The 72089-nt window shown below is 40.1% G+C and overlaps 1 protein-coding gene and 1 long non-coding RNA gene across 4 annotated transcripts; both read right to left on the reverse strand.

Annotated features, from left to right (window-relative positions):
• Positions 1–32544: 32544 nt before the first annotated feature.
• On the reverse strand, positions 32545–50237 carry LOC123392417. Of its 3 annotated transcripts, XR_006607149.1 has the most exons (10): positions 49432–50237; positions 48414–48563; positions 45830–48234; positions 45600–45698; positions 43126–43224; positions 40663–40782; positions 38330–38431; positions 35759–35884; positions 34771–34870; positions 32545–33525 (listed from the first exon to the last, which is right to left on the reverse strand). It is a non-coding gene; the product is annotated as an uncharacterized LOC123392417 (long non-coding RNA). The 3 variants fall into 3 exon arrangements; XR_006607147.1 differs by lacking the exon at positions 45830–48234 and having other exon boundaries at positions 32560–33525; positions 49432–50226; XR_006607148.1 differs by lacking the exons at positions 43126–43224; positions 45600–45698; positions 45830–48234 and having other exon boundaries at positions 32560–33525; positions 49432–50220.
• A 7725-nt stretch (positions 50238–57962) lies between these two features.
• On the reverse strand, positions 57963–59236 carry LOC123392418 (HIG1 domain family member 1A, mitochondrial-like). Its single transcript, XM_045081403.1, has one exon. The coding sequence runs from the start codon at positions 58784–58786 to the stop codon at positions 58505–58507; it is 282 nt and encodes a 93-aa protein (XP_044937338.1). The 5' UTR covers positions 58787–59236; the 3' UTR covers positions 57963–58504.
• Between the last annotated feature and the right edge of the window lie 12853 nt (positions 59237–72089).

The following is a 72089-nucleotide window of genomic DNA, read 5'->3' on the forward strand; positions in this document are numbered from 1 at the left end:
AAAAATAAATGAATAAATAATAAAATTTAAAATTAAAAAAAGAAAAAGAACTCCCAATCTCTAGCCACGTGGCCAGGAGCACAGGTAGAAATTTGGGACTTGCAATTTGTATCTGATGTGAGAGTGGTCTTGTGGGACTGAGCTCTTATTCTGTGGGATCGGCATTAACTCTAGATAGTTAATATCAGAATTGAACTGTAGGACACCCTGTTCATGTCCAGGCAATTAAGAGCACTCATTGGTATGGGGAAAAACCTCCACATATTTGGCGTCAGAAGTTTTAAAGAGAAAGGAATTAGAAACAGTGTGTAAAAATAAACAAACCAACAAAATAAAACAAACTTGCTGCAGTTATTCCAACTAATTCCTATTCTTTTAAAAGAAATGGAATGCTAGGTAAATAGGATTCCAAACCAATTTGATAAACAGGATACAAAATGGTATGTGTGTTTTTTTTTTTAATTGACTTGGTCATGAAATTTTAATGGTGCTTTGAATTCCCAAGGGGTTAGGAGTAGGGTAAGATGCTATCCACGTGTTATCTAGACGTTATTAACAATAGGATAAATTAAAATTGGAACAGGTATGATGAAAAACAGCTAATGGTTAGTTCAAGGAAGAGTTAAAATCTTATCTAAGGTTTTATATATTTTTTTATTTTTCCTGATATGTTTGTATACGAAGAATCCATCATTAATCATTACACCAGCTTATATTTTATACTGAAATCGTAATGAGCGACAACTCAAGTTAGAACCACTGAGTGCCTAAGATAGTCAGATTTTCCAATGAGCCCAAAAGCACCAATTTTAAAATAAAATGGACAAATGTCAGAAGGGCATATAAGGAATAGTAATAAGAATAGAATTGTCTGCAAAAGAAACGTTTGCCTAATAATGGCTTAAAAAGTTTTATTTTAATTCAGTGATAGAAAAATAATAGATTTTAATTATACTTAGTATTATTGAGTCTAAAGATAGAGATAAAAATCTTGAAAGGTGCTCTTTTACAATTATGTGGAAACATACGGTTTCAAGAAAATAGAGACTAAACTTTTGATATTTCTTGATATATGCAACCATTTCATATTTATCTAATTAACACATAAAACATGACAGAAGACTAAAATCCCACAGTCTACACTCCCATTAACTAAACTCTCATACATTCTATTAAATATATAAACCGCAAATTCTGACCTGGCCATAAATAAAAGATTGTATAATCACTTTCTAAGGAATTGTCAAACTAATGAAGAAAAACAAAATGAAAGAAATAGACCTAATACTAATGTTTGCTTTCCAAAATGGTAAGCCAATAACTATTTTATTAACTTGTAATTAACACAAAGATCATGCATACACTCATTTAAAGAGCCAAACTATAAATAATAGAAAGCCCATTTGTGTGGGTGCCTTGGAAAAATATTTTTTGGCCATTTACATATTTTGTACCAAAAAAGTTCTTAGTCACAGTTTCTAATACAAAGGCAAAATGATTCTTTACATGGCATGAGACGATCCCTAGGAAATGTGACATATAAAGAGAATCAGGTTTTTAAAAGCTTAACTCCTGTTTTAAAAGCTTTTTATTAGAACAGACATAAACAGTACTGGACATAAGCAGTACCAGAAAGAAATAGTTTCTTTTATTAGGTTAACATAAGGCCACAAATTCATCATTGGACAGTGTGTTCGTGTCATTCCTTCACTCAGTGTGTGCTATGATTTTCTGTTAATCCCTATTCTTTCCTCTCTTTCTCTCTTCTTCCTGATTTCAAGTGTTCTTTTGCAAACACTCAACTGCTATTTCTAGTAAAAATTCTGTAGTTCATAACTTTTATAAAAAACATTCCCCCTCCAAAGGACAATGAAGGAAATGAAAATAAAAAGAGAAAAAAGTGAGTATGTAACTAACAGTCTCATAGTTAAACAGTACCTAAAGTACCATCAAGATCATAGTTCTTGAGGAAGCTGAAAATTAAGAAGGAAAACCATTCTAAATATAAAAATAAAACCTAACAAAGAAGTTTGTTTAATTTATCAATTAAAGTAACTAACAGCTTTGAAGAAGTAATTAAGAACAAAAATCTTCTGTATAATGAAAATAAAAATTGCATATGGAAACCAATTGTTCTAGAAGATTATATAAGGGAAACAAAACTGCACTTTTAAGAATTAATGAACACCTAAGATTTTTTTTGGTACAAAATATGTAAATGGCCAAAAAATATTTTTCCAAGGCACCCACACAAATGGGCTTTCTATTATTTATAGTTTGGCTCTTTCAATGAGTGTATGCATGTTCTTTGTGTTAATTACAACAAGTTAATAAAATAGTTATTGGCTTACCATTTTGGAAAGCAAACATCAAGTATTATGTCAGCAGCAAGGATACTAATTTTGACGATGACAATGGGGTAGCTTTTTGTTTGTTTGTTTCAACCAAGAGAGAATTAATTTGCTAATTGAGAGCACTACATTATAAGGTGTTCTTTTTCTAGAAACTTATTTCCATTTCACTCTTCCGATACTCAAGAGAGTACACAAAACATATCTGGTGACCCAGTTCTTAGTTCACTTCGAAAGATTCCTTAGTCAGAAGTCTCTAACTTCCCACAGGCTCAGAACAAAAGAAGTGATGAGATCATCAAATCTGTATTAGAGAAAAATTTGAGACTATAAACTTTATACCCCACAGAGCTAGCAATAATTGCAACAGAGAGGTGGGGAAAATATTAGGAATCATGAAAAAAGTAATTCTTAATAGTTGAGTTCTCACTAATCACTGTCAGGAAGCCAGTGCTGATTAAAAGTGTTCAGAGGGCCATCAGAACCTGGCAGGCCAGAGGGCACTGATTTTCAATTCACAGCAGTATCATGTGAGCGTTTCATTTGAAAAATGCATGACCCAGTCCTGAAGGAATATTTTACATATTTATTAGCCTTGAACTCAACCCAGCCTTACCCGCCCCCCCCCCCCCCGGTCAAAAACCCCCATGATTTTAGGACATCTTTCTCAAGAAAATGTATTATCCTTTTTGTGTGACAATAAAGAAATCAACACGCTAGGTACATTGTACTTGGAGTATATTGAAATTGGAAATGGTGGTTAAGTCAAAAATATGTAATTAACCCTAGGTTCAATCCATATGCTGCAAAAAATGATAATGTACTAAAGAAGGGCTATTCAAATCACAAATAGGAAAAATGATTAGGTGTAGCTCTCAATGAGACCTCGGGCATTATTTAACTCAGAGCATCATTGACAATGTTTTAAAGCTCATGGAAAGACTCTAAGAAATTAAATTAGCCATTAGTAAACCAATGAATAAACCACCATGTAGATAGATTATACAGTGAGATATAAGAAGGTAACATTCATTTGAGAATGAGCACTTAGTGACAAATGATTTTTTTTTTTTGCATTTTTAAAATTCAAAATAGAACCCAAAGTACCAATCCCAAACATCATATCTTTAATTAAAACTTGGAAATTCAACACAAATAGTTACCACTGGAACTAAGTTAACATTCATTCAATTTTCAGCAGATCATGTAGCTGAACATTCGCTATCCTATACCTTACCTTCTTCCTCTGTAAAATGGATAAAAGAATACATAACAAATAAGGTTGCAATGGGGATTAAGTGAGCGAATATATGCAAAGTAATTATATCAGTACCAAGTAAAAACTGAAATAATAGTACATACCATTACTCCAATTTAAAAGAATAAAAACAACTCTGCCAATACTATACACTGGCTAGACTTGATTACTTTTCATACATTTTCCTTAACCCTCTAGCATCCTTGAAAAATTCATTATCCCTGCTTTATAAAAAACAGGCACAGACAGATCCAAATAGTTTAGAGAATTAGTAAGTAGAGAAATTCAGATTAAAATGAATGTTTGGGGCGCCTGGATGGCTCAGTGGGTTAAGCCTCTGCCTTTGGCTCAGGTCATGATCTCAGGGTCCTGGGATCAAGCCCCGTATAGGGGGTCTCTGCTCAGCAGGGAGCCTGCTTTCCCCTCTCTCTACCTGCTTCTCTGCATGCTTGTGATTTCTGTCTGTCAAACAAATAAAATCTTTAAAATAAATAAATAAATAAAATAAAATGAATGACCACAACCCCCACTTAGCTTCAACTACACCAGTGGTTCCCAAACTTCATGTAATAAAAAGCTTGGAAAGCCTGTCAAAAATAGTTGCTGGATGTGATCAACAGAGGTTCTGATTGAGACTAAGGGGATAGCCATGAATTTGCATTTATAACCAGCTTACACGTGATGCTGGTGCCCCTATTCGAAGGACCACATTTTGACTAAACCATACCATACAGTCTCTCTGAAAATTCAGGATAAATTGGTGGTAATTGCACCCCTCTTAGAAGGCCCTTTTTAAAAACCTGTAGACGGATATGTAGAAAGGCTAGATAATGCATCTGTATTCAATTTCATCATTTAAAAATCCAGGCTGAAGACTGGTTATAGGGCAAAATGTATTTCCCTTTATTAAATGGAGTTCTGAATTCCCTCCCTTCAAAAACAAAAACAAAAACACTTCAAAAGAATCATGGTTTCTTAAATTCCCAAGTAAGCCAAATATCAGAATTTTCAGAGAAATCTCTGAACGGAATGATTTTATGAGCTATATAGTTATAACTGAAGAATTGATAAAGTATACAAATGAGCATGATATTCATGTTAGAATGCTACTGTCTACTGCTCTAGATAGATAGCACACTCAACACCTGTAATGATTTCAAATGGTACTTGGTAAGGATTTTGCACTAACTGTTAATTGATTCCTGTGCAGGCACTGTTATATGGATGAAGATTTCAATTACCCTAATTTAAATACTTGGAGAAAAGTATTCAACAAACTTGCTGAGTAGAAGATATTATCTTTAAAAAAAAAATACGTATCTAAATATATCTTTGGTCAAAGAACCACTGGGAGGACCAATGAAGAGAAAGTATGCAATTAATTAAATAAACAATGGTTCTTTCTGTGAAATCTGAAATCTGAGACAGGTCATCATGCATCACTCCTGCCCACCTGAACTCTTTTGGTGATGGGAAACTCATCAGGCTGTGTATTTTACTTCTATTTATTAGAAAGTTTTCTCATTTATTCTATGTACTTTGTCTGGGGTCCATGCAAACTCCTTCCCCAATGTAGCCTGGAGCTGATCTACAAGGCTGAAATCCTAAGCAAACATTTGCAAACCATTGGTAAGCACATCTGCCATCAACTCAGCAACTCAAAACAGGTCCACAACCATTGATTTACACCATGAATTCTGCCCTCTTGCAAAAACTCATTCCGCCTACTTGTGCCATTGGGAATTTTATAGCCTAAAAATTTGGTACCTCTTCAGTATATCAACCTTCTCATTACTTTGAAAGCAGCCATCTTCTCCTCCCCCAACTGACTGGTCTTCTCTTTCACACATTTAACTTTTTTTTTTTTTTTAAGATTTTATTTATTTATTTGACAGAGATCATAAGCAGGCAGAGAGAGAGAGGAGGAAGCAGGCTCCCTGCTGAGCAGAGAGCCCGATGCGGGGTTTGATCCCAGGATGCTGGGAGCTGAAGGCAGAGGCTTTAACCCACTGAGCCACCCAGGCACCCCTCACACATTTGACTTTTCCAGTTGTCTCACCATTCCAGTTTGATGTGCTTTCCAGACACTTGAATTTTCCTCTTCTCCAGGATCACTAAATATATACTTTGAGGTATCTTAGTAATCACAATATTTTTATGTAACTGAATTTATGTAATTAATTTTTTCTCAATGTAAATCATACCCAGTATAAACTAAAATGCAGCTTATTCTCCCACTAGTATTTATAATAAGTGAAGATAGCACTACCATATGGTTTCACCTACATGTGAAATAGATAGCATGGAGGACATTAGGAGAGGGGAGGGAAAATGAAGGGGGGGCAGATCTCAGAGGGGGAGAGGATCCATGAGAGACTATGGAATCTGGGAAACAAACAGAGAGTTTTAGAGGGGAGGACTGTCTGGGGATGGGTTAGCCCAGTGATGGCTATTAAGGAGGGCATGTATTACATGGAGCACTGGATGTGTTACACAAAAACAATGAATCATGTAACAGTACATCAAAAACTAATGGTGCAAAAATAAAAAAAACAATGATGTACTCTATGGTGACTAACATAACATAATAAAATTAAATTAAGTAAAACAAAATAAAAGGTAAAATTTTGTGTATTCCCTAACATTAGCACTGCTTTCTTTGGCCTAATGCTTAATTTCATGGCAGAGGTGGGAGGGAAGTCTTTCAACCATTCCAAAAATATTTTGCATTTTTCACTTGCTCTGTGTCAATGTACTTAAATGCACTTCAAAATTAGTCATACACCCACAAAAAATAGAAGAGTATACATTAATTGATACACACAGGAGTCTTCATGCTTAATCTAATTACGCATTCTATTGTTCTTGATGGCAAAAAATTTAAAAACCTTTCCTTCTAACTTGAAAGAACTTTCCAGACAACCTGCAGCAGCAATTTTTAAATCATCTTACTTCTAACCTACACATTGTGCTATGAGGTTAAGTACAAAAGACACAAAGAAAACAAAAATATAGGAGGGCCCAGGGATGATATTGATGATATTGATTTTAAGAACAGACACAAATAAAGGGAAAAAGGACTCTGAGAACAGAGAGGATAGAAAATACCCAAGTGAACTACAAATTGTCCTGGGATAGTGATTATAGCCCACGGCCATTTGGGGAATTATCTGTAAGACATTTATTATTTCTAATGTTATTTAAAGGCACTAAAAGTTGGTCTGACAAAACAAACAAACAAACAAATAAATAAATAAAAACATATTTAGGTTAACAATCAATAAGGATTACCCATGAATTTCCCAGCTTATTCATCTATTGCTCACTTGGCTAAGGCTCAAAGGAACCCCAAATACAAGTGAATTTTAATGAGGAAAATGAAAGAGCACAACAGTAAATGTTTGATGATGGATCAAACTGAGAATTTTGCTCTGGATTTGACACCTTTGTAAGATCCATAATAACACTAATCATAATTTTACTAAATATAACACATTTACTGAGGACTCATACTGTAACAATGTGTTTAGTATAGAAAGTCAATTACCTCATTTACAACTTGGAGCTATTAGTTAGGTCAGGGGTTGCCAAACTGGATCCTAGGGCCAAATCTGACCTACCCTCTGTTTTTGTAAAAAAAAAAAAAAAGAAAAAAGGAAAAGAAAAAAAAGTCATATTGGAATGCAGTCATATTCATTTACATATAGCATCTCTGACTGCTTTCACCCTACAAAGGCAGAGTCGGGTAGTTGTATCAGATCATGTATTCAGCAAAGCCTAAAATATTTGTTTATTTAGCCTGTTACAGGAAAAGTCTGCCAACTCCTGAAGGAGATGCTATCAATTTTACTTTTATTTTCAGTTGAAAAAAACTAAGGTATCCAGTCTATTGCGGTTGACCGGATTATGTTCTATGATTGTCCTTGACTGACAATAAACAGTTCATGGTCCAAGTTACAAGCATATACCAAAATGACCTTCTCAATGAGAAAGAAGATGTGTAGCTCTTCCTTTATGCCCCACATCCTGCAGCCAACAGTGAAGTCACAATATGTGAATTTTAGAAAGCTTAAATTAATGGATGAAATTTGGATTTTGAAACATATTAATTCAATCTGACGAACGGGAAAAATAAAGGGGACAGAGTACATTTATCTTACATATCTGCTCCTCAGAAAGTTCTTACCTGACAGCCTTCTCTGAAGAACTATGGCAATAAATTCTCAGCCCCTGTCTCTGCATCACCCTGGTTATTTAATTAATAGCACTTCCCACAAATATTAGCTGTCCAGTTTGTCAACTTATTGTGTATCTTCTCCAATTTAGATGTAAGTTTCATGAGAACAAGGATTGTATCTGTCTTGTCCATTATGGTATCTCCAATGCCTAGTACTGTTAGTGCTCAAGAATACTTGAAGAATGATAGGCAGAGAAAGAGATGGGGGAAGGATAAGAAAAGAGAATAAGTCATATTCTCAATAGATAAAGACTGGGATAAAAACTTTTGGGGCAAAGGAAAAAAATGAACATAGCAAAGAAAATGCTTGCTTTGCTCTTCTATTGTTTATTGCTATAGAGTAGATAATAGAATAGATAATGGAATAGATGATAGAAAGAAAGAAAATAAGGTATCCTCAAAGAAAGACTACAGAAGGAATAATTTGTGAGCAGTATCATTCCTCTACATATCGATCAATTTCTTTCACCTAAATGAGTCATTTACAAGCAAATTCTTGCATAAAACTATCTTACGATGTAGGGGAAAACAAGAAATAGGGTTCTAAACCTATAATTCCTGAATATTAGAATTTTAAGGGACAAATTTCCATTAAGAGCTAACTAAAATTCAACTACTAAATAGGGTTTTGGTCTAAAACTGAGCAAGAGTAAAATGGTTCAGTGAGTCATGAAATTTTATGAAACTGGTAAAAATACTCTATCTAAATAGTAGTCCTTGAATCCAAAATGATGCTATCTTGTTTTCAGAAATAATCCAGTTATCTTTGGACATCATCAAAAGTTGCAAGTTGCATGTTTGGCAACTTCTACATAGAAATGTATTGAGAAATTTTTTAAGTGTTTTGAGATTAGAGTCTATGTATGCTACCCCCTGATGTCCTACCACTAACACGGTGCTAAGAATGTCCATCCATGGGGTGCCTGGGTGGCTCAGTGGGTTAAAGCCTCTGCCTGCGGCTCAGGTCATGATCCCAGGGTCCTGCATCGGACTCTCTGCTCAGCAGGGAGTTTGCCTCCCCTCTCTCTCTGACTGCCTCTCTGCCTACCTACTTGTGATCTCTGTCTAATAAATAAATAAAATCTTTAAAAAAGACATCTGATTAAAAAAAAAGGATGTCCATCCATTCAGCAAATAAACGGGTAAGTATTTCTCAGTACTACTACTCTGTAGCCCATGCTGTCACACATTGGAAGGCATGCCTCCTTCTAGGGTATCCCACTCTCATGGGGAAGGCCGGTAAGCAAACATGCTATTTCTTCAATGCAAGAACCATACAGATATAATCTCAGAGTGCTAAGAGAGGAAGACCTAAATAAACAAGGCTGTGAATGAAGATCACACAACCCACAACAAGCAAAGTCTATTCAATTTGCTACAGCAAGGGGTCAGCCACCATTACTCATGTTTGGCAGAGTCTCAAAGGCAGGCAGACCGAATAGCTTTCTAGTGGAGAAGAAGGGAAGGCTCAGGTACGCCATTACTGGAGGCTACTGGCATGGGGCAGTTGTAGAAGGGCTAACTATGTGATTGGCTAGGAGTTATATATTTGGCTTTCTCCAGTTGCCCCTAAGAAGCAAGGGCAAAAATAAGGAAAGCCGTCAGTTACTGGTCACCTGTACTGACTACTGCTATGCTGACTCTGTGGATCATTTTTATTTTTATATATGGTGTAGCCTTTGCTATTCGTGTACTCAATCACTCAAATTCATATTGATGGTGACAAAGAATTTAATTAACAAGTTGCACTCCCATTCCAAACAATTTGTACCCCAATTTCCTTCTTCTCTTACAAAGTGAATGTATCTTACATTTTTAAGGCTTCATATAAAAAGAGTCATTTGTTAGTGAAAGCTTGTTTGATTTCCAGAAAGACGAGAGTTATAATACAGAAAGATCAGTGTTACTGCAGAGAAAATTGTAAATCAATAGAGTAGACAATTCAGAAGCTTATAATAAAATTATTTTTTAACCTAAATGAACCTGACACCTCAACTCATAATAGTTATACTAGCATATTAAATGATAACATTTTAAATTTAAAAAGATGTTTATATCTCATTGTGGTTTTGATTTGTATTTCCCTGATGCCGAGTGATATGGAGCACTTTTTCATGTGTCTGTTGGCCATCTGGATGTCTTCTTTGCAGAAATGTCTGTTCATATCCTCTGCCCATTTCTTGATTGGATTATTTGTTCTTTGGGTGTTGAGTTTGCTAAGTTCTTTATAGATTCTGGACACTAGTCCTTTATCTGATATGTCGTTTGCAAATATCTTCTCCCATTCTGTCAGTTATCAATGAGATATCACCTCACACCAGTCAGAATGGCTAAAATCAACAAGTCAGGAATTGACAGATGCTGGCGAGGATGCGGAGAAAGGGGAACCTCCTCCACTGTTGGTGGGAATGCAAGCTGGTGCAGCCACTCTGGAAAACAGCATGGAGGTTCCTCAAAATGTGGAAAATAGAACTGCCCTATGACCCAGCAATTGCACTATTGGGTATTTACCCTAAAGATACAAACGTAGTGATCCAAAGGGGGGCACGTGCACCCGAATGTTTATAGCAGCAATGTCCACAATAGCCAAACTATGGAAAGAACCTAGATGTCCATCAACAGATGAATGGATCAAGAAGATGTGGTATATATACACAATGGAATACTATGCAGCCATCAAAAGAAATGAAATCTTGCCATTTGCGACAACATGGATGGAACTAGAGCGTATCATGCTTAGCGAAACAAGTCAAGCAGAGAAAGACAACTATCATATGATCTCCCTGATATGAGGAAGTGGTGATGCAACATGGGGGCTTAAGTGGGTAGGAGAAGAATAAATGAAACAAGATGGGATTGGGAGGGAGACAAACCATTAGTGACTCTTAATCTCACAAAACAAACTGAGGGTTGATGGGGGGAGGGGGTTTGGGAGAAGGGGGTGGGATTATGGACATTGGGGAGGGTATGCGCTTTGGTGAGTGCTGTGAAGTGTGTAAACCTGGTGATTCACAGACCTGTACCCCTGGGGATAAAAATATATGTTTATAAAAAAAATAAAAAATTTAAAAAAAAAGATGTTTATAGTTAACAAAGTAGGATGCTCCACCATCATCTAACAGTCATAGTCTCATATATCCCCCTTGTTCCTATAATTTCCTTCTGGAAAACCTTCTGTTTTAGGTGCACAAATCTACATTTTTTTTTTATCTTCATTTATCTTAATTCTCAAAGAAACAAGGATTTACAAGAAGAAGAAGAAGAAGAAGAAGAAGAAGAAGAGGAGGAGGAGGAGGAGGAGGAGCACAACAAAAGCCTTGTCAACTACCTAAAAACTACTTGAGCCCATACAAGTGACAAAAATAACACTCAAATATACTCATAGTGTGCCTTTATGCATGTGTCTTCCTCACCACATATATTTTCTTTCTACTGCTCGTGTTTTAAAATGTAAAACACAATTTAATATAAATTTAATGGATCATATTCAATACAGTTTCCCAATTTTATTTATGAATCGTGCCAGTTTTTGCTGTCTTGCCTCAAATAGACTCCAGGAAATGTGTGACTTGCCACAGCTCAAGAACTTAAGTAAAAGCAAATGTGGTCTCTGATGCAAAGTCATACACTTCTCAAGTTATTATAAATTCAGAAGAAAATGATTAGTTCTGCTATTGAACAAAATATACCAGCTCATATTCAATGATCTGGGTTTCTCTATGGAATCACTTTAGGATTGCTATAGGGGGGGGCTCTTAGCACTGACTATGTCATAACTACAAATCTTCATCTACCTCTAATTATCTCATATCTTCATAGTTTCTCCAAAACAAGGATTGTTAACTTCAAGTTCACACATATCCTTGAAGGAGTCCATAAACCCTGAAATTTTATAGGAGGGCATATTATTTTCTTTCTTGGAGAAAGGATGCCCATCTATAATTAGATTTAATAATGTATCAGTGACATCCAGTTGGTTGAGATATTGGGATATATCTAAATCATAAAGAAGCTTATCACATAAACAAAAAGTTTTGGGATTTATACTAGATAACCAACCTATTAAAAAAATGGCTTTAGGGGTTTTTGAGGATGTCACTAAGAGGTCTCCTCATACATCTGGTGGTGACATTTCTTCTCTTCTATCTCTGTACATTTCTTTAAGATTTAGAGACACTGGTCATTTCAAATAATATTCTATTACCATACTGAATGTTAAATTTACCAAAATATTTTCTCTTTAGTGTTAACATAATTTTACATTTATCTTATGTTTTAATTTGATATTTTTCAATTTTAAACAAAGTCATAGATTATTTTCATCTATTTATTCTTCCATTCTTTTACTCTTATCATTAGTACACAGGCAGGGTTCTTTGTTTCCAACAACAGAATCCCTTCTAAGAAGAAATAGATTTATTAAGGGTATTAGGTAGTTTAAAGAATTTCTATCTCAGTCAAGGAACCAAATTTGGATGCTAGACAGAAGGAAAACTGCAATCAGAACAGAAATTCATTATTTTATAGTGAAAACACTACTATGGTTTTGCTAACCACTTAATATGCAATGGATCAAATATCTGAGAATTACAACAAACTTGAACCAGATTTTCAGCCACGTGCTCTTCCAGACCTACTCTCAGCCCTTTTCCACTTTGCTCTCTGTCTCAAGAGGCTGGTCTACCAAATTCCATTAACAAGCCAATGACCCATATGGATTCTTCCTGGATGGACCAGAGCAGATACCAGAAGACTGGAGAGAAAAAGAGCGAGTTTATGACATTTATTCATTTGGGTCCCTCCCTCTTCAAGTATGTTGCCTCAGGATGGCTGTTTTCCTCTATGCAACTTGCACTGCACAATTCTTTCTCCCTCTCTACTCCAGTAGAATATCCATTTTTCATTCTCTTGGGATAGGGTTAGAGGGCATCCCTACTGCTGCTAGACCATGGTTTATTTTTTTTTTTAATATTTTATTTATTTGACAGAGAGAGATCACAAGTAGGCGGAGGGGGTGTGGTGCAGGTTCCCTGCTGAGCAGAGAGCCCAATGTGGGGCTCAATCCCAGGAACCTGAGATCATGACCCAAGCTGAAGGCAGAGGCTTAACCCACTGAGCCACCCAGGCGCCCCATAGACCATGGTTCTTGCTGCATTCACTAATATCTCCAGAATACTATAACAGACCTTTACCAATGATGCCTTTATAAATAGACAGAGTGTCCTTTGTTTATCAAAACTTACGAAAACAATATTTGTATTTTTGTTATCAAAGACCTATTTTATAGCTACTCCAGAAAAATTAGAATCCTCCCCTATAGGATGCTCTATTCCTGCACTCAGCTATACATAACGTGATTTTACTTCCAAATTCCAAATCTCAGCTATAAGTCTGCCTGGGAAATCTCAGATAATATGAAGAATATTAGATGCAAAGAGTTCTGGACCTTTAGTTTTATCTTTTAAGCCTCCACAACTTAAGGGAGTACACCAGAAGGGAATAGAGTGGATATTGCATGAGCCAGCATACCATTATCTACTTCAAAGACTGATATTTACACATAAAAATTTATGAAAAGTTGACCAGCTATGAAGTGAGTCACAGTGTTTTCTACAACATTTGTCAGTATATACTTTGCCTATATTGCTTTATGCAAATATTTAGATTAGTAATCAACGAGAACAACTCAATAATAACCCAGGACATGCAAGTATTACCAATAGTATATAAAGCTTAAAAGGTCAGGTAAATATTTGCTCTGTTATTTGTAATCAGAATATATTTTTCATATTTGCAATAAATACAGTTGAAGTTTATTCTACCAAATACATCCTCAAGGATGTAGATATGACACAAGTCCCATTTCCCTTGCAAATTTCAGGGGTGCTGAAAATATTAAACAGTGGAAAGTAGACTGTGATAAAAAAGCATATGTCCAGGATGTGGCAGATTTTTAAAATGGCCACAATCCTTCATTGGAAGAGTAAGCATCTATTTCCCCAGCCCTAAATATGGATGAGCTTTGTGAATTGCTTTGGCCAATAGGATATAAGCAAACTGTGGCACAAGCAAAGATTTGAAAAACTGCTCACACACCGGGACTTGCCTATTTGCCACTCCTGGGATCTCCTGCCACCATCATCATGTGAATAAACCTTGGAAAGCCTGCTAAATAACAAGAGACAAGTGACCCAGTCATACCATCTGTTCAAGTAACTCCAGCCAATCACCAGACAAGTGTGTGAGGCCATCCTGGATAAGCTAGCCCCCAACCAACCTGCCAACTAACAGCAGATACATGAGCTACTAGACCAAGTGAGATAAGCCAAGCCCACCTGGATCAAAAGAGCCACCACAAAGCCCAGCCCAAATTGCAGACCCACCGAACTATAAACTGAAAAAGAAACTAAATAAAAAAATTTTAGAAGGCTAGTTTTTCAAAACCACTAAGTTTTGTGGGATTTTTTTTTTTAACACAAACAAGCTAACTGATATATAAAAAGATACCTAGGAGGGGTGTGCTGCTGTTGACTAACCTAAAAATATATAGCATTGGCTGTAGGACTGTGCAGAAAAGTGAAGCTGGAAAAGCAGTGAGGAAACTTGCAAAGGCTGACTTGTGCTACATAGGGGGAAAGCAAGTGGCAAAACTGTCACCTGCAGTAATACAGAAGACAAAGAATTTACCTGATAAGCTGTGGACATGACAAGATGGCTTCTGACCCCAATGTTGCACCAGGGTAAGGTGAGGGAAGAAAGAGTGATGCTAAAAATAAACTGTTATCAGACAGATTTTGTTTTTTTCAGACAGAATTTTTTTTAAAGATTTTTATTTATTTGACAGAGAGAGAGAGAGAGCGCGCGCACAAGTAGGTAGAGAGATAGGCAGAGAGAGAGGGGGGAAGCAGGCTCCCCGCCAAGCAGACACCCCGATGTGGGACTTGATCCCAGGACCCTGAGATCATGACCTGAGCTAAAGGCAGAGGCTTAACTCACTGAGCCACCCAGGTACCCCCAGACGGAATTTAAAAGGAAAATAAAGGGGTAGGACAAGTTGGGTTGGAAAACCAAATTGCTTCTCATTTCCAGTATCTCCAACTAGCAAATTATTTTCTTTTTATTCTTTCTTTTTCTCTTTCTTTTGTTTGTTTCAGAAGTATAATTTAGTGATTCATCACTTACATAAAACAACCATTGCTTTTCAGTACAAATGCTCTCCTTAATGGCTATCACCCATTTAAGCCATCCACCCCAACCCCTGCCCACCTCCCCTCCAGCAGCCCTCAGTTTGCACAATACAGTTAAAATTCTGTCTTCCGGGGGTGCCTGGGTGGCTTAGTGGGTTAAGCCTCTGCCTTTGGCTCAGGTCATAGTCTCAGGGTCCTGGGATAGAGCCCCACATCTGGCTCTCTGCTCAGTGGGGAGCCTGCTTCCCCCTCTCTCTCTCTCTGCCTGCCTCTCTGCCTACTTGTGATCTCTCTATCTCTCTCTCTCTGTTAAATAAATAAATTAATTAATTAATATATTTAAATTCTGTCTTTTGGTTTGCCTCTTTTTTTTTTTTAATCCCCCCAACCATGTTCATTTCTTTTGTTTTCTTAAATTCCATGAGTGAAGTCATATGGTATTTGTCTTTATCTGACTTACTTCACTTAGCATAATACACTCTAGCTCCATCCACATCATAGCACATGGCAAGACTATATTCTTTTTCATGGCCAAGTAATAATCCATTATATATGGCATCTTCTTTATCCATTCATCAGTTGATGGAAGCTTGGGCTGTTTCCATAGTTTGGTTACTACAGACAAAGCTGCTATAAACATCAAGGTGCATGGACCCTTTCAAATCAGCGTCTTTATATCCTTTGGGTACATGAACCTAGTAGTGCAATTGCTGGATCATATGGTGGTCCTGATTTTTTAACTTTTTGAGAAACCTCCAAGCAGATTAGTAACAAATAAAGTGAAGAAAAAGATAAGAACAAAGATCAAATCAAGGATCTGTCTGTAAAAAACCCTTTGTTAAAATCCTGCAAGAGGGGCGCCTGGGTGGCTCAGTGGGTCAAAGCCTCTGCCTTCGGCTCAGGTCATGATCTCGGGGTCCTGGGATTGAGCCTCGCATGGAGCCCCGCATGGGGGTCTATGCTCAGCGGAGAGCCTGCTTCTCCCTCTCTGCCTGCCTCTCTGCCTACTTGTGATCTCTGTCTGTCAAATAAATAAATAAATAAATCTTTAAAATCCTGAAAGATTCAAGGAGGTACGAAATGGCCTCTCCAGAACATACAAAAGGCTTCTGATGGGGCGCCTGGGTGGCCCAGTTGGTTAAGCTACTGCCTTCGGCTCAGGTCATGATCCTGGAGTCCTGGGATCGAGCCCCACATCAGGCTCCCTGCTCAGCAAGGAGTCTGCTTCTCCCACTGACCTCTCTCCTCTCATGGCCTATCTCTCTCAAATAAATAAATAAAATCTTTAAAAAAAACAGATTTAAAAATAAATCTTCTGAGAAGAATAAGGGTGTGGTCACATAAAAGCTTAATCCCCCAAAAGGCATCTATTAAGTCAAGAGAGAGGCAGTCTCAAAACAACTGACATTCTGTACTTTGTTGAATAGAGTAGACTAATGTGGTATATGGAAATCCCACAGGTGTTATGGAAGACATATCAGTAAAAGTACCAGTAGATTAGAGGAAAAGGAATGAGGATTGTTAAAATAAAAGAAAAAAAAAATCTTCTGTATCTCAACTACGGGAGGAAGCAAGCTTAGAATGCTACTCAGTTGTAATTGGAGGCCATATTTGTAGGGAAAAAAACATTTCAGAGGACAGAGCCATAAGCCCAAAGGTTGGAGTCAAGATCCATAGAAAACAGTGACCAAGAAACTACTGCCAAGGAAAAGTTAAGAATTTTGTACTGGGAATCCACTTCTATAGGGAACGGGGTCCTAACCAGGACACATTCCCTGGCGCCAGAGGCAGAAGAACTAAGTGTCTGCCCCGAGGGATTCCAGAATTGCAGAAGTCAGCACCTGCTACCTGCCTCCTGTTCTTCCCTTTTTTGAATGGAAAAGTCACTTATAATTATCCTATCCTTTTCTCCCTTTGTAGGTGAGGCACAGACAATGTGTGTTTTTATTCACTGTTTTCTTTGGTTCACGACTGCAAGAGGAACACATCTAAGGAGTAACATTCAGATCTTATTTAAATCATGAGATCCTGGACCTCCAGCCTAAAACTGGAATTAAATGACACTTCTGGGGAGAGGTACAGGGATTCTGAAGATGAGAGGAGAGTGAATTAATTGGGATCAAAGGACAAACTACAGTAGTTTATTAAAACACAATTATCCCTGTTTCGTTCAAAGGCTTTCCACTTTCCCACCCCTTAAATCTAGGTTGGTCACGTAATTTGCCTTGTAAACGAGACATGAACAAAACTGTTACATGCCCTTACCTACTTGCTGTTTCTGGGCCTTCTGCCACGGCTGCCATGTGAATACGCCCAGATTAGCCTACTGGTTGATGAGCGACATGTGGCTTAATTGCATTTATACCCCATCTGAGAGTGAGACAGCAATCAAACACGAACTAAGTTACGGAGAATCAGCCTGGCCCCACGTGAGCTGCCCTGCAACAGCTGAGGAATTAGAAAGCCCAGCCCTGTTCAGCCAAGTCCGACCTTAAAAAACAGCCTGGCACAAACTGACAAACTAAACAAAAAGATGTTTTTTTAAGCCACTCTGTTCATCACACTGGCTTGTTACACAGCAAAGGCAAACCCATAGACAAGACTAATCTACTTCCACGTAGACATCTGGATGTCATCTCGAAAGAACGACATGAAAAGTCTCCTGTACCTCCTATTGAGAAGTCTGGAAATCTAGGATTACTGACGATTAGGCGTTATGTTTGTTTGCTAAAGAGAAGACATTTTCTCGGAAAAAGCTGAAACTTAAAACTATGTCCATGCTACCTCAGAAAGGACTGTCTTAAAAACTAAAGAAAATAGATTATTACATGGGTAAAAAGAAGCTTCAAATCAGAGTTGAAATTGCATTTATACCCCATAGAACCCAGAGTTCGATAGGGGGAGGGGTGATCATGGGGAGGACATGACCTCTGGTTGACCTGCTTGCTGGCCCAAGGAATCAGAGTCCTCACTGCTCTCCTGTCCTTGACATGTATATTTTGCCCACCCTTCCCACAGTGGGAGGCATTTCCAAGGACACAGACTTGGGAGAGCAGTATGTTATTAGAATATCTGCACTGTATTCATGACTTAACCAATTTGAGACCTCTGTATAAACTTGTTAGATTGGGGGGGGGGCGCCTGGGTGGCTCAGTGGGTTAAAGCCTCTGCCTTCGGCTCAGGTCATGATCTCAGGTCCTGGGATCAAACCCCGCATCGAGCCCCACATCAGGCTCTCTGCTCAGCAGAAGCCAGCTTCCCCCCGCCCCCCCCCGCCGGCCGCTCTGCCTACTTGTGATCTCTCGCGATCAAATAAATAAATAAATATTTTTAAAAAATACCAATTACATGTAAAGTATTGTGCTTGACATCTTAGAAAACACAAAAGGTGTTGTATCTAACAATTGCCCCCAAAGACCATACACTTAATTGGAAGAAGAAGGTATTTACTTATTAAAAAGCAAACTAATGTTAACACGTAATATTCGACATCACATAGGTCAGTGCTGAGTGGTGAAGAGTATAGGTTTTGGAGCCATACTGCTGAAATCTGATCCCAGGTACCTCATTTATCTGCTGTATTTTTTTTTTTTTTTTACATCTCTGGGGCAATCCCTTACATACCTATGCACAAAATAGGTGTTTCAAAGTACCTATCTCATAGATTATTACAGAGAATTAATATATACCAAGTGCCTACAACAGTTTAAATGTTAGCAAAGTGCTAAGCACAAAGGAAATGTTACATAAGTGCTATGTATCTAAATGTAGACAGTAAATGGCTAGGAATAATTAGCGACTCCACATGAACTGCTCTGAGAAGAGACAAAACACAGCCACCTCTAGAAAAGAAGTCAGCCAACTTCCTGGCTTTAATTTCATACTCCATCTGTTTATCGGTTTTCAGAATTGGACAAAGTTTGTGAAAAGTTTCGTTTCCTTGAATACTCAAATTCAGTATTTTATATTAGGGATGAATTTTAATGACAAGGGAATAAGGGCATCTTAATCAGAACCCACATGTTGAGCCTGCCCTGCTTACAGATGGCTGTGGGAATCAATAAAGCTATAGCAGGTGCATTAGTGTGGAAATATGCATGTGAACTCTATCTGTGCAGAACACTAGTGCATCTCTCCTATGATACTGACATATAACATGCGTCGAGTGAATATTCTTGAAATAAATTAATGAACACATTCAAAGTAGTTTTAAATGTAAAATACTCAAGGCAGTATCAAAAAATGCAAAACGAGGGGCGCCTGGGTGGCTCAGTGGGTTAAGCCTCTGCCTTCGGCCCAGGTCATGATCCCAGGATCCTGGGATCAAGCCCTGCATCAGGCTCTCTGCTCAGCAGGAAGCCTACTTCCTTCTCTCTCTGCCTGCTTCTCTGCCTACTTGTGATCTCTGTCTGTCGAATAAATAAAGAAAATCTTTAAAAAACAAATGCAAAACTAAGTAGGTCCTGTTGTTCAGATGGGTTTTCCTTTTTTTTTTTTTTTTTTTTTTTTTTTTGGTCTGCATATACATACAAAGTTCTACAGGTAAAAAATAATAATAATTCATCTCAAACTGTTAGAGATCACATTCATGTAATACTAGATTTTAGGTCGCCAGTATTTTTCTTTTTGAAGTTATTTGGGGTCCAACAGTTTTTAATGCCATGAGTCTTACAAGTGATTTTCTGTGGAGACACCTGGGTGGCTCAGTCAGTTAAGCTTCTGCCTTTGACTCAGGTCACCTTTGGCTCAGGTCATGTTCCTGGGGTCCTGAGATGGAGCTCTGCATCGGGCTCCCTGAAGGGAGTCTGCTTGTCCCTCGCCCTCTGCCCATATCCCCCATCTCCCAGCTCATGCTCTCTCTCTCTCGCCCTCTCTATAATAAATAGAATCTTTTTTTTTTTTAAGTGACTTTCAGAAAAAGTATACAGCACTTGGTCTTGGTTTTAAAGTGTGTTCTCTGAAGGGCAGCATCAGCATCTCCTGAGTGTTTGTTAAAGATGCAAATTCTCAGGCCCCATCCCTGACCTGTTGAATCTGAAATTCTGGAAGTGGGAGCAGCAATGTGTTTTACTGAAGTCTGTAGGTGCTTCTGTCACATGCTAAATTGGGAGAATCCTGGGGTATAGCAATTTTGTGTTCCTCACTCACTCTTCTAAACAAATGATACTGTTCTGTCTTCAAAGAAACACAATTCTCGGGTTATTTGAGGAACTTGTTCCAATATCACAAAAATCAAAATACAAAAAGGCAAAGCCCACTCTTCTTTTCTGAAAACAATGGAGCAGAACTGTTCTACCAGGGAAATTTTTTCATACACTTGGGCAGTACTTTTTTATAATATATAGCTTATGCTAAATGTATTTTTGTTCTTTATTTTAGAAACTGTCGACTTAGTGAAGAGAACAAGAAATATCACATAGTACAAAGTGTAAAAGTCACCAAAGAAAAAAAGCCAAAAACTAAATAAAGGTTGAAGAAAAGGTTAATGCTGAATTTCATTTCAAATACATAAAAATTAACAAAGACATGAAAGTCATCTAAAGAGGAGGCACTTGCATAGAATAAAAAATAATTTAGATGTAAAATGGAAGAAATGATTTTCCCAATTTGACTTCCATTCAGAGACACACTTGTAAATTAAAAGTAGAGATTAGGGGGGAAAAAAAGGCAGAGTGGGGGGTGGTGGCTCCTGGTTGGCTCAGTCAGTCGACCATACAACTCTTGATCTTGGGGTTGTGAGTTTGAGCCCCACAATGTGTATAAAGGCTGCTTAAAAATAAAACCATTAAGGAGAACCTGGGTGGCTCATTTGGTTAAGCAGCTGCTTCCTGATTTTGGCTTAGGTTATGATCTCAGGTTCCTGGGATCGAGCCTCCTGTTGGGCTCTGCAGTCTGAGAAAGTCTGCTTGAGGATTCTCTCTCTCTCCCAAAGCCCCTGCCCCAACTCACACATAAAGGCTTTCTCTCTGTCCCTCAAATTTTAAAATTATCTTATAATATAAAATAAAATAAAAAATCTTTAAGAAGAAAAAAAAACACAAAAAGGAATTGAGAATCACAGTCTTAAAATACTGCCAAGGCACTGTCTAAACTATTCTATTTTGGTAATTGAGCATGTGTATAGGGAACTGCACTATATTAGCCACTTTGGAATTATAATTTAGTTGAATATAGCTCTGGTTTTCACAGAGGACACAATCTGCTGGGAAAAAAAAAAAAAGACATAACCACATTGCAATGAAAGTGCATGTTAAAAGCACTAGGGAGTAAACAGAAATTTCATTCCAACATGGAGAGTTATAACACCACGGTCTCAGGACAAATTCTGTAGGCAGTTTTTTTCAGCTAGGCCACAAAAACAGAGCTCCAGGGAGACAAATGATGTTGGTACAGGTCTAGTACCATGCCTCAAGTACAGGAGGTACTCTGCAAACAGTTGTTATTCAACCTTACAGTAAATTCTATTATGTTTACTTCCATCTTTCCTTGGAAATACTGGCTCCTTACGTAGCTGTATTCATGGACCAAAGAAAAGGAGTTAGTGGACAAGAAAAAGTAAAGACACAAGTGGCAACGACAGCAACAACAAAGACTGTGCATTGTAAATGGCTTTCAGTGAGAAACAATGAGAGACTATGGGACACACAATAATGAAACTATTAGTATAAATCAGTGTACCGGGAGAATTTATTGAACTCCAATAGTACGTAAAACTCTAGAACATGTTATCACGCACTGTTAGGGGACACAAAAACCTGCAAAGCTGGGACTGTGTGTCTGCTGAACGAGAGGATAAGACATGTGTAAGAAGTATATGAAAACTGAATACGAGGTGATAAGTGCCCATTTTATGGGGGACAATGAAGACTACAGGGTCAAGATCAATGAAACGAGAGATTTATATTGGCAGGTGGTGTTGGGAGTTTTCTAGGTTGGATTGGGATTCCTTGTTATGCTGCATTTTTAGGATAAAATCATTTTTTTCCTTAGATTTTATTTATTAGAGAGAGAGTGCCCGCATATGTTGGGGGAGGGGCAGAAAGAGTGGGAGAAGCAGGCTCCCCGCTGAGCAGGGAGCCTGAGGCGGGCTGATCCCAGGATTCTGAGATCATGATCTGAGCCAAAGGCGGACATTTAATCAACTAAGCCACCCAGGCACCCCTGGGATAAAATCATTACCTCTGTGGCTTCTCCCATTTCCAATTTCTTCCCATGCTCCTTAAACCCCAAATGTCGAAAAGCTCACAGTACTAAGGTGAAAGGTATATGATGGGGAAAATTATGAAAATCGTAAATGAGGAGAGAAAGGGATATCATCCGTTATCCTTGGCAAGAAACAACCAACCAAATAAGTGGGTAAGGGCCAAGCCAGAGGAGGAAGGCAGGAGGAGATTATACTCTACAAGACATCAATGGTTCTCAGTAAAAAACAAAACCCAAATCTACAGAACTAATTGCAATTGCCACCAAGTTTTCCAGTGGAACTGTATTTTTTTTCCTACTAACTCACATTCACATATCCTGAATGGTTTAAGAAATGATTTTACATGCATTCTATTATTAATTCGCACAGCAAACATGGGTGGAAACAGCTGCTGTGGGAACTTACATGACTCGAGCAAAGGCTAACAGTAGGACAAGGCCAGGACTTTGAGTCAGATATTCAAAATCATGTTTTGAAGAGCCGAAAATGAAGATATCTCCTAACTATATTTAATACCAGAAAAGGAACGTTCCAACAGAGGAGTAACACTCACCTACTCAATAGCACCAGCAGCACCAACCGTGCAATCAGTGTTTTCCTGTCTCTGACCTGGACGATCTCCCTGGCCCAGCTGGTGAGTCCTAAGACCTGTATATTATTCTATGGGTTTCTGATGTCAATACTTCAAACCAATACTATAAGGAGAGAAGGACACCCTGGGTCAGCCCAGAAAAGACAATAGCGTTTCTACTTCTCTCTCTCTTTCTCTTCAGCATCCCAACTCCCATGGTCTGAGGAATTCTGGCCATATGCAGAAGCCATATAGAATTGTTCTAGAAGACGGTCCCATTGGTCTCCCAGCAGACACCCAGCGTCCTCACCAGATGCTTGAGGGAGCCTTCACCAGGCTCTGACAGCGACATAACAGAGCCTGAGCAGTAATAGGCGAGTTGAATGCAGGCAGCCCTCAGAGCCAAAAAAGCCAAAAAGAAGTGTTACTGTTTTAAGTTATTAAGCTTTAAGGCAATTTGTTGTACAGAAAAATAACAACCAGCACCTCATTTTTTACCTGAGTTGTTTCTTTAGAGAAGGCAATTAGTTCAATTTGTAGGCTCTCTGTGCGAAGCCAGCCAGGAGATAAATATGTAGCACCTGGTCGGGTCTGAGACCTCGTTGTGCAGAGAGCTACATCATTTGGGGACCCAGTGCAAAATGAAAATGTGGGGCCCCTGTGCAGAAAGCAGGAAAGAAGTGCTGTTACATATACATAAAATGCCTCCTCCTTCCTGTTACAGTCTGTATCTGTTTGCTTTTGTTGTTCCATGGCATTTTCAGAAGAGCCTAATTTACATTTTAAATTTTGAACATTTTTTTCTTTTTTTTAACTCTTCATCTTTTATTACGCAATGCTCATTTCAAAGGCAAATAAATATCCAAAGACTTAACTTATGGGTGGAATCACCAGGATTACAATTCATATTACTGCGATTCCCGCCCAAAGGGTACCACAAGCCCACCAAGGGAGAGAAATACAAGCCAGACTCAGAAAATCTGGAATGTGAGAGTGAGAACCTATCCTTAGAGACAGAGCCAGCCTAGGGAGCGCTCTGGGATGTAAGGACTGTGGCACGAGGGTGGACCCTCACAGGTGGCACAAGCCTGAGACCGTCCAGCAACGGAGACTGCACCCGTGCTCACTGAGCCTGCGGCAGACACAGGAACGATGCCTCAGAGGGCACAGGGTCTGGAGAAGTCAAGTTCCGTGTCTCACTGCTCGGTGGGCTGTTCCACCAGGATAGATGGGCCACCCCCGAGGATCTTTAAACCTTTGTCCTGAGAGGCACTCAAACCTCCATGAGGGGCAGGCACCAAGCCAGTTGCAGCAACCAGCAGATGGACCACTAGGTAAGTGCTGCTAGTCCAGAACTGTTGATGTTCTAACAGGTTCTAGTTACTGTAAGGGCACACATCCACGCTGAGCTTCCCTGCACCCGTGACCACGCTCCTGTTGGGGAAAGGCTGGCAGAGGTTACGGGGTGGGGAGTGGGGAAAAGGAGGCTGCAGGGGCCAGGATGCCAGAAAATCAGGGAGCTAGGAAGCAGGGACAACCATCCAGGGAGGCTTCAGAGGAGTTGGGTGGCTGTGAGGCTCCAGGGCCCCGTGCTTGCTCCATTGTCCCCTAAGACTTGCAAACCCTGAAAGCAACATGCAGTGTGTGCCATTGGGAAGGGAAACAGTCAGTAAGAAGTTATTATACATGTAATTAATATCATAAGAGAAGTCCAAGGTGCAATGGGGGCCAGTGGAGCGGGGGGGGGGGTCATCTTTGAAGTATGTAGAAAGACTACTCCTCTTTCAGATGCGACCATTAGGAGGAGCTTATTTCCTGGTATCTTGCTTTGTGGGAGGGACAGGAGCAAGGTTGAGCAGGGACATGGAGAAAGGGCAGAAGAAGGGAAGGGCATTTCTAGCAGAAACAAGAAGCATGGACCACAGTACTGTCTCTTGAACAGAAGCTACTTTTATAAGTAACACAAACCCAATGCTCACATACTTAGGGGAAAAAAAGCAGGTTCTGCCTGACAAGAGAATGTGACGACTCTAAAATGCAAACCAGGAACACTGTCTCAGAAGAACAGAGGAGGAGAATAGAGACAAAACAAGTGTTCTTCCCAAACGCAGAGTCTGAAATGAGGACACACATGCGACCAGTTCTTCTGGAAGTTATTGCAGAAAGTGCCGTGTGGAAATGGGGATGTAAGGCGGAGAAAGAAAGATAAGTAATGAAGTTAGTTTTGCTCTGTGGGTACTGCCACTTACCCCCCTTCAGCCTGGAGAGACAAGACAGAAACCCCCCTCAGAGTTGTCTCCTGTGTGTAAGTAAGGAAGCTCTGGTGTTTTCATGAACTCCCATCCTTCATCAGTGAGGCATTGCCCCAGGGGAGCTAACAGTTCCCCAGCACTGTTGGTCTGTGGCACGTGTGGCAACAGCACACTGCCAGGACCCAGAAATGCCTCTAGCAGAGACCAGGGGTGCTGCTGGCATCCCTCCTGTAGGTGAACTTCTGGGCAGGTGGAGGAGGTGTGGGTGGGCCACTGCTGCCCACCCCTCTGACTGAACTGTTCCCTTAGCTGAGGTAAGGAAATGTAAATGAGAACAGCAGCAGAAAATTCTGAAGAAAACCAGGACCTAAAAAGGGAGAGATACAGGGGTAGCTGGTGCTTCCTTGTTCTCCAATGCAAGTCATGGAATCACAGAGTTTTAGTGTTCAGTATTTCAACCACCACCTTCCATGACAAAACTGTGTTTGCCAAGGGCTAAGTCCCTTGTCCAGAATTTCACAGCCATTATGGGCATGAGTCTTCTCACATTTGTTTCAGCCTACTTTCTACTATTACACACCTGTTCGCGAACATGGCTTTCACCTTGAGAAGAAACAAAAAGAATAGATGGGGATGGCATGATCATCTTCATGCAGACAGGACATAAGCAGCTACTGGAGAGTGGGTTTACAAGGGAAGCCAAAACAGCAGCCAGATGAGAAGACCTCCACCTTCCTGAATTACCCGTGAATATTTATCCCCAAGAACTCACCCTTTCTCCATCTTCATATCCTCTACAATTCTGGAGAACTAGAAGTAACGGAAAATGTTTCACAGAATATTGCTAATGTGCCTTATAAGTACACTGAGGTACATAACACACAAATAAGGAATACGAGATTTTCCCTACTTTAGAAATAAAGAGTGAGACTGAATCATTGAGGGTAGTCAGGTATCAGTAATCTTCCAAGTAATAAGTTAGCATATGCCAGAGGAACAAAACACTACTAAGCCCAGATACATCACGGGCTTCTAAGAAATGACTTAACGAGCTAAAAAAATCAAAAGTAACACAATATTTAATCATTTATAGAAGGACAATGTTCTTGGAACTGTCCTTTAATAGCAGTCTAAAATTATATCCCCTAATGTAAGAACATGGTTTTGGCCACTGGAGTGGTTCTGTAGGCACAATGATTTATCCAGGGAGCAAAAAAAGATTTGAAGTAGTAAAACCTTAAATTTGAAAGGTTATCTTCTCTGCCTGGACAATACCTATATATGAGGGCCAAAATATAACTTGAACAAATAATAGAATATCTACAAATTAAGGACACACTGTAAAGTGACCAAAATTTTTAAAAATAAGGTGAGTACAATTTTTCTTTAACAATACTGACTACATCCCTGAGGGCACATGTAAGAATAAGTCACTGTAATCACTACCATGAGCAATCTTAAAAAGAAAAATGCTACAGAGAAGTTATTTTAATGGTAGTTATGTCTTTTAGAGACACAGGTAAGCTTCTGACATATATTTCAACTGTCCCTATAAACTTCCCAAAATGATACACCATGCCCAAATCTTTCTATTTAAACAGCTTCAAAAGATCACAGTCAATCTCACACAGCTCAAATATTTTTTTAATTCAACTTTTGTCAAATTGATTTATGATTCTGAATTGGACTTATGTCAATTTGATTTATGTTTCTGCTCTCGGTCGATGCTATGTGTACTTACTATAACTGAGTTGTCACAGAGGGAAGGGGATCCACATGGACAGAGACGATATACCTCCCTAAGGGCCATTAACTGGAAATAACAGAGCAGGCCTCACCCTTCACTTTCAATGGCCCCCGAGCTTCCAGAAACATGTATCTTGCAGTACCGGGCACAGATCAGAAGCGTGGAGTCCAGGGAGATAAGCTAGTAGATATACGCTATTCTTTTGGGGAAGGTAATGTCTCCCATAAAGTTCCTTTTAACTTTTAAGGAATGGCTGAGTTAAGAAACCGTTTAAAACTCATTACCTATGACCATTAAGTGATAATACATTTTGGTTCAGCTTGTCTTGCTACAGAGTGAGAGCCTTCATGGGTGTCTTAATTTTTCCCACTTTAATATAGACATTTTCCCCATGCCAGGGAGAAATAGTTTGCAAGGTTTTTGTGGAGGAAAAAAAAAAAAAGTGTGAGACAATATTGCACCATCAGCACTCACATAAAATGAAGTTCTTAGCCAACAAACTTGAGGACTTGACAATAAATGATCTACCCTTTCAGGAGCAAGATTGTGATTTTGCTATTAACAACTCTTGGCCAAGATGTACAGTCCTATTTTCCACTTGTGATCTGCCATTTTCACACATAATCTCCAATTTATTTGATGTCCTGCTAAGTATAATTTAACTCTCTTCTTTCTTTTTATTGTTAGTTCATTACTATATTTGACTTCTATAAATCTAAACTAAAAAGTGAACCATAGATGTCTATAGATATACATCAAGTATAGAGGTCTGTCAATATTTTCTTTGATCACTGCCAAACAGTGCAGTGATAAGATTCCCAAAATGACCTTGTGCTTATATTTAATTTTTAGAAAACACACTCTAACAATTATGGCATAACTTCTACAAATACCCACTGTTGCTACCTCCCGGGAAACCATGAAAAGTCAGCTTGAAAAAAACACGTTTTGAAAATATTTGAAGGGAAAATTGTTTCCACTTAATATCTACAGACAACAGAATCGAACATGATTTTAAGCCCATAACAATGCCAGAAAATGTACTTATCTAAGTAGATTCTCAGGTACAAAACAGGACCATTAAAACTTTACCTTTTCGGGGTACCTGGGTAGCTCAGTGGGTTAAAGCCTCTGCCTTCGGCTTGGGTCATGATTCCAGGGTCCTGGGATCGAGCCCGGCATTGGGTTCTCTGCTCAGCGGGGTCCTGCTTCCCCTCTACTCGGCTGCCTCTCTGCCTACTTATAATCTCTGTTTGTCAAACAAAAAAATAAAATCTTTAAAAAAAATAAATAAACTTTACTTTTTCTGTAAACTTAAAGTTGGGACCACTAACCACTCCATCCACTTTACTCCCTTCAGCGAGCAACTCTTAGAGAATAGGGTATCCAGAAAGTTATGAAAGTTTACTCTTCATAGATCTTCAATCAAGAAAACAGCCTTATCTCTGGCCAGTTTATAAGTAGTTCTCTAATTGGAGAGAATCCCCTAAACCAGCCATAAAGCCTAATCTATCCCTAGAATTTATATAAATTAGATACTGATCTCAGAGGATTTCTGGCAGTCTGAACTATACTTGCCAGTAAGCAGTAAGCTTCTGATACTATGAAACTGATACTATGAAACTAAGGAACTCTGTCCTTCCTCAAATTCCTCAAATTAGCAAATACTATAGCACTCCAAAGCAATACTCAATTCTAGTAAGGACTGCTGAAATTTTCTTGAACTTTCAGTATTAAGACCAGGCAAGGCCCCCAGACAAAAAAAAATGCTGGGGGACTCATTTTCCACAACTTGCACCGTAGGCACACAATTCAAACTTGTGTCTTAATAGAACAACAAATGTTGACAGGTTTTAGACAATGTTGTTAGGGCGACAGTGCCATAGTCCTCTTCTGTGACCTGCCCCATACCTATGGCTTTCAGCACCTCACCGTCCACTGTTCCATCAGGGAGGTAATAAAGGCCGTTAATAGCCTTGGAAGAAAGCGATGATTAGATGCAGAATATTCTGACAAATACATTTTGTTTCATGTTATATCACGAAATTTAATCAGTTATTTAGCTGGTTCTTCTAAGACTACTTCCTCTGACCTTTCCACAGCGCATGCAGTGCCTTAGGATAGAAGGAATTCCTCACTGAGTCTTCCATGTTACTGCAGTACAATAGGTGTCACAGTGAAAGCCGATCAGTCTGCATAGGAAAATGTTTTTTCCAAAGGAGTTGAAGGACTCACACTCTGCATGGTGCTTTTCTTTCTCATTAAGCCTGACATTTCAGTGCTTTGTTGCAAATTAAAAACACATGATTGCCCTGGACTGTCAGTGTGAAGTTTTGCCCAATACACAGAACACATTGCAGAAAAAAAAAAAAAAAAAAAAAAACAGAAAAAGAAAAAGAAAGAAAGAGAGAGAGAAAGAAAGCAAGACCCCGCTGAGCAGAGAACCCAATGCCGGGCTCGATCCCAGGACCCTGGAATCATGAGTGGGTGACAGAGTTCTTTAAAGTGTACTTGGGAGCTAAGGTTCACTTTATGACCATGACCGAGTAGCAGCAAGAGCTGAGCCAGTTTTCAGACAGCTGTGGGCAGCTGCTAGACTACTGACTACCAGACCGGCCTACAAAATAGATAGATCAACCAGAGCACCAAGCACATTTGCTTTGTCTACTCTTCATTCCAAATTAGCCTGCCTTTTCCACAGGCAAAGGTTTTGTTTAAGTTCTGTGATTTACATTTTGACCCCCATTTCAAACAAGCATCTGCTTCATTTTTACAAGTGGGGATCTAACCAGAGAGTGCTGGCAAGCCCCTGGAAAAACAGAGCAATGATCTGTTAGGGGTGGGATGGCTGTTGGACCAAGTGAAACTATCATTATGATGGAAGGCTTGGATTGGCTCTGGAAGTTGAAAGGGTGAGAGCACAGGCACAGGTCACTGGGATCTTTTCATACAGTCTTACATCTCTTTTGTTTTACTGATAGATGTCGAAAATTAGTGTGTATTTTTTGTAAACATAACAGTTGTTGCCCTATTTAGGAACTACACCAGAATCGGGAATGCTACTCTGAAAAAGTACTTGGAGATCACCCGCGGAAATTATCATAATTTGTCGACATTAATGCTGACATACCTATTAAGTTTCCATTAGGTATACGGATACACATTTAGAAATACTACAAATTTTTGATTCCTATAATTAAAATAGAATTTTCTCATGTAAAATACTCATTTATCTGTCACCGAAGCCTCTTGTAGAACGTACTAGGAAATACATTTCTATTTAATTTACTTACTTATTTACCCTTAGAAATAATAGGCATGGATCCAGTGAGGCAAGTTATGAGGAAGAGCCAGAAAAATCATGTTCTGAGTATAAATAGCCTATTCTACTATATGTGATAAATAGCTACACCAGATTAATTTAAGAGAGCTCTACAAAGATGGTCTGAGAGATACAATAGTCTCATTATTTTATAATTAATGGATTTAACATCACTTTATAATTTCTATTTCTACATTTTTCCCCTTTACCTGGATGTAAGTATGCTCAAAATTTAGGAATCAAATTTACTTTAACAAGTATGAGATGTTCCTATTTGTTTTGAAACATAATTGCTCCCTAAAAAACATGTAACATAGTAACATGTAACGTAACACGTAACATAAAAAGAATTCAAATGCTAGGTAGAATATCTGCATTTTGCAATTCATGTCATCTCTGGTAAGAAAGCATTCACAAATTATATCCATTAAAATAAAGGAGTGACAGTTTAATAAGCTAATATTATTTAAGGAATTAATCAACATGGTCCATTGGCTACCCATGGCTATGTAGCAAAATGAGTGGCTGAAAGCGATGAACATTGATTACCTTCCAATTTCTGTGGACTGCAGGTGCAGCTTAGCTTGGTGCCTCTGGCTCAGGGTCTTTGATGAAATTATAGTCAAGCTGTTGCCTAGGGACATGTTCTTACCACAAGACTGGAATGGGAAGATGCCCTTTCAGTGTGGTTCCTGAGGCTGTTGGCAGGTCTCAGGACACTCACATCCCAGTGCACGTGTCCCTCCCTGCACCTCTGCCTCACAACACAGCGACTTGTTTCTGCACAGAGTAAGTGATGCAAGAAAGAAGAGAATGTCCAAAATGGAAGCCATAGCCTTTTCTCACACAGTCTTGGTAGTGAACCCCATACTGCTTACTATATTCTTTTCTTTTTTTTTTTTAAGATTTATTTGTGCGAGTAAGACAGAGCCCAAGGGAAGAGCAGAGGGAGAATACAAACTCTGCACACTGCTGTGGGTATGGAGCCTGATGCATGGCTTGATCTCAGGACCCTGAGATCATGACCTCAGTGGAAACGAAGAGTCCTGCACTCAGCTGAGTGCCCTACTATGTTCTTTTCATGAGGAAGTCTGTAAGTCCAGCTCACACTCAAGGGAAAGGGGCTGAACTAGAGGGTGTGGATCAGTCACATAATATATATAAATAATATATTATAATATGCTATTTATATAAATATATATTTATTTATAAAAGTTATAAAATTTATATATTATACATATAAATTTATATATGTATTTATATATTATATATAAATTTATTTATATAAAATATATAAATAGTATATTATTATACTATATATATATTATATATATCAATGATATTTATTTATTAGACATGGGATCAGATCCCATGACAAGGGATCATCTGGGTGAAGGCAGAGATGCCTTTCACATAGTGTGTTGAAACTCTTTTGAAAATATATCCCTTAGGTCTTGGTTCTGTTTAATCAGCATCTATTTCTCCTTGGTAGTAATTTATTCAAATATTCTGTATCAATATGGTATCTCATTAATTCCTGGACTGAAGGCTCCACTAAGTACATTTAAATATAATGTTTTACTCCAAATAGAGTAAGTTATGTCTCCTGACGTGGGCCATTTCCCATGCTGTAAAAAATGAATCTGAACTTAATACACTACTTACAATTGCCGTCTAGTGGAATCCTTAATTATCAAACACTTGCTAAAGGCCCTTAGATTGTTTGGAAATGAGATTATGAAATCCTCCAGTAAAGTCTTAGTAAGCTCCAGTTTGAATCATAAATCAAAGCTGATGAAGAATAACTTCCATTTCAGTTTGGCAAGAATACTTTTCTGGTTCAGCGGAAGGGGATTAAAGTATGGATGGAAACAGACAGAATATATAAAAGACCTGGAAAAGTTGATTTGATCCAGATCTACCATTGCCTCAGTTTTTTTTTTTAAATAAAAGAGGGGAAAAAAAAGCATCAATCAAAAATGGGTTATACCATCTATACTTGCCATTCCGATAGCTGTCATTCAATTAAATCCTCCTCCAAATTACTTATATTGTTTTTATACAAGCATCATCAAGGATTGAATTTCAAATCCAATAATGAGTCACCACTTCTGGCCCTTAACAGTTAATGGAAGGATCTTTTCTATACATTCCATATTGGGCTGTTACATTTTCGGCTCTTACGTGAAACATAACTAATGGTATCAGATCGTCAGAATCACATTGGATCCCAACTGCCAATTTTTTTTTAAAGATTTTATTTATTTATTAGACAGAGATCACAAGTAGGTAGAGAGGTAGGCAGAGTGAGAGAGAGAGAGAGAGAGAGGGAAGCAGGCTCCCCACTGAGCAGAGAGCCCAATGTGGTGCTTGATCCCAGGACCCCGAGATCATGACATGAGCCAAAACCAAGTGTTGGCTGCCCAAATGACTGAGCCACCCAGGAGACCCTGATGAGTGTTACTGACGATGGTGCAAGGTGATGGCAGATGAGTGTGTGCATGCGTATTCCACAGTGTGGCAGAGCATATGAACAAGTGCAGGACTGGTGCCTTTTCTTGTCATGAGACAACAGGACTTAGAGTGTTACCAGAAGTGACCTGAGCTCCCCAAACATGCAGCTCTGTGAAGTGCCAATGTCTTCGTGTATGAAGTGGCACATGGATGAGTAAGGCTCTCTATGAAGGTGCACCCCTCTCAGGGTGTACCAATTTTCCACAATTTGGCTTAGTGTGAGGTAGTTAAACCAGGTGATTGGTGTGAGGGGATGTAAATTCCGTATGGAATTAGTGTGTAAATGGGTGAGTCTGATTGTGTGAAGGAGTGAGGGTATGAGGGCATAGCTGCGCCCTCACATACAAGAGAATGGGAAGATTGATGAAGAATGGAGGCATGTCTAAAAGCAAAGGGAAGGAGAAATGGGACCATAACTGGTAGGAAGGCAGACGGATGCAGGAGTGTGTGTGAGGAGTCTATGCTCACCTGAGGGGGAAGACTATGATGAAAGGCCCACACCAGCACAGTGCTCTTCCCGGCCCCCAGCTGTCCCAGCACTCTCACGAGTAACTGGGTCCTAACCCTGGAGGCACATTCCCATTTGTCCCTCTGCAGAGCCTTCAGTCTTAGTGCCTCTGCCCTGAAGCCCTCTTCAGATTTTTAAGTGGAGAATAAATTAGAGGGCTTGGGCTGAGCAGCTCAGTTGTACCTCCCATCCATGCTCAGACCCCACCTGTGTATTTCCCTTACCATCCTCATTAGCAGGAATGATCTCAGATAAGGACGAGAAACGGGAGAAGTACTGTGAGGCAGAGGATTGTTGTTCTGCTACCTCACCACCAGGAGGGACCACGGCAGAGGACTTAGGATGGGCTGCATCCTCATGGGTCGTCTTGAATTCTGGTGAATGGAATAAAAATAAAACAATATATTGAGATGCGGCATCTTCTGGAGTCTGCATCCTTTCAAAAGAGCCACACTGAGTAAACACTCTAAGTTAGACAACATTACCACACATGACATTTGCTCTCACAGAGCAAGTGTCTGAGTGCTATGCTTTGAGGTGTGTACATGGTCTAGCTATGTGGGAATGAGGGTGTGGTGTGTCTTGTGGAGTTGCAAGTGTGTTTTGGGACACGGCTGGTGAGTGGTTGGTTTTTTCTTTCTTTCTTGTTTTTTTTTTCAGTGTTTTGTTTATTTGAGAGAGACAGGAGGGGTGGAGGGAGAGGGACAAGCAGACTCTCTGCTGAGCATGGAGCCTGACGCAGGGCTTGATCACATGACCCCAAGATCATGACCTGAGCCAAAACCAAGCATTGCCTGCCCAAATGACTGAGCCACCCAGGAGCCCCTGATGAGTACTTCTGATGATGTTGCAAGATGACGGGAGATGAGTGTGTGCATGCATACTCCACAGTGTGACAGAGCATATGAACGAGAGCAGGACTGGTGCTGTTTCGTGTCTTGAGACAACAGGACTTAGAGCGTTACCAGAAGTGACCTGAGCTCCCCGAACATGTAGCTCTGTGCAGTGCCGATGTCTTCATGCATGAAGCAGCACGTGGATGAGAAGGGCTCTATAGGAAAGTGTATCCCTCTCAGGGTGTACCAATTTTCCGGTTTGGCTTAGTGTGAGGTACTTAAACCAGGTGATTGGTGTGAGGGGATGTAAATTCCGTATGGCATTAGTGTGTACATGGCTGAGTCTCATTGTGTGAAGGAGTAAGGGTATGAGGGCATAGCTGCGCCCACATATCCTAGAGAACAGGAAGACTGATGAAGAATGAAGGCATGTCTAAAAGCAAAGGGAAGGAGAAATGGGACCATAACTGGTAGGAAGGCAGACGGATGCAGGAGTGTGTGTGAGGAGTCTATGCTCACCTGAGGGGGAAGACTATGATGAAAGGCCCACACCAGCACAGTGCTCTTCCCGGCCCCCAGCTGTCCCCATACTCTCACGAGTAACTGGGTCCTAACCCTGGAGGCACATTCCCATTTGTCCCTCTGCAGAGCCTTCAGTCTTAGTGCCTCTGCCCTGAAGCCCTCTTCAGATTTTTATGTGGAGAATAAATTAGAGGGCTTGGGCTGAACAGCTCAGTTGTACCTCCCATCCATGCTCAGACCCCACCTGTGTATTTCCCTTACCATCCTCATTAGCATGAATCAGCTTAGATAGAGAGGAGACACAGGAGAAGTACTGTGAGGCAGAGGAGTTAGGCTGAGCCGCATCCTCTTGAGTCTTCCTCTTGAATTCCGGTGAATGGAATAAAAATAAAACAATATATTGAGATGCAGCATTTTCTGGAGTCTGTATCCTTTCAAAAGAGCCACATTGAGTGAACACTCTAAGTTAGACAACATTATCACACATGACACTTGCTCTCACAGAAATTAAGTGATTTTCTCAGTAGAAAACTCTAGTATTAAGGTGAGTTTACCAATTAAAACTTCACTTACTCCCAAAGAGAAGTAAATAACAATGATCAAAATTGCATTTATGGTGGATGCCCATAATACTGAGTACCTTGCATGTGGGATTTCTGGAGATGTGTAAAGAACACTGAATATGTAGAAAGAACCATGTCTATAAAATAGTATGGAGTCACTAAAGTTGGATATTTTCAGCTTGATTTTCCTCAGGAGAAACTGTAATTAAGGAGCATGGGGTACAGGTTTTATGAAGAACTCTGCATGTGTATCTATCTACTTCTATGTTGGTGTCTATTTATACACACATATATATGTAGAGAGAGAGGATAGATATAACAATATTATAGATATAGACAAAATAAATTTTCAGGGCTTCCTGGGAATCCTGGTGCTGGAGATGTTCAAATTAAGACTTCACAAACTTGCCGCAAACTCCTCTTCCAGAATTGTATTTCTATATTTCTCTTAGAGTTTTAATCTTCCCATTCAGATCCTTTAAGAGCGTCTTCCAAAGAAGACAGGGATCCTGATATGGTACATTTTTGCCTATTATTTAAGAACAGAGACCTTGGGCAGTCCTTGAGCAAAGGGGTCGTTTATGGCCATAGCTGAGCATGGGCACTTAATTCTAATTTTGAGTTAACATGCTGCCTCACCTCCCTGCCTGATTCCCCTTCAGACCAACCTCTCCCCTACCACATACCACAGCGAACGAGCTTGTCTGCAGGCACACAGGAGTATTGTGACTTTGCATCTGCTGCCATCTGGCCATGGCCTTGGGCCAACTCAGAGGGTCCAGGTAAAACATCTTCAGATGTGTTTAAAACTTCTGGGAAAGAGAAGGAAAAACAGACAGGTGACTTTATTTTACTTTATTTTTTTCCTTCACTAAACATTCAAGAAATAGCATGAACAATAACCCACACGGCACATGTCCCCATGAAGATTATAGTCCAGCTTCCGTTCAAAGTTCTAAAATCTAGGTATCTGAAAACATTTTCTGGAATGAAATGTCTGGTTACCTCTGAAAGCCTTATGTTGTTTTCTGCCATGGATCAGAGGCTCAAATTCTTGCCTAGTACATGGTAATAAGGTGCCTGCACTCTCACTATTTTGTTTACCACAAGAATAAATTCAGAGCATGTCAGTAAAGGTCTTTGGTCTGCCAGCTGTGGTTTATGATATGAAAAGTCCTGTTGCTTCCTGAGAGGGTTTGAATTTACAGGAAGGAACTGACTGACTTCCACCGCGGCTCCTTGGCCTCCTCTTTCAGGTATCTGGGTCGGACCTTACCTGAGGGCTCTGCTGCACAGCTCTGCGGGACCAGGAGACTCCAGAAGGGTTCCCAAGGCTGACTCCAGGCAACACCTCCCCACTTTGGGCACAGCTCCCCTCTGAGGAGCTATGACTGCCAAATGGCTCAGCTGTCACTTGGCCCAGTTGGTGGTGTCACCCTCCTCACATCCTCCTCACACACTATTCTGATTAATTTTTGCATCTATACTCACTGTACACATAAGCCTACCTCTAAACCTTACCAATGAACAGCGAAATTCTCGGCTGTTGGTTATTTCCCTGGTAAAATATGTGTATTTCTAGGATCATCTCGATCTCTGCCATGAATTTAAACATATCACAAAAATCACCGGTTAGTTTTTCTTCCTCCTAATCTACATTTCCAAAGTCAACGTTCAGGAAATAGGTCCATTTTTGTTCTTTAGAAAATAACTAAAACATACTAAGTCTCCTCCTGGGTTTACAAACTTCAGGGAAGCTTATAACTCAACTTTATTTCACAAAATGCACCTACTTTTTCTCTTTGGTCACTGGAAAGTGTCTGATAGGTCATGTTGGTTTTGGAATGAGACAATTCAGTGGGGTTGCTGTATTTTCTAGGGACTTAGTATGTGTGCCATGTTAGTGAACACAGTCTGATGTGTGTATGTGTCTGACACATGTCCTCAACAATTTTATTCAGAGAATGTAGAGGTGACCTGGCCATTGCATGTGAAGGTAGCATGAGCGTCGTGGGTGACACTGCAGCATCCTTCTAGAGATGTACAGCAGTATGTCTTCCCTGTATTACAAGTGACCTGTGTGTCACATAGTATAAAGTTTAAGTAGTTGCAGAGTATCTATTTGGTTTGTGAGTGAAATATGGAGCTGGGTGATTTTGTGATAACTGCTGAGATTGGGAAAGCAATACACACTGACCATGTGAACGAAGGATGTGGCACTTCATGTGAGCTCCTTGATTGTGGAATTACATGGGGGTTCTAGGGGACTGGAAACGGGAGTTTTATAAAATGTTAAATGACTGTCTTGGCTGTGTGCATTGTTAATGAGAAATTAAAAAGTCCTACAAGAGTGAGATTATTTGTGTGAGTTCAACATTAGAGTGGCTAAGGAAGGACATTAGAGAAAGCAAACTTGAGGAATGCATATGCTGCAAAATGAGATGTAAATGTTCAAGACATGAAGATCTGAGATTATGAGTGTGTCTGAGAGTGCAAGGATATGGGAGTGGAGAAGGAGAAATTCAGGGATGAGTGTAAACGGGTAAATATGAGAGGACACTGGGTTAAGTCCAGCAGTGGGTGTGACGGAATAAAGATTTCTGTGTTTTTATGAGGGTAGGAGGTTACTAGAGGGAGAAACTAAGACCCTTTCAAATCTCTGCCCCTTCTCCACCCATGGAGATGAGACATATGCTAAGGAGCTCACTCTTCAGAGAAGAGAAGGCAAATATGGCCCTGTTTTGATAACCTTGCATTTGGGGTATTTGTCTTTTTTGAGACTTCCCTTGAATCGCCAGGCTGCTGTTTTTTGTTTTCTTTTTTATTTTTTTGTTTTGTTTTGTTTTTTTTCAGTTTTCACGAATGCACTTTTTATTATTAACATATAATGTATTATTATATGTTTTAACATATAATGTATTATATATAACATACAATGTATTATTTGTACAGGTCTGTGAATCCTCAGGCTTACACATTTCACAGCACCCACCACAGCATATACCCTCCCCAACATTCATAACCCAACCACCCCATCCCAACCCTCCACCCCCAGCAACCCTCAGTTTGTTATTCAGATGCACTTCCTCCTAGACAAGGAAAAGACCTTGCATTTTCAGTGGGTCCAGACATGGTTTTGAATCAGCTAACATCTCTCATCTATCAGTGTGTAGACAGCTAATGCTCAGCTGGACCCTCAGCCATACTTACAATTCCCTTGGCCACCCCCGACCTCCAGTTCAGGCCTCTCTACTTACGAGTACTCTTACTGCCTGATACACCTGAGAAAATGGCATTGTTTCCTTCTTGCTGGGTATTAGGACCAGGCTCTGCAGCAGCGTCTTGCTCCGTTATGATTTCTATAAATTGAATTAAAGTTAAGGAGATATATCCAATATTTCATACATTCAATGCAACTGATTGCTCACTCTATGCCAGACACACATGGACACTATGGTCTCTTTTCTAGCCAAAGCTCCAAAGTAAAAGTCCTGGACAATATTTCTTTGTCCCAAGTGTTGATGGCTAGATGGACATAATATATGTACTTTGTCTTTATGGGATCCCGAGAGTGTGTCCTGGATCTGTGCTATCACAGAGCACAGTCAATGTATTTTAATATTTGTTTACCTGACTATACATACATCACTGTATGAGTTTTACTTTAGCTGTTACAGGCTGAATAACGCCTCAACCAAAGATGCCCATATCCTGTCACCAGAATCTGTAATGTTACCTTATAAGAACCAAGGGACTTTGTAGATATTATTAAATTAAGGACCCTGAGATGGGGAGATTATTTCTGATTAGATGGGTGGTTCCATATGCCATATTTTAGACTTCTGACGTCTAGAACTATGACAGAACACATTTTTGTTGTCTTTAATCCACTAAGTTTGTGGTCATTTGTTAAATCATTTGATAGCTAATAATAAATATATTAATAAATAATATTATATATTACAATATATATTATATATAAATTATATAAAATAATAAGTATATATAAATAATATATAATAAATATATTAAACTAAGGATCCCCACATAAACCAGATGGATGGGGAGGTTTTCCAAATAGGTAGGCTCTATTTACCCAATTCCCTTTGTTTTCTGAGTACAGAATTTGAGCCAATGGTGCTACCCACTCTTTGTGCAAAATAAGGAGCCTGGAACACTTGAACTCCCAGTCATATTGTATGTGATTGTCATCTAGTACTTCAGTTACACCTGTTTTCTTATCATCGCTCTATTAGTGATCACTGATTTGTGTGTAAATCATCAAAACCGATCTACATTCAGAGACTTCTCAGCTCACCTTTTGTTCCTGTGTTCCATTTCATCTTTCTGAAATGATTCAGTGTTTTTTTTTAGCCTTTTATATTTTATTTTTTCTACTTTTTATCTGAAGAATGTCTTTTTCCACCCTTATTCTTTACGAAGTGACTGTTCTTTGCTTTCAGCACATTATTTTGTATTGCCATTAGGTTTCAACAACTGTTGCCTGACAAATCACTATTCGATTGTGTGCTTCTCTCCGTTTGCTTTAAGGTCTTTGTTACTGAGTTTCTGAATGGTGGTTTTAGTGTACTTAGGTGTGGATTTATTTTTGCCTTTCCTATAATGAGCTTCCAAATGTTTCCTGATTCCAAGGATTCGTATCTTCCGTTGTTTTAGAAAAATTGGCAATTATCTATTTGTCTTACTTTCTTTTACTCTTCACAAATCTCAGTTTGATATGTCATACTTTCACATTTTATCCTCATTTATCCTAATCCCTCTTTCATATTCTATTCATCTCTCTGATTTATATTTGAACGTAATTCCCTAGCTCTATCCTTCCAAGTCATAAATTTTCTTTTCACTTGTGTTGAATGTGATGTTTAACTCATCCACATTTTTTATACTTTCTAGAACATTATTTTTCTCCTCTAAAACTTTAGAATTTTTAAATATTTTTTCTCGGGTGTGTTTTATGACATTACATCTTTAATAACTATAAACATTCTTATCTACCATCCCTATAGTACTGTTCAATTAAATGATCTTCTTTGATGCCAAACCTAAATGCTCAGTGTTTGCATAATCTGACTTAGACTGTGTGCTTTGTAGTTTTAGGCTGAGTTCACGTTCAGGAAGTCATTACCATAGGACACTTAACATGGATGATTATCAATTTGGAGCTTTTACGTATTCTACAGTCAGCTATTTCTAGAGTACCACAAGCTATGGTTTAATTATACACTTATTCTCCCCTTTTAAGTTGAACTGACACTACAGCAATTGTGAACACCGCGCCTAAGAATTCTCCTTCTTCCCTCAATAAATAATATCGTCCCCCAAAATGTAGGCACACAGTTCCTCTCTACCCACTAAATGTGAAAAGTGTTTGTAATGAGTTCCTATTGAGGGTACAGAACAGGAGCCTCATTTTCCCAAATCAGGGCAGAGAAAAAGATTATAACTCGGCCTCATGTGTACCTTTCTCCCTCTGGCTTTGGAGAGATGTTGAGCTGGATGTCTATAGGTCTATTCAGACCCCCTCTTCCCTCAGCTGCCTGGACTTGAAATGCCCTTCCTTTCTCCTTACCAGAGAATGAGGAGTAATAGGAATTTTCTGATTCAGAATATTCACTTTCTGACTCATCATCTGAAGGATAGTCTTCCAATTAGTGGCCAGGTTGTGGATATTTGTGGGACTTTGATGGTCCTAAAAAATTGAACAAAAGTCATAAAAACAGCTGGTCCCATTCTGTTCTCCTCTTACACTCTTGTCTCTAATCTACTATCCCCACTCTCCCCATCCCCCATGGAAATACTTATTTTGCCCTAAATAGTTATCTTTACTATGGGCAAAGAATTGGCCTATTGCACTATCCTGTCTTTCTGTCTGGATGCTGCTACCATGGCTCCTGACAGTCATTCTGAACTCCTAGAGATTTATAACCTCAAATGAGACAAGCAATGAAGTTTTATTTTTGAAGAACCTATTCCTCACTGTTATGTCAGTGTTTCTGTTGCCACGGCAAATAAACAAGCTCACTGCTTCCTAGATAACTGTTTAATAATACCATCATTTCCTATGGGTGTGTCTGATACGTGTACTGGGCACCTGTTGTATCATGATGGTGTGATGGATGTAAGGTGCTTTGTGTGTGAAAGTTCCTAACACGTTGGTTCAAACAGGGCCAGGGCCTAATGTGTAACAGCTCTGGTGTTTGTGAATCTGAATATGGGGTGAATTTTGTGTGACTGAGAATGGTATGCATGCTTTATGTGTTTTAGTTTTGTACATATCCACATGTGTAGATTCCACATCCTGTGACTATGGATTTGTGGGGTGTATAGGTTGTTACAGGATTTAGATGTACCAGAAAATTATTAGGAATACTGTCTTTGAGAGTAGAATTGGTATATTTGTGTAATCTCAGGGGAATAATGAAAGAACATTAGAGGACATAAAATAAAAAAAAGTTGTAAGAGAAAGAACATATGAGCTTTGAGACCGTGTAAAGATCTAAAGGAAATGGAGATGTAGAGAAGACTGTGTAAGAAAATATAAGTATATATGTGTATATGTATATTATTTTCACAGATTTAATGATGAAAGGAACTAGACACAAACTATACATTGTATGCTTCCGTGAAACTAAAAAAAAAAGGGGTAACTGATCTAGAGTTTCAGAAGTCAGAGCAATCATCACTTTTTATGGCACGTGGCATAGAGAATTCAGAAGCATGTGGAAGATTGTTAGGAACTGAATGATGAGGATGAGGAGTGCAGAGGGTTTGTAAAGGGATGAATGTCAGAACACAGGCTACCAAAGTACATGGACTGGATGTCTATACTCCACCTCAAGTCCAGCTCTTGAGAATCTGACCGCTTCTGGCCTACTTAAAGCTGCTGGTACTTTCATGCCTTCCTGATAACATAAATGCTTTGGTGGTTCACACTGACATACCCTTCCATGTTTCTCTGCGAACATTCGCATACCCAGACCCTCTCCCAGCATTTCTTCAAGAAAGAGCACTGCTCTCTGCTGATCTTTTTGGGATTCCTCCGGTCCTAGTAAGGACTTTTCCCCAGCAACTGATCGTTTCTGTTGATCACTGAAGAAAACCGAGTTAGAGTCCGTGATCAAAGGACCGAGACTAATGCAAAGTGAAAGTCAAGCAACGCTTTATTTCTGCCAAGCATCAGAAACCAAACAGACCGGTAGGGGCCGTCTCTCATGAAAAGGCCGCCCCCAAGGAGGCCTGCTCCGGAAGACTATTACTCCAAGGACTACCCTAACGGCTATTCTAAGGGCCATTCTAACGGCTATCCCAACGGCTATTCTAACTGCTCTCCCAACAGCTATTCTAACTCCTCCTACGACTCCCCCGCCCCACACACAGGTGGCCAATGAGATTGCAACACACCACAGTAAATATATGCGCACCCCACTGACTGGATGTGTCCATCTGGCCTGTCCCACCCCTATATCAAGGGTTGCAAGTAAGCTCCTCTGGGAGAGGCGGAGTCAATCTAAGTTTACAACCAAAGAGCTCCCTCTGACTAACGAGGCCCCTACAGACTGGGCATGAGTTTCCGCATCAGGCAGCCTAGTATCAAATGATGGGCAGAATTTGTTCAATCATTGGAGAGCTGATAACAACTATATTAACCTTAAACTAAGGATCCCCAGATACTCTGGATGGATGGGGAGGTTTTACAAATGGGTAGGCTCTATTTACCCAATTCCTGTGAATACTGCACCTATGAATTCCATTTTTTCCCTCAATAAATATCTTCCCCCCAAAATGTAGGCACACAGTTCCTCCTCTCTACCCACTAAATGTGAAAAGTGTTTGTAATGAGTTCCTATTGAGGGTACAGAAACAGGAGACTCATATTCCCAAATCCGAGCAGAGAAAAAGATTGTAACTGGGCCTCATGTGTACCTTTCTCCCTCTGGCTTTGGAGAGATGCTGAGCTGGATACCTATGGGTCTATTCAGACCCCCTCTACCCTCCTCTGCCTGGACTTGAAATGCCCTTCCTTTCTCCTTACCAGAGAATGAGGAATAACAAGTGAAGGATTCACTTTTTGCCTCAGGGCCTGGAGGACTGTCTTTCAAAGAGTGGCCAGGTTGTGGATCCTACGATGGTCCTAAAAAATTGAATAAAAGTCATAAAAACAGTTGGCCCCATTCTGTTCCCCTCTTACACTCTTGTCCCTTATCGACTATCCCCACTCTCCCCATCCCCCATGGAAATACTTATTTTGCCCAAAACAGTTACCTTTAGTATGGGCAAAGAATTGGCCTATTGCACTATCCTGTCTTTCTGTGTCATTCGCTGTGGTTAGGATTTTCAGTACCATTTGCCTTCCTTCACATCTGTTACCCTTTTACCCTCTGCGTTCTGAACTCCTAGAGATTTATAACCTCAAATGAGACAAGCAATGAAGTTTTATTTTTGAAGAACCTATTCCTCACTGTTATGTCAGTGTTTCTGTTGCCACGGCAAATAAACAAGCTCACTGCTTCCTAGATAACTGTTTAATAATACCATCATTTCCTATGGGTGTGTCTGATACGTGTACTGGGCACCTGTTGTATCATGATGGTGTGATGGATGTAAGGTGCTTTGTGTGTGAAAGTTCCTAACACGTTGGTTCAAACAGGGCCAGGGCCTAATGTGTAACAGCTCTGGTGTTTGTGAATCTGAATATGGGGTGAATTTTGTGTGACTGAGAATGGTATGCATGCTTTATGTGTTTTAGTTTTGTACATATCCACATGTGTAGATTCCACATCCTGTGACTATGGATTTGTGGGGTGTATAGGTTGTTACAGGATTTAGATGTACCAGAAAATTATTAGGAATACTGTCTTTGAGAGTAGAATTGGTATATTTGTGTAATCTCAGGGGAATAATGAAAGAACATTAGAGGACATAAAAGTCAAAAGTTGTAAGAGAAAGAACATATGAGCTTTGAGACCGTGTAAAGATCTAAGGAAATGGAGATGTAGAGAAGATTGTGTAAGAAAATATAAGTATATATGCGTATATATATATATTATTTTCACAGATTTAATGATGAAAGGAACTAGACACAAACTATACATTGTATGCTTCCGTGAAACTTAAAAAAGGGGTAACTGATCTAGAGTTTCAGAAGTCAGAGCAATCATCACTTTTTATGGCACGTGGCATAGAGAATTCAGAAGCATGTGGAAGATTGTTAGGAACTGAATGATGAGGATGAGGAGTGCAGAGGGTTTGTAAAGGGATGAATGTCAGAACACAGGCTACCAAAGTACATGGACTGGATGTCTATACTCCACCTCAAGTCCAGCTCTTGAGAATCTGACCGCTTCTGGCCTACTTAAAGCTGCTGGTACTTTCATGCCTTCCTGATAACATAAATGCTTTGGTGGTTCACACTGACATACCCTTCCATGTTTCTCTGCGAACATTCGCATACCCAGACCCTCTCCCAGCATTTCTTCAAGAAAGAGCACTGCTCTCTGCTGATCTTTTTGGGATTCCTCCAGTCCTAGTAAGGACTTTTCCCCAGCAACTGATCGTTTCTGTTGATCACTGAAGAAAACCGAGTTAGAGTCCGTGATCAAAGGACCGAGACTAATGCAAAGTGAAAGTCAAGCAACGCTTTATTTCTGCCAAGCATCAGAAACCAAACAGACCGGTAGGGGCCGTCTCTCATGAAAAGGCCGCCCCCAAGGAGGCCTGCTCCGGAAGACTATTACTCCAAGGAATACCCTAACGGCTTAATTCTAAGGGCCATTCTAACGGCTATCCCAACGGCTATTCTAACTGCTCTCCCAACAGCTATTCTAACTCCTCCTACGACTCCCCCGCCCCACACACAGGTGGCCATGAGATTGCAACACACCACAGTAAATATATGCGCACCCCACTGACTGGATGTGTCCATCTGGCCTGTCCCACCCCTATATCAAGGGTTGCAAGTAAGCTCCTCTGGGAGAGGCGGAGTCAATCTAAGTTTACAACCAAAGAGCTCCCTCTGACTAACGAGGCCCCTACAGACTGGGCATGAGTTTCCGCATCAGGCAGCCTAGGATCAAATGATGGGCAGAATTTGTTCAATCATTGGAGAGCTGATAACAACTATATTAACCTTAAACTAAGGATCCCCACATACTCTGGATGGATGGGGAGGTTTTACAAATGGGTAGGCTCTATTTACCCAATTCCTGTGAATACTGCACATATGAATTCCATTTTTTCCCTCAAAAATTTCTTCCCCCAAAATGTAGGCACACAGTTCCTCTCTACCCACTAAATGTGAAAAGTGTTTGTAATGAGTTCCTATTGAGGGTACAGAAACAGGAGACTCATATTCCCAAATCCGAGCAGAGAAAAAGATTGTAACTGGGCCTCATGTGTACCTTTCTCCCTCTGGCTTTGGAGAGATGCTGAGCTGGATACCTATGGGTCTATTCAGACCCCCTCTACCCTCCTCTGCCTGGACTTGAAATGCCCTTCCTTTCTCCTTACCAGAGAATGAGGAATAACAAGTGAAGGATTCACTTTTTGCCTCAGGGCCTGGAGGACTGTCTTTCAAAGAGTGGCCAGGTTGTGGATCCTACGATGGTCCTAAAAAATTGAATAAAAGTCATAAAAACAGTTGGCCCCATTCTGTTCCCCTCTTACACTCTTGTCCCTTATCGACTATCCCCACTCTCCCCATCCCCCATGGAAATACTTATTTTGCCCAAAACAGTTACCTTTAGTATGGGCAAAGAATTGGCCTATTGCACTATCCTGTCTTTCTGTGTCATTCGCTGTGGTTAGGATTTTCAGTACCATTTGCCTTCCTTCACATCTGTTACCCTTTTACCCTCTGCGTTCTGAACTCCTAGAGATTTATAACCTCAAATGAGACAAGCAATGAAGTTTTATTTTTGAAGAACCTATTCCTCACTGTTATGTCAGTGTTTCTGTTGCCACGGCAAATAAACAAGCTCACTGCTTCCTAGATAACTGTTTAATAATACCATCATTTCCTATGGGTGTGTCTGATACGTGTACTGGGCACCTGTTGTATCATGATGGTGTGATGGATGTAAGGTGCTTTGTGTGTGAAAGTTCCTAACACGTTGGTTCAAACAGGGCCAGGGCCTAATGTGTAACAGCTCTGGTGTTTGTGAATCTGAATATGGGGTGAATTTTGTGTGACTGAGAATGGTATGCATGCTTTATGTGTTTTAGTTTTGTACATATCCACATGTGTAGATTCCACATCCTGTGACTATGGATTTGTGGGGTGTATAGGTTGTTACAGGATTTAGATGTACCAGAAAATTATTAGGAATACTGTCTTTGAGAGTAGAATTGGTATATTTGTGTAATCTCAGGGGAATAATGAAAGAACATTAGAGGACATAAAAGTCAAAAGTTGTAAGAGAAAGAACATATGAGCTTTGAGACCGTGTAAAGATCTAAAGGAAATGGAGATGTAGAGAAGACTGTGTAAGAAAATATAAGTATATATGTGTATATGTATATTATTTTCACAGATTTAATGATGAAAGGAACTAGACACATACTATATATTGTATGCTTCCGTGAAACTTAAAAAAGGGGTAACTGATCTAGAGTTTCAGAAGTCAGAGCAATCATCACTTTTTATGGCAAGTGGCATAGAGAATTCAGAAGCATGTGGAAGATTGTTAGGAACTGAATGATGAGGATGAGGAGTGCAGAGGGTTTGTAAAGGGATGAATGTCAGAACACAGGCTACCAAAGTACATGGACTGGATGTCTATACTCCACCTCAAGTCCAGCTCTTGAGAATCTGACCGCTTCTGGCCTACTTAAAGCTGCTGGTACTTTCATGCCTTCCTGATAACATAAATGCTTTGGTGGTTCACACTGACATACCCTTCCATGTTTCTCTGCGAACATTCGCATACCCAGACCCTCTCCCAGCATTTCTTCAAGAAAGAGCACTGCTCTCTGCTGATCTTTTTGGGATTCCTCCGGTCCTAGTAAGGACTTTTCCCCAGCAACTGATCGTTTCTGTTGATCACTGAAGAAAACCGAGTTAGAGTCCGTGATCAAAGGACCGAGACTAATGCAAAGTGAAAGTCAAGCAACGCTTTATTTCTGCCAAGCATCAGAAACCAAACAGACCGGTAGGGGCCGTCTCTCATGAAAAGGCCGCCCCCAAGGAGGCCTGCTCCGGAAGACTATTACTCCAAGGAATACCCTAACGGCTATTCTAAGGGCCATTCTAACGGCTATCCCAACGGCTATTCTAACTGCTCTCCCAACAGCTATTCTAACTCCTCCTACGACTCCCCCGCCCCAGGCTCACAGACTAACCTTTATAGAGGTGGTTGAGCCCGGCCCACACACAGGTGGTCAATGAGACTGAAACACACCACAGTAAATATATGCGCACCCCACTGACTGGATGTCTCCATCTGGCCTGACTGGTCCCTATATCCAGGGGTTGCAAGTAAGCTCCTCTGGGAGGGGCAGGGTCAATCTAAGTTTACAACCAAAGAGCTCCCTCTGGCTAACCAGGCCCTTACAGACTGGACATGAGTTTTCGCATCAGGCAGCCGAGTATCAACTGATGGGCAGAATTTGTTCAATCATTGGAGAGCTGATAACAAATATATTAACCATAAACTAAGGATCCCCACATACTCTGGATGGATGGGGAGGTTTTACAAATGGGTAGGCTCTATTTACCCAATTCCTGTGAATTCTGCACCTATGAATTCCATTTCTTCCCTCAATAAATATCTTCCCCCAAAGTGTAGGCACACAGTTCCTCTCTACCCACTAAATGTGAAAAGTGTTTGTAATGAGTTCCTATTGAGGGTACAGAAACAGGAGACTCATATTCCCAAATCAGGGCAGAGAAAAAGATTATAACTGGGCCTCATGTGTACCTTTCTCCCTCTGGCTTTGGAGAGATGCCGTGCTGGATGTCTATAGGTCTATGCAGATCTCCTCAACCCTCATCTGCCTAGACTTGAAATGCCCTTCCTTTCTCCTTACCAGAGAATGAGGAGTAATAGGAATTTTCTGATTCAGAATATTCACTTTGACTCATAGTCTGAAGGACTGTCATCCAAATAGTGGCCAGGTTGTGGATGTTTTTGTAACTTTGATGGTCCTAAAAAATTTAATAAAGTCATAAAAATAGCTGGTCCCATTCTGTTTCCCTCTTATACTCTTGTCCGTAATCTACTTAATGTATCTTGTACCTAATCTACTTAAATAAGAGGGCTTGGGCTGAGCAGCTCAATTGTACCTCCCATCCATGGTTAGACCCCACCTGTGTATTTCCCTTACCATCCTCATTAGCACGAATGACCTCAGATAAGAATGAGAAACAGGAGAAGTACTGTGAGGGAGAGGATTGTTGTTCTGCTACCTCACCACCAGGAGGGACCACGGTATAGGACTTAGGATGGGCTGCATCCTCTTGGGTTGTCTTGAATTCTGGTGAATGGAATAAAAATAAAACAATATATTGAGATGCGGCATCTTCTGGAGTCTGCATCCTTTCAAAAGAGCCACACTGAGTAAACACTCTAAGTTAGACAACATTACCACACATGACACTTGCTCTCACAGAAATTGATTTCCTCAGTAGAAAACTCTAATATTAAGGTGAGTTTACCTTTTGAAACTTCACTTCCTCCAAAAGAGAAGTAAATAATGATCAAAATTGTGTTTATGGTGTATGCCCATAATACTGAGAACCTTGCATGTGGGATTTCTGAAGATGTGTAAAGAACACTGAACATGTAGAAAGAACCATGTCTGTAAAACAGCATGCAGTCACTAAAGTTGGATATTTTCAGCTTGATTTTCCTCATGAGTAACTGTGTAATTAGGGAGGATGGGGTACAAGTTTTATGAAGAATTCTGCATGTGTATCTATCTAATTCTATGTTGGTGTCTATCTATACACACATATGTAGAGTGAAAGGATAGACAGATATAATGATATTATAGATATAGACAAATTTTCAGGGCTTCCTGGGAATCCTGGTGCTGGAGATGCTCAAATTAAGACTTCACAAACTTGCCCCAAACTCCTCTTCTAGAATTGTATTTCTATACTTCTCTTAGAGTTTTAATCTTCCCATACAGATCCTTTAAGAGCGTCATCCAATGAAGACAGGTATCCCGACATGGTACATTTCTGCCTATTAATTAAGAACAGACACCCTGGGCTCCTTGAGCAAAGGGGTCATTTATGGCCATAGCTGAGCACTGGCACTTAATTCTTATTTTTGGTTAACATGTTGCCTCACCTCCCTGCCTGATTCCCCCTCAGACCCACCTCTCACCCACCACATACCATGGGGAATGACACTGTCTGCAGACACACAGGAGTATTCTGAGTTTGCATCTGCTGCCATCTGGCCATGGCCTTGGGGCAACCCAGAGGATCCAGGTAAAACATCTTCATCTCTGCTTAAAACTTCTGGAAAAGAGAAGGAAAAGCAGACAGGTGACATTTTTTTTTTTTTTTTGCCTTCACTAAACTTTAACGAAATAGTATGTACAATAACCCACAGGGCACTTGTCCCCATGAAGATTATAGTCCAGCTTCTGTTCGAAGTTCTAAAATCTAGGTATCTGAAAACATTTTCTGGAATGAAATGTCTGGTTACCTCTGAAAGCCTTATGTTGTTTTCTGCCATGGATCAGAGGCTCAAATTTTTGCCTAGTACATGGTAAGGTGCCTGCACTCTCACTATTCTGTTTATCACAAGAATAAATTCAGAGCATGTCAGTAAAGGTCTTTGGTCTGCCAGCTGTGGTTTATGATATGAAAGTCCTGTTGCTTCCTGGTAGGGTTCGAATTTACAGGACGGAACTGACAGACTTCCACTGCGGCTCCTTGGCCTCCTCCTTCAGGTACCTGGGTCAGACCTTACCCGAGGGCTCTGCTGCACAGCTCTGCGGGACCAGGAGACTCCAGAAGGGTTCCCAAGGCTGACTCCAGGCAACACCTCCCCACTTTAGGCACAGCTCCCCTCTGAGGAGCTATGACTGCCAAATGGCTCAGCTGTCACTTGGCCCACTTGGTGGTGTCACCCTCCTCACATTCCCACACACTATTCTGATTAATTTTTGCATCTATACTCACCGTACACATAAGCCTACCTCTCTAACCTTACCAATGAACAGCGAAATTCTCGGTTGTTGGTTATTTCCCTGGTAAAATATGTGTATTTCTAGGATCATCTCGATCTCTGCCATGAATTTAAACATATCACAAAAATCACCGGTTAGTTTTTTCTTCCTCCTAATCTACATTTCCAAACTCAACGTTCAGGAAATAGGTCCATTTTTGTTCCTTAGAAAATAACTCAAAACATATTAAGTCTCCTCCTGAGTTTAAAAACTTCAGGGAAGCTTATAACTCAATGTTTACTTCACAAAATGCACCTACATTGTCTCTTAGGTCGCTGGAGAGTGTCTCATAGGTCATGTTGGTTTAGGAATGAGACAATTCAGTGGGGGGGTGCTGTATTTTCTAGGGACTTAGTATGTGTGCCATGTTTGTGAACACAGTCTGATGTGTGTATGTGTCTGTCACGTGTCCTCAACAATTTTATGCAGAGAGTGTAGAGGTGACATGGCCATTGTATGTGAGGTAGCATGAGCGTCGTGGGTGATACTGCAGCATCCTTCTAGAGATGTACAGTAGAATGTCTTCCCTGTATTACAAGGGACCTGTGCGTCACATAGTATAAAGTTTAAGTAGTTGGAGAGTATCTATTTGGTTTGTGAGTGAAGTATGGAGCTGGGTGATTTTGTGATAACTGCTGAGATTGGGAAAGCAATACACACCGACCACGTGAACAATGGTTGCGGCACTTCATGTGCGCTCCTTGACTGAGGAATTACATGGGGGGTCTAGGGGGCTGGAAACGGGAGTTTTATAAAATGTTAAATGACTGTCTTGGCTTCGTGCATTGTTAATGTGAAATTACAAAATCCTACAAGAGTGAGATTATTTGTGTGAGTTCAACATTAGAGTGGCTAAGGAAGGACATTAGAGAGAGCAAACTTGAGGAATGCATATGCTGCAAAATGAGATGTAAATGTTCAAGACATGAGGATCTGAGATTATGAGTGTGTCTCAGAGTGCAAGGATATGGGAGTGGAGAAGGAGAAATTCAGGGATGAGTGTAAATGGGTAAATATGAGAGGACACTGGGTTAAGTCCAGCAGTGGGTGTGACGGAATAAAGATTTCTGTGTTTTTATGAGGGTAGGAGGTTACTAGAGGGAGAAACTAAGGACCCTTTCAAATCTCTCCCCTTCTTCACCCCTGAAAGGACATATGCTCAGGAGCTCCTAATCAGAGAAAAAAGGGAAATCTACTGGTTTGTCTTTACATGCCCTAGCTGGTCCCTCCTGGCCCATTTCACAAAAGTTGTCAGAGGTCTGTCCACATTCTGACCAACAGACCTCATCTTCAGAACACAGCCTACCCAATAAGAATCCTTTAAATAGTCTTACCATTTTATTTTTTTAATTGTTTTTTTAAAGATTTCATTTACTTATTTGAGAGAGAGAGACTAAGAGAAAGAGGGAACAGAAGCTGGGGGACTGGGAAAGGGAGAAGCAGGTTTCCTGCTGAACAGGGTGCCCAATGCAGGTACCGATCCCAGGACCCTGGATCATGACCTAAGCCGAAGTCAGACGCTTAATGACTGAGCCACCCAGGTGCCCCAGTGTTACCATTTTAAGTGAATGAACTGAACCATGTGTTTTTCTCCATTTGGTCCTGAAATTACACTAGAGATTTAAAGGCCAAAAAAGGGATAAACAAAAAGGACTAAGAATGACAAAGATAATCACAAAGTGAAATGTGAAATCCACAACAGATATATCGGTAGTACATGACACTCAGAAAGACCGATTCTAAAGTCTCTACAGAAGAATTACAGGGAAAACTATGTTAAAGAATCTCAGAAACACCAGGGAGTATTAGGGAACGGAGCTCTCGAAGCTGGGTTAGAGATCTCTTCCCCTATCCCAGAAGTAAGGAAACAATTGTACCCCTGTCAGGATAAAGCCAGAATTTTCCTCTCTGGAAAGATTTAGCCAGGGAAAGAGGTAGTGGGAAACATATGGTGCCCACTGAGGAGCTGGAACCATACTGAAGGAGAAAATTCTTCCAAGAAAGACAGAAGGACCTAGAAGGAGAGAGAGAGAGAGAGAGAAAGGAAGGTAGGATAGATGGAAGGAATAATGGAAGGAAAGGGAAGGGGAAAAGAAGGGAAGGAAGGAAGGAAGGAAGGAAGGAAGGAAGGAAGGAAGGAAGGAAGAAAGAGAGATTGATTATTCCTCTCAAGGGGTGAGATGTTCTATCCTCCCTCTATCTGACCTAAGAACAATGGCAGCCTCTTAGGTACTAGGTACCTTACCAGCCCCAGAGAAAAACTCAAAACACTAACAGTTGGATATCTGACAATAAAAAAAGTTCTAGCCTTAATATTTTACAATGAAGCCTTGTAATCCATAAGTAACAACATGCACCATAACTTCCAATCAGCTATTTTAGGGCCCCCTATATTGTTCTGAGGGAAAAAACAAAAAAAGGAAGTTGAAGATTAGTGAAGAGCAATGAACAGAACAAAAGCATCAAAATGGCTTCTAAGCTTCGGAAAGAATAAGGAAAATATGACATCCATAAAATTGAGTGGTATAGAAAGGTATAAGAAACAAAAGATTGGGTTATGGAAAAGAACACGTTCAAGTGAAAAATCTGATGGTGAAAAAGTACCATTTAAATGAAATATATGGAAAATAAATATGAGAAGACCCGGAATTCTTCTATCTTTTTTGTTCGCTTAACATTATTTAAGAAACTCTTATGCTGTATCTGGTGTAGGAGATAAAGTAGTAGAAAGGCAAAGTTTCTTGAAGGGTTTCTTTCTAGTGGGAAAGACATAATCAATGTAAAGAAGTCAATAGTGCAGAGGCAGTGTTAATAACTAAGGAGAAAAAACAGGAAGGAGATTATGAGATTTTGGAAGAAGACTAAAGTTGTAGAGTGCGTAGAAGGCTTCACCATGACTTTTGAGAAAAAGACCAGAAGCAAGTAAGTGAGACAGCAAGGGGTGTTGACATGTGAGAGGAAAACATTCCAGCGAAAGAGAACAGCCAAGTCTCTCAAGAGCATGCCTGGTAGGTGCCAAGAACACCAAGGAGCAGCATCCTGGAACTGAGAAAATCAGGGGAAGGGAGGAGGAAACTATGTCAATGGAGATCAAGGAAAGCAAGACTGGGTAAGATCTTATAAATCAAGATAAAGTGGGCTTGGAGCAGAGAGATGATCCAAGACTGCCAGAAGTTAGACATAAAAAGACACATATCTCGGGGAATTGAAAACAGTATTGGGCAACACATAAAAGAAACAGTCATTGTGCAAACTTATATTCAAAAGCAACCAAAAAGAAACGCAATTAAACAACAAAAGGAATACAGACAGAAGAAGCAGTCCTACATGGTAGCAAGGAAAGACCTCTACTTCAACTTCTTGCTTGAACACACCAACTCACTGTTACTTGTCAAATAACTCCTTCTGAAATAGACCTGAAAACCAGATAAAAAGCTCTTCCACAACAAAAGATAAAAGGGCCACATTAAGATAGGAAGGAGAGGAAGAGATGCAGTCTCACCAAAAGTGCCACTCCCAGGGCTGTAGGGATCTCAGGAATATGGACAGAGCTTTTCCCTGAGGAGTAAGAGGTTTGTGTCCCACATAAGGCATGCCAAACCTTGCAACCTGAACGAGAGAGATGCAAACCCAAAAATACCTGACTTTTGAAACCAACTGTCTCACATCTCAAAGACAGAAAGGGCTGCAAGGCGCTGAGATTCTGATTTCCAAGGGCTCCAGCATCCAGACCCCACTGCAAAACCAGCTCTTTGAAAAGTGCCTTCGACTATTCATTTGTTAATCTCTGCCTGAGAGATAGGGCCTCTTGGGATTCTGTCCAGAACACAGGCACTGGCAAGCACCATTTCTGCACTCCCTTCCACCTGGCTAGTGCCAGAAGATTCGCACAGTCACAGCTGTTGCCCCACTAAAGCTGGCAGGCATGCCCTACCCCAGAGCTCTACCACTCCCTCACCAAAACCAGTGGATGTGTCTTAACCCTGTGCTCTCCTCCAACCTCACTAAAGCTAAAATGAGTGGACCTTTCTGGGTCTTGCACTCAACCTGCCTTGCAAAAGCTGGCAGACCCACATGGTGCACAAAGGACACCCTGGCTCTGGTGGCCAAGGGGTGCTTGCCTCTCTGGGCCTCACAGGCCTAAAACAACTGAGCAGACAGTTATTGGCAGGCTATCACCACCAGGCACTGCAAAGACAGTAGACCGAAATGTATCCCGAGCCTTCCTATGAAAAAAAATCTGTTTACCTGTCTTAGAGGTTCAGCCTAAAGGGCAGGCTTTCAGTTTGGCACATATGAAGAGGCTACAGAGGTGCTCTCAGGGAATGTAAGCCACGGAAAGCCATCATTCCACTTTCCGAAGGACTGGCTACAGCATGGCAGTACCTCTCAGAAAAGAGTTTACACACTCATCAGCTCATCGGGAGACCCAAGTTTTGTGAATGTCAAACACCTCCTGATCTCCTGGACAGGAGGTCAGCAGGATTTACCACTGTGTTTCCAGGGGATTGCACATATTTTCACGCTTTAAAAGCCGCTAAGGGTATGGCTTCCAATCAGCCTGAAACGGGGTGCTATTGGAGATTCCTTCCATTGGAACAATGACAAGTCTTGGCAAACCTTCAACAATTGGGACCACATGGCTTCACTGGTGATATCTACTAAAATTCAAAATTCAAAGAAGATTCAATATCAATCCTTCCCAAACTCTTCAAAACAAACAAACAAAACCAAAAAAGAAAACAAAGAAACAAACAAAAAAATGAAGAACTTCCTCTTCCTTGAAGAAGAGGAAGGAATGCTGCCAAACTCATTCTACAAGACTACCAATACTATTAGCAAAACTGGACAAAGACACTAAAAAACAAATGAACAAAAACCAAATGAACATACAAACAAACAAAAAGCTATGGGCCAATATTCCTGATGAACATAGATTCAAAAGTCCTCAACAAAACACTGGGAAACCAACAATATATTTAAAGGATCATATACCATGATCAAGGGGTTATTTATCCCAGGCATGGAAGGACGACTCAACAGCTCCAAGTCAGTCAACCTGATATAGGACATTAACAAAATAAGAGAAATGGTGAAGACAGTCTCCACAGATGCAGAAAAAGTATGTCTCAAAGTCCAACACCCATTTAAGATAAAAACCCTCAACAGGGCAGGTACAGAGAGAAGGCATCTCAGCATAATAAAGGCTATGTATGACAAGCCCACAGTAGACATACTCAATGACGAAATGCTAAAAGCTTTTTCTCTAAGATCCAGAACCAGAAAGAGATGCTCACTCTTGCCACTTCTGTTCAGCAGTATTGGAAATCCTAGCCAGGGAAATTATGCAAGAAAAATAAATAAAAGGCATCCAAATAGGAAAGGAAGAAATCAAATTGTCACTATTTGCAGAAGACATGATTTCATTGATAGAAAACCCTATAGACTCTAACAAAAATCTGTTCTGATAAATAAAATCAGTAAAGGTGTAAAGTTACAAAATCTATTCACAAAAACGAATTGCATTACTATATACTAATAATGAGCTATTAGAGAGACAAATTAAGAAAACAATCTCATTTACAAATGCATCAAAAAGAATGAAATGTCAAGGAATAAATTTGTCCAAGGAGGTGAAAGACCTGTACTCTGAAAACTCCAAGATACTGATGAAACAGACAGAAGATGACACAAACAAATGGAAAGATAAACTGTGCTCATGGATTAGAAGGATTAATATTGTTAAAATGGCCATACTACCCAGAGAAAATTTACAGACTCAGTTCAATCTCTATCAAAATTCCAATGATAATTTTCACAGAATAGAACAATCTTAAAATTTGCGTTGAACCACAAAAGACCCTGAAAAATCTTGAGGGAAAAAAAAAAAAAGAACAAAGCTAGAGCCACTGTGGTCCCTGATTTCAAATTATATTACAAATCTATAGTAATTAAAACAGTATGGTATTATCATAAAAACATACAAAGATTAATAGAACAGAAAGATGAGCCCAGAAATGTATGATCAATAAATTTAAAACAAAGGAGCCAAGAATATACAAGGGGGGAAGTACCATCTCTTCAGTAAATATAATGCAGGGAAAATGGATAGTCACTTGCAAAAGAATAAAACTATCATTAACATCTTATGCCATACATAAAAATTAACTGGAAATGGGTTAAAATTTTGAAGGTAACCATAAAACTCTGAGAGGAAAACAGTTAATGTACTATAACCAATATAGTCAGGATTCAAAGTAAATCATTTACAACTAAAAATTGAAGGTGTACTAATATATTTAACAATTTCAAGGAAGTAATTATAGAAATATAATATTACTATTTTCTATCAGGTGGTAGAGAAAAGGAGAATAGAAGGAAAGAAGAAACTCGCTCATTTTAACATTACTCATTGTATAGAAATATTACAAATTTTGTGTGAAAAGATAGATCACTTTCACCAAAAGTGAAAAAAGAGAGATTTAATATTACCTTCCACACCTAAAACATCATGAATCATAAACTGAACATTGCGGGCAGGGGGGCGGCGGGCAGGAAATAGACTACTGTGTCCTATCAAGTCTAACAAAACAACAGAGGAGGGCTTCCCAACCAATATTTCAGAGCACACTACTGTGGTGATACTGGTTATAACAACACTAAGATATCAACCTCATCGGCCTTGTGGATTCAGGAAGGGGCTGGACTAGCCAGATTCCCCAAGGAAAATCCCAACCAACAGAAACTAGTCTCTTCTGTTTATTCTAGTATGTAGTAAAATATAATCATTTTCAATATAATACAGGGTGAAGAAGGGCACTTAACACTACAGCACTGCATGCATATACAGAATTCTTACACTGTTCTTCATTTTGTCTAAGGGTTTTATTTATTTATTCATGAGAGACAGAGAGAGAGAGAGAGAGACAGAGGCAGAGGAAAAAGCAGGTTCCCAGAACAGCAGGGAGCCTGATGAGGGACATGAGCTGAAGGCAGATGCCTAACCAGCTGAGCCACCCATGGGCCCTCCACTGTCCTTTAGTTACACACTCATTTATTATTTTGTTGTCTGGTAATTTAGTTTAAGAAAACCATAGAGCGGGCGCCTGGGTGGCTCAGTGGGTTGGGCCGCTGCCTTCGGCTCAGGTCATGATCTCAGGGTCCTGGGATCGAGTCCCGCATCGGGCTCTCTGCTCAGCAGGGAGCCTGCTTCCTCCTCTCTCTCTCTGCCTGCCTCTCTGCCTACTTGTGATCTCTCTCTGTCAAATAAATAAATAAAATCTTAAAAAAAAAATTAAAAAAAAAAGAAAAGAAAAGAAAACCATAGAAAAGTCCTGGAGAGAATGAAAATGAAACTCACCTAGGTAAAAGGAAATTTGGGGAGGAAAAAAATTTGGTTATTTAGGTAGAAATGGTCTTTTTTTTTTAATTAATATTTATGATTCTTACAGAGAAAATAAGCTTCATACATTTAAAAAAGTTTTTCACTTAATCTTTGCTTTAGTACTTAAAATACACATTTCAACATTTAAAAATTATTCTAATACAAGAGCACCATTAATATAACTCTACAATTACAAAAGAAGCTAAACTGGGAATCAGTTAAGTTATTCTCATGTTTACAAGTATGATTCTGAAATAAATATTACTTCTATAAACAGCTCTTTATGGCTTTTTAGGTTTGGCTTAAATAAATGTATTTTAGGTTGTGGGGAAGCTTACTATATTCCATGCACTGTTCTGAAAGGATTAAGAGCGAACCAATCCTAAAAACTGAAGTACCCAATCAATCTGCAAAATAGGCAGAAAAAAGTTAAATGGGATTCCTACATAACATCAAAAGCATTTGTTTTTTTTCAAAAGCATGTTTTGATACTAGAATCAAATCAGCAACTAGGAGTACTTCAGGACTGGCACAATGTCCTCTTTATAACTGATTTTATCATAAGAGTTTAAGGAGGAGCATATTTTCCACTGTCCAGTCCATTTAAAAGTGACATGTTTCTTCTTTTGTGCTAATGTGACTCCCCTGAATGACCTAGCTAGTTGATTGGTCACTAGTAATTTGGTAACCAGTCAAATCAAGCCTGTAAGAAAGGAAGCCAATTCTTAAACTACCATATTATCTGACCCATTCAAATAATTTATTTTCAACATAAACATATAAACTCAATATGAGATGCCTAAGTAAAGCAAATACCACCAACAAAACTGAGACAGCTTCTCTTCCTCTAAGGTTTAGGCTTTGCCCAGAATTCCTTATACATGGAATACCCCATATCAAGAGTCATTGCTCCCACAACAAAGTGTTGGGCTGCCGCACGCATGTGGATCAAGTGAACAGACATTTTAGTATTTCCCCTGCTCTTCAATTTATATAATCCATATGCAACAATTGCTGCAAACCTGGCCATTGCAATGGGAACAAACGGTGCCTCTCTAGCTTTTCGGATAAGTTTAGATCCCTGATCTTCATCATATGAAGAAAGAGAAACATCTGTGCCAGTTGACATGGTGGCTGAAGAATCCTCCTACAGGGACAGGACTCAGTCTCCAACGGGTTTTCAGAAATGGTCTTAATTATACATTTTTTTCAGACCTGCTAGATTGCAAATAAGTTGACTATGATATATTATGCAGTTATGCATGAGAAGTGATGGTAAAATTAAAAAAAAAAGGTAGATAAATAAACTCACTGTTTCTGAGGTTTGTTCATTAGATACAAGGTAATACTTAAATTTAGTTCATGTTGCCACCTGTGAAAGCTGGTATACAAATGGACTACTGGGGGAAAAAAAAGAGTAACACTAGATATTCAACAAGATAGCCAAATTCAGGATGTTTCTTCTTCAAGGGTAGTAGATTTAGCATTCTATGTAGAAGATTTACTTCCAGGACAATTAGACTCCATATCCTCTCTCTAAATGACCCAAATGGTGTCATTACCATAGCCATATCCCCAAAAGTCACCATCAATTCATGAGTCTCTAACTGCAGAGAAGAATGCATTCCAAAATCCAAGGAAGGATTTTTTTCAAAGTCTAAATGATACAAATGGGAGGACCTGATAGCATAAGCTGTATTTAATGGGAATCTCTGATATCTCAAGCCATTGGCCAGCCACAATCTCTCTAAAAACAAAAACAAACACCAACAATGACAGGATCAGTAAAAAGCTAGATTTAGAGTACAAGTTTTCAGACATGATACCAAAAGTGTTATCCATAATAAAAAAATAGTTGATATATTTGGCTTCCTAAAAATTGGAATTTTTGCTAGGCCTAAGACCCTGTTAAGAGGACAAAAAGACAAGCCACCAGAAGAGAGAGATTTGCAAACCACATAACCCACAGGTAACTGATACCTAAAACATACAAATCATTCTCCAAATAATAAAGCAACCTAATTTAAAAAGAAGTAAAAGACCTACACACACAGTTCAAAAAAGGGAATTTGCAAATGTCAATTACATGAAGAGAGATAGTCAACATCCTTAGTCACAAGAAAACACGAATTCAAACAACCACAAATAACTACTGCATATCTCTTAAAATGGCTTAAAAATACTTATATCTATACTTATAATTATATTAATACATTATACTAATACTTGTAATGTATAACACATTTTACTAATATTTATACTGTAACACCTTTAGGCATTACACTAGGAGGAAGCAACCTGATACCCACATAAAAACCTTTGCACGAATGTCACAGCAGCTTTTTAGTCATAAATGGCCAAGGACTTTAGAACATGGGATGTGTCGCAATGCTCTACAGAGTTAAATGGAATACTCCTCAGCAATCAAGTAATGAAGTATCAGTGTATTCAAACAATTTGGCTGGATCTTAAGAAAATTATGCTTAGTGGAAAATGCCAGTCTCAGACGTTGACATACAGTATGATTACATTTCCATAAAATTTGTGAAATGAAAACACTACAGAGATGGAGAACAGAAGTGGCGGTCAGGAGTTGGGGGAAGGGACAATTGGGAGGTGGGGGGATGGTGTCCATAAAGACCAGTCTCAGAGAAGTGCTTTGGGATGACAGAACGTTTCTGTATTGTCACTGCAGTGATATGTATATTATAATTCTATACAGGGCATAAGATGGCATGGAATTATAAAAAGACAAAATATAAGCACACACAAAAACAGTAACATCTGAGTAAGGTCTGCAATGTGCTTAGTTGTTTTGTTCCAGTCAATTTCCTTTGTTTGGGAATGAACTATAACTATGCTGAAGAAAAGGGGGTGATGGGTATACATGGGACTTCTCTGATGAGTTTTATCATAATTAACTTTTTTAAAAAGCTCAGCATATCTCAAACAATATTTTTTAAAAATCCTACCCAGACACGTCTTACTCAAACTACTGATAATCAAAGGTAAGGAAAGCAAATACCAAAAATGAATCTTTTGAGTGGCTAAGTAATGTGTTTTTACTAGCATCTCATTATCCTCCCCACTAGGATTACTTTAGTATTACGAAATCCATTTTTAAGACAGAACATTGACTCAGAACGTCTGTGAATTTGCTAAGTGGCAGTAAGAGATAAAATCCAGTTTGACTGTTTGGAAGTCTGATCTTTTGCTTATACACCCAAACATTTTTCCTGCACCTTCCTGATTAATCAAGGATATAGTATACCTACTGAGTTTAAGTATATCCCTTACTGTTTCAGTATAAAGTCAGAGAAATATATTATTTCATTCTAGGCCATACTGTTTCCATAAATAAAATGGAAGAAATGATCATATTGAAGCTAATTTGCATCCAAATTAAGGGACATTAGGTTTCAAACAACAGTAAATGACTCAGGCTAATGCAAACAAAACAAGAATTTATTGAAGGGTTGGTGGAGATGCTTAGCATATTAAAGTCCTAACTGAAATGGCCAGGTCATCCGGAAAAGAAGAACTGAAGGAGTGCAGTGCAGGCTCACAGACTTTAATTTGGGTTGCGGACAAAAGATCACTCACCAGGAAACTGCCCAGTCTCTAGCTCCTGTTTCAATTGTCTAAGCTATCAGTACAGACTGTTCCAACACAGGTTCTACACCTAGGTAAACTATGTAAGCCAAGTGTTGAAGTAAGGACTTCACTTGGCTAGTCTGACTTGCTTGCCCATATATTTGGCCAGAAAGTGAAGACACTATCACAGGAAGAAGATTAAAGAACTAGGCAGATGAAAGCAAAAACAATTATAATCCTTCTCTTGGCTTCAATGGCACACAGGTGCACATAAACTTCTTATATGTCCATATCCATGGGGACAGCCTCACTATATCTGAGATATATAGAGAGAGAAAAGGAAATACGTGTATAGGCCTAGGTATATACAGGTTTGTATATATATACATATATAAACTGTTATACAAACCTGTGTAAATATGTATGTCCCAAACGCCATATAGCAGTCATGAACTTCTGAAACATGCACTTCTGAAAGTGCAAAGCTAAAAGTTACAAATGATCCCATTTCAAAGTTGAACTATTTTAATTTTCCTTATATTATTTGTGAACTATAAAGAACACTTGAAAATTTCCCTGTTTCTGACCTTCTGATTGATTATGGAAGAGTGACAAAAGAAATATTAAAAATTTATCTTTGAAAATGCACAATGGAAGTGTAAGTGACTTGCAAATAATTGAACATGTAAATTATATTTTTCAAAACGTGGTGTCTTTTATGCTTCTAAAATTAAGTTTAAGGCTGCATTATGACTTCTGTGACACCCTTGTGTAGACATATTTGATCATCCATGATGATTTATTACATGTTCCATCCTCTCTCCTGTGACTGTATAAGAAGTATTTGCACACCTATGTGTGCACAAGCTCAGAGAAGCCAAGTGGGGGGTTTTCTTTGCTTTTGTTTCATTTGTGAAATAGCTTTTTCTCTCTCAATAATAAGAATGTCTATCTGTCAGCCAGATAACTGTGCAAGTGAGTATATTAGAAAAAGATAAGGAGAAAGGTGTATGTTCATATAAAGAAAAGGATATAGAAAAATAAGTATAAGTTAACAGAGACTACAATGGAGCAAATGTTTGGGTGCAAGTGGAGGGGAGGAAGAATATGGATTACAATCTGGACCATTGATATTTGGAGTGTTCAGGCACATATTCATAGAGAGAAGACGTGGAGGAGTGAAGAGTAAGGGCGGGCCTGGAGAGTAAGACTACAAGCCAGGTCTTCAAACCTACAGTAATTCGAGGGACTTGAGAAGCAACAAGTAGAAGTCAAACGGAGGAAAGAGATCAGAAATATCCTTTTAGATCCTCTGTCAAGTTAACAGTCTCCTCCCTTGAGTTCTGCCAAGCTGTCATCAATCTTCTTATTCCACCAGCCAAAGCTCTAGGAAGGTGTCATGGCCTGATCACAGTACTAACATCTCTCTACCCAAACTGCCCTCTTCCCAACAAGGCAATCTTGCAGGGATTTTCAGTGGTGCCTGCCTCCTGGCAGGGTGGGGAGGGTCAGCAGGAGTTATTCCATGGGGCTCCTGAGTGCCCAGTAATTCCCAGCATTCCTTGTACTTCTCACAGCTCTAGGCGGATATTTTCTCTAGAGCTGGGCACCGCATTTTACCAGGTCAACTGGGAGCAGCTGCAGAGTATCAGGTATATCTATCTTCAGCCAGCCATCCCTAGATGCTAGGCGGGCTTAGGAGAACTTCTGTGCTCCCATCAGACTGCAGGGTGTGCTGGACACCATCATTTGAAATCTTTGGGCCAGTGGGTCTGTGTTGCTACAAGAACACCAAAACAGGAAAGGAGATCGTTTCAATGAGGAAGGCAGCTTTTCTTATTTTACTGATATACATTCATTCACTCTATGTGATTCAAAAAATTTAGGGCAATTCCCAGGTTCCATTATGACTCTTGGACCCTAGAAGAAGAGCCCTTCTTTTTAAGATATACTCTCATTCATTGTGGTACAAAGCTGGTTTTGCTAGTCTAGTCTTTGCAGTCTCATCTATGTTTAACCCTCCTACTCATCCCTTAGAACAAGCACTTGATGCTATAACAAAAATAAATAATAACATGCAGGAATCATGAACTTTCATAAAAGAACATGGGGATCCTCAAGAAAGCAACACATTCAAAGTTGCCTGAAACTGGGGCGCCTGGGTGACTCAGTTGGTTAAGCATCCAACTCTTGATTTCAGCTCAGGTCATTATCTCAGGGTCATGAGATTGAGCCCTGAGCCAGGCTCTGCACTGGGTGGGGAGCCTGTTGAAGAATTTTCTCTCCCTCTACTCTTTTCACCTATTTGCTCTTGCTCTTAAAAAAAAAAAAAATAGGTTGCCAGATTGCCAGAAATGGTCCATGACAAAAGGGTAACCTCTATCCCTATTTCTTTCCAGTTGCTTCTGACACTTTAAAGGAAGCAGCCAGAGTTACTGGCTCCTAGTACATATCAAGGGTGGAAGAAAAGGAATCCTCTGATTATAACTCTTCAGCATGTCTTCTAGGTATGAAACTTAGAACATGACATCTGAGATCTCACTCTCACCCAGGAAAAGGGCAGGACTACATCTAGCCTGCATACCAACCCTTCCTCCAACAGACAAAGTTTGTCTCTGCTTTGCCCTGCACCCCTTGGAAAGGGAGGCAGGCCAAGGGATGTGACTCCCATGTCATTTGGTTAATCTAAGAATGGTGGGCCCAGGCTTCTCAGCCCTGCTTAACTGCTAGTCAGGTCTTTACTCCTGTCTCCTCAAAGGGCATAGAAAGGAAGCAATCTCCTTAATCTGTCATCAAGCAAGCATTCTACTTCCAAGTATGTATTCCTCTGAAGGAAATTATTCAACACAGTTATCCTGGAACCTTGGGAGGCATCCCCAGCAGAAACCTGAGTCTCAAGAACACTTGAGACGTTTTCTTACTCCTAGGGCCCTCACCTCTTCTACAATCCAGCCCCCAGCAGTTTTCCCTTCAGTCAGTCTCCTTTTTTCAGGTAGAGATGATATGTGAGTGGTCATTGCTCTTTAGTTTGTATGAGACCATCTTGCAGTTCTGCATGGTGTGAACTGCCTTCTTCTCCCTCCTTCTTGGGAGAGCAGTGGAGATAGTTGAAAGGGGTTGTCTGCTCCTGGTGGTGGTGGGCTGGCAGTGGTGGTGGTGGTGGATGTGCATAAACAAAAATGGGTCCTAGGGCTTCTTAGAGAAGATGAAGCCCGTCTCAGTAGAGTCTGGCCTACTCTACTGCTTCTCCCGGAGGGACTAGAAAGAGTTCTGTTTATTTGTATGAAGACAACTTCAGGCCAAAATATTTCACTTTCTGGCATCTATATGCCAGTATTCTTAGTATTCTTTGTCTGCCTACTCTTTTCCTTCTCTACCCTTTTCTTTCTCTCCAGCAAAGTCAAGGTCAGATGGAAAGTATGGCAGCTGAAGCCCTCACGGACTCCATGCTTCACATGTTCCTGGAGGACCTCCAAGCTAGGAAAGACCCGGCAGCAGGCCATGCACCTGAAGCCACTATCCAGGGTCACAAGCCATTCAGGCGTCTTGGCCCTGGGATATTCCTCGGCAGCTGGAGGCACTGGTGGACTGTCAGCCTCCTTCCCTTTCTCCTGCTCTTCTATTGTCTGCCTGGATGCACTGCAAGTTGGTGGCTCCTTAGTAGTGCAAGAGGGGGTGACTGCTCCCTGGAGATCAGAAAAGGTCTTTTTTTCTTTTTTTGTTTTTTTGGTAGGAGGCTCCAGGCTTTCTTGCTCATCATTGAGGACAGCCACACCCCTTTTTGTTCTTACATTCATATAGTAGACATTCATGAATGTTTCCTCTTCTGTGTTTGCAGAGGACACAGAAGGCTTAGGATCATTATCCAGCTGCAAAGTAAAGGAGATATATAGAAAGTGTGAGGAAGTCTCACATTTCTTGGAACAAGAAACAAGCTGGTCTGTTTGAGGAGCTCCTAGGAAAGAAAATTTCAAGTGTAAGACAAATAGAATAAGTCCGCGGTATCCGGAGGAGGCGAGATGCCCATGAGACTATTCCTATGCAGACATGTGGAGCCTAAGTATATACACATGTGATATTTCAGAATTCTCTGAGTGTTTTGCTTTGAGGTATGTACATGGTCTAGCTATGTGGGAATGAGGGTGTGGTGTGTCTTGTGGAGTTGCAAGTGTGTTTTGGGACACAGTTGGTGAGTGGTGGGTTTTTTCTTTTTCTTTTTTTTTTTTTCTTCAGTGTTTTGTTTATTTGAGAGAGACAGGAGGGGTGGAGGGAGAGGGACAAGCAGACTCTCTGCTGAACATGGAGCCTGACGCGGGGCTTGATCACATGATGCCGAGATCATGACCTGAGCCAAAACCAAGCGTTGGCTGCCCAAATGACTGAGCCACCCAGGAGACCCTGATGAGTGTTTCTGATGATGGTGCAAGGTGATGGCGGATGAGTGTGTGCATGCGTATTCCACAGTGTGGCAGAGCATATGTACAAGTGCAGGACTGGTGCCGTTTCTTGTCATGAGACAACAGGACTTAGAGTGTTACCAGAAGTGACCTGGGCTCCCTGAACATGCAGCTCTGTAAAGACATGCAGCTCATGTCTTCGTGCATGAAGTGGCACATGGACGAGTAAGGCTCTCTATGAAGGTGCACCCCTCTCAGGGTGTACCAATTTTCCACAATTTGGCTTAGTGTGAGGTAGTTAAACCAGGTGATTGGTGTGAGGGGATGTAAATTCCGTATGGCATTAATGTGTAAATGGGTGAGTCTGATTGTGTGAAGGAGTGAGGGTATGAGGGCATAGCTGCGCCCTCACATACAAGAGAATGGGAAGATTGATGAAGAATGAAGGCATGTCTAAAAGCAAAGGGAAGGAGAAATGGGACCATAACTGGTAGGAAGGCAGACGGATGCAGGAGTGTGTGTGAGGAGTCTATGCTCACCTGAGGGGGAAGACTATGATGAAAGGCCCACAGCAGCACAGTGCTCTTCCCGGCCCCCAGCTGTCCCAGCACTCTCACGAGTAACTGGGTCCTAACCCTGGAGGCACATTCCCATTTGTCCCTCTGCAGAGCCTTCAGTCTTAGTGCCTCTGCCCTGAAGCCCTCTTCAGATTTTTAAGTGGAGACTTAAATAAAAGGGCTTGGGCTGAGCAGCTCAGTTGTACCTCCCATCCATGCTCAGACCCCACCTGTGTATTTCCCTTACCATCCTGATTAGCCCTAATTATTTGCGATATGGAAGAAAAACAGGTGTAGTAGGATGAGGCAGATGATTCTTCTGCAGCCTCACCACCAGGAGGGACCACGGCAGAGGACTTGGGATGGGCTCCGTCCTCCTGGGTGGTCTTGAATTCTGGTGAATGGAATAAAAATAAAACAATATATTGAGATGCGGCATCTTCTGGAGTCTGTATCCTTTCAGAAGTGCCACACTGAGAAAACACTCTAAGTTAGACAACATTACCACACATGACACTTGCTCTCACAGAGCAAGTGTCTGAGTGCTATGCTTTGAGGTGTGTACATGGTCTAGCTATGTGGGAATGAGGGTGTGGTGTGTCTTGTGGAGTTGCAAGTGTGTTTTGGGACACAGTTGGTGAGTGGTGGGTTTTTTCTTTTTCTTTTTTTTTTTTTCTTCAGTGTTTTGTTTATTTGAGAGAGACAGGAGGGGTGGAGGGAGAGGGACAAGCAGACTCTCTGCTGAACATGGAGCCTGACGCGGGGCTTGATCACATGATGCCGAGATCATGACCTGAGCCAAAACCAAGCGTTGGCTGCCCAAATGACTGAGCCACCCAGGAGACCCTGATGAGTGTTTCTGATGATGGTGCAAGGTGATGGCGGATGAGTGTGTGCATGCGTATTCCACAGTGTGGCAGAGCATATGTACAAGTGCAGGACTGGTGCCGTTTCTTGTCATGAGACAACAGGACTTAGAGTGTTACCAGAAGTGACCTGGGCTCCCCGAACATGCAGCTCTGTAAAGACATGCAGCTCATGTCTTCGTGCATGAAGTGGCACATGGACGAGTAAGGCTCTCTATGAAGGTGCACCCCTCTCGGGGTGTACCAATTTTCCACAATTTGGCTTAGTGTGAGGTAGTTAAACCAGGTGATTGGTGTGAGGGGATGTAAATTCCGTATGGCATTAGTGTGTAAATGGGTGAGTCTGATTGTGTGAAGGAGTGAGGGTATGAGGGCATAGCTGCACCCTCACATACAAGAGAATGGGAAGATTGATGAAGAATGAAGGCATGTCTAAAAGCAAAGGGAAGGAGAAATGGGACCATAACTGGTAGGAAGGCAGATGGATGCAGGAGTGTGTGTGAGGAGTCTATGCTCACCTGAGGGGGAAGACTATGATGAAAGGCCCACACCAGCACAGTGCTCTTCCCGGCCCCCAGCTGTCCCAGCACTCTCACGAGTAACTGGGTCCTAATCCTGGAGGCACATTCCCATTTGTCCCTCTGCAGAGCCTTCAGTCTTAGTGCCTCTGCCCTGAAGCCCTCTTCAGATTTTTAAGTGGAGACTTAAATAAGAGGGCTTGGGCTGAGCAGCTCAGTTGTACCTCCCATCCATGCTCAGACCCCACCTGTGTATTTCCCTTACCATCCTGATTAGCCCTAATTATTTGCGATATGGAAGAAAAACAGGTGTAGTAGGATGAGGCAGATGATTCTTCTGCAGCCTCACCACCAGGAGGGACCACGGCAGAGGACTTGGGATGGGCTCCGTCCTCCTGGGTGGTCTTGAATTCTGGTGAATGGAATAAAAATAAAACAATATATTGAGATGCGGCATCTTCTGGAGTCTGTATCCTTTCAGAAGTGCCACACTGAGTAAACACTCTAAGTTAGACAACATTACCACACGTGACACTTGCTCTCACGGAAATTAAGTGATTTTCTCAGTAGAAAACTCTAATATTAAGGTGAGTTTACCTCTTAAAACTTCACTTACTCCAAAAGAGAAGTAAATAACAATGATCAAAATTATGTTTTTTGTGGATACCCATAATACTGAGTACCTTGCATGTAGGATTTCTGGAAATGTGTAAAGAGCACTGAAGATGTAGAAAGAACCATGTCTCTGAAACAGTATGGAGTCACTAACATTGGGTATTTTCAGCTTGATTTTCCTCATGAGAAACTGTGTAATTAGGGAGGATGGGGTACAAGTTTTATGAAGAATTCTGCAAGTGTATCTATCTACTTCTATGTTGGTGTCTATCTATACACACATATATATGTAGAGAGAGGATAGATAGATATAATGATATTATAGATATAGACAAAAAAAATTTTCAGGTCTTCCTGGGAATCCTGGTGCTGGAGATGTTCAAATTAAGACTTCACTAACTTTCCCCAAACTCCTCTTCCAGAATTGTATTTCTACATTTCTCTTAGATTTTTAATCTTCCTATTCAGATCCTTTAAGAGCATCTTCCAAAGAAGACCGGGATCCTGACATGGTACATCTCTGCCTATTATTTAAGAACAGTGACCTTGGGCAGTCCTTGAGCAAAGGGGCCATTTATGGCCATAGCTGAGCACGGGCACTTAATTCTAATTTTTAGTTAACATGCTGCCTTACCTCCCTGCCTGATTCCCCTTCAGCCCTACTTCTCCCCCACCACAAACCACAGTGAAAAAGCTTGTCTGCAGACAAACAAGAGTATTGTGAGATTGCATCTGCTGCCATCTGGCCATGGCCTTGGGCCAACCCAGAGGGTCCAGATAAAATATCTTCAGATGTGTTTTAAAACTTTCTGAGAAAGAGAAGGAAGAGCAGATAGGTGACTTTTTTTCTTAATTTTTTTTTTTTTTGCCTTCACTAAACATTCAAGAAATAGCATGTATGATAAACCACATGGCACTTGTCCCCATGAAGATTATAGTCCAGCTTCTGTTTGAAGTTCTAAAATCTAGGTATCTAAAAACATTTTCTGGAATGAAATGTCTGGTTACCTCTGAAAGCCTTATGTTGTTTTTTTGCCATGGATCAGAGGCTCAAATTCTTGCCTAGTACATGGTAATAAGATGCCTGCCCTCTGACTATTCTGTTTACCACAAGAATAAATTCGGAGCATGTCAGTAAAGGTCTTTGGTCTGCCAGCTGTGGTTTATGATATGAAAGTTCTGTTGCTTCCTGGGAGGGTTCGAATTTACAGGAAGGAACTGACAGACTTCCACTACTGCTCCTTGGCCTCCTCTTTCAGGTACCTGGGTCGGACCTTACCTGAGGGCTCTGCTGCACAGCTCTGCAGGACCAGGAGGCTCTAGTAGGTTCCCAAGGCTGACTCTAGGCCACACCTCCCCACATTGGGCACAGCTCCCCTCCTAGGAGGTACTGACTGCCAAATGGCTCAGCTGTCACTTGGCCCAGTTGGTGGTGTCACCCTCCTCACATTCCCACACACTGTTCTGATTAATTTTTGCATCTACACTCACCGTACACATAAGCCTACCTCTAAACCTTACCAATGAACAGAGAAATTCTAGGCTGTTGGTTATTTCCCTGGTAAAATATGTGTATTTCTAGGATCATCTCTAACTCTGCCATGAATTCAAACATATCACAAAAATCACTGGTTAGTTTTTCTTCCTCCTAATCTACGTTTCTAAACTTAATGTTCAGGAAATAGGTCCATTTTTGTTCCTTAGAAATTAACTCAAACATATTACATCTCCTCCTTGGTTTAAAAACTTCAGGGAAGCTTATAACTCAATTTTTACTTCACAAAATGCAACTACTTTTTCTCTTAGGTCGCTGGAGTGTGTCTGATAGGTCATGTTGGTTTAGAAATGAGACAATTCAGTGGGGGTGTGTGTATTTTCTAGGGACTTAGTATGTGTGCCATGTTTGTGAACACAGTCTGCTGTATGTGTCTGTCACGTTTCCTCAACAATTTTATGCAAAGACTGCAGAGGTGACATGGCCATTGCATGTGAAGGTAGCATGAGTGTCATGGGTGACACTGCAGCATCCTTCTAGAGACGTACAGCAGTATGTCTTCCCTTTATTAAAAGTGATCTGTGTGTCACATTATTTATAATTTCTATAACATTATTTTTCACTTCTAAAAATTTAGGTTTTAAATATTTTTTTCTTTGTAGTGTTTTATGACTTTACATCTTTATTAACTGTAAACATTCTTATTTACCATCCCTATAGCACTGTTCAATTAAATGATCTTCTTTGATGTTAAACCTTAATATTCACTATGTTTGCAGAACCTTTCTTAGATTGTGTACTTTGTAGTTTTAGACTGAGTTCACGTTCAGGAAGTCATTAGCATAGGACCCTTAATGTGGATGACTATCAATTTGGAGCTTTTACGTACTCTGCAGTTTGATATTTCTAGAGTACTACAAGCTATGGTTTCATTTTACATTTATTCTTCCCTTTTAGGTTTAACTGACACTACACAAATTGTGAATACTGTGCCTATGAATTCCACTTCTTCCCTCAATAAGTGATATCTTCCCCACAATGTAGGCACACAGTTCCTCTCTACCCGCTAAAAGTGAAGTGCTTGTAATGAGTTCCTATTGAGGGTACAGAAACAGGAGACTCATATTCCCAAATCAGGGCAGAGAATAAGATTATAACTGAGCCTCATGTGCACCTTTCTCCCTCTGGCTTTGGAGAGATGCTGAGCAGGATGTCTATAGGCCAATGTCTGTGGGGAAGGAATCTCAATTTCAGCAGGACACACAGCAATTTGCATAGAAATGGATAGGAACCAGGACACCTGATTGGCGCTATCACAGTCAGGTTAGTGTCCAACTCTTGGTTTCTACTCAGATCATGATCTCAGGGTCCTGAGATCGAGACCTGTGTTGGGCTCCATGATCAGTGCAGAATCTGCTGCAGATTCTCTCTCCCTCTCCCTGCCCCTGCCCCCCCTTACTCTCCCTTACTCCCTTATTTTATTTGAGAGAGAGAGCCCCAAAGCTCTCTCTCTCAAATAAATAAACCTTAAAAAAATAAAAAAGAAACAGGTAGGAATAATCTTCTTCCACAACAGAGAAGTAAATTTTGGGAAACATTAATATTCTGTAATCCCTTTCTTTTCCTTTAACATGCATGCTCACCCAAGAGATGTTCTGAGGTCATACCTTAGATGATGGAGTATTCCACAGAGGGTTGGGAAAGCTGCAGGTATTGAATTCCTGTAGAAAGTATGGCTGAGTAAATTGAATAATGAAACATTTTTAATCTTAACTTGACAAAAATCCTGCATTTTTTGTTCAACTGATGCCATCCCGATTTATCATTTAACTATATGATGAAATAATGGATTTATGAAGATTTTCATATGGCGTATTTCAAAGGACAATAAAAAATAAGAAATATAGGACATGTTTCAATTAATCAGGGGTTAAACTGGGATCCAAATTTGACATCAGATGAGTTCTAAATACCGATTTTTCAGTTGAGGAGAGAGAGCTTTTTAATTCCCATCAGATCTGTGCAAAATTGAGAGCTCAGGAAAGAATTTTCTATGAAACATTAGCATTTGTCAGACTATGTGATTTTTTTCCATTTATATGCAGAATTTATGCTAGCTAGAATGCAGAGTCTAAAACTTTGTCAATATCATTCTGCCACATTTATTAGTTAAGTTGCCCTCTACCTCTTATACAAAAAGCTATCGTCTTCAATCAACAGATTGTCTGATGTTAAAATTCTGACAGTACTGAACTAGTGATACAAAGGGTAAATACTTTCACCTGGATAGAGGATAGAAAATGGGGATAAAAAATTGCTACTTGATAGTTTTTATTATAAAATTCAAAGCTCAATAGATGTAAGATTTTCAATGTAAAAACACTGATACA

The sequence above is a fragment of the Mustela putorius genome, unplaced genomic scaffold, assembly GCF_011764305.1.
Source record: "Mustela putorius furo isolate JIRA1106 unplaced genomic scaffold, ASM1176430v1.1 tig00000561_pilon_pilon_pilon, whole genome shotgun sequence".
In the NCBI taxonomy this organism is placed as follows: domain Eukaryota; kingdom Metazoa; phylum Chordata; class Mammalia; order Carnivora; family Mustelidae; genus Mustela; species Mustela putorius.

Coding starts and splice junctions, on each gene's coding strand:
- LOC123392418 (XM_045081403.1), bottom strand. CDS start 58,786: ATGTCAACTGGCACAGATGTTTCTCTTTCTTCATATGATGAAGATCAG.